The sequence below is a fragment of the Scyliorhinus torazame genome, chromosome 15, assembly GCF_047496885.1.
Source record: "Scyliorhinus torazame isolate Kashiwa2021f chromosome 15, sScyTor2.1, whole genome shotgun sequence".
NCBI classification, from domain to species: Eukaryota; Metazoa; Chordata; class Chondrichthyes; order Carcharhiniformes; family Scyliorhinidae; genus Scyliorhinus; species Scyliorhinus torazame.
Genome location: NC_092721.1, coordinates 77590109 through 77662197, shown reverse-complemented (window position 1 = coordinate 77662197; position 72089 = coordinate 77590109). Strand labels below are relative to the sequence as shown.

Here is a 72089-nt window from a genome sequence, read left to right as displayed (position 1 = left end):
CACACGTGGGGACTCAGATAAAGGCCTTATCTACCTGCACAGAGCCGGTCACCCAGAAGTTAAGTAAAGGTCATCTTAGTTGATAGGTGTAGTTTAATACGTAGTTGCGTGTATCATTTTACATAGAGATAAGTTTTGTGTTTAATAACAAACTGACTTTTGAACTAATATACTGGTTGTGTGGTCATTTGGTCAATGCAAGAAACATCCTCGCAGCTTGTGGTTTGTCAATAGAAGTAGCAACAGGTGAACTCATCTCTTTCAGCAGAGCACTCATGTGATTACGAGACAGTAATGATCACTGTACTCAACGGTATTGAGTTAGTCCCAAAGGCCTAAAGACAAACATTTAGAAATTTGAGGAAGAGCAGGCACACTCATGGAGTTTACCAGGGGAAAGGAAATGGCGTTTGACGGATGGTGTAGGTTGATGAAAATGCGACATAACTTTGATAACCCGAGGGAGATGATGTTGGTATTCAAAGACAGTGCCCTTTTGTGGCTAAGCCCCAACTGCGAGACTACAAAGTCTGTAAGATAAGGGAAACCTTGCTAATGCCAGATGACTCGTAAGATGATTTGTAACTAGCCTTGCTGTGGAACCTTCCAGAGAAACTTGAATTGAGAGGAACATTGATGATGATCAGAGGTCAGGCTTTGCCAAGAAATGGGAAGAAGGTAAAGACCCTGATCCTTCTCGGGATAGTAGGAGTGAAGATTTGGGGGATAGGTTTAGTTCACAGGGACCAACATGCTACCTTTGTCAGAAGAAAGGTCCTGGAAATTCAAAAAGCATGTCAAGCATTAGTACAGCTGCATAATGCTGCCCCCCACCCCCGAAAAATCTTCCCCAGCAGATAAAGCTTATGACAAGCAAACAATTTGTCCTCTGCTTACTGAGAGAGTGAATCGGGGGCAGGAAATGATAAGGGTGTTCTGTCTGAGGCAAACTTTTCCCAGCTTTTGGCTAGTGAGGCAGGCAATTCAGGCATTATCCTTAGGATACGGGGGCAACACAGGACTGCATTTTACATGCCTCTGCTGGGCATATTTCCGGCAGGGGGTGGGCGGAGAAGGGGGGCAGGTAAAATAGGGTAGTTGCTCAGCACACCACCTGTCCACCCACCTCTGAACTCACCCCCATCATACTGAGGGGTGGGTCGGCAGCTAAATTGGCAACCCACCCGCCATATTCAAATGGATAATCAAGGGACAATTAGGCTTGTTACAAAGCACTGGTAATAGGCTGCCCATACCATAAAATGTTTGGTGTGGACAGCCAAGCAGTAGCAAGCAGCGCAATTTATAAAATGCAACCTTCAAAGGGTGGGAAGGAAGGGGGTTCCATCTTTGCGACTACCCTTTTTGGACCGGGACTACCACCACAAGATCTAACCCCCCTTTTTTTCCGAACCTCCCACAGTCTGAAATTCCCGATCTACCCAAATCCTACTTGCCCAAGACGCAGTACTTACCAATTTTGTATATCCATTGGGTGGCATTGTGACACAGTGGTTAGCATTGTTGCCTCACAGCGTCAGGGACGTGGGTTCGATCCCGACATCATGTGACTGTCTTTCTATGTCTGAGTGGGTTTTCTCCGGGTGCTCTGGTTTCCTCCCACAGTCCAAAGATGTGCAGGTTAGGTGGGTTTGCCATGTTAAATTGACCCTTTTTGTCCAAAGGTTCGATGGGGTTATGGGGATAGGGCAGGGGATTGGTCCTCTCCTTTGGAGGATTGATGCAGACTCAATGGGCCACATGGCCTTCTTCTGCACTGTAGGAATTCAATGATTCTTCTATGATTGGGCCTTCTTCCTCCTTGATGCAGTTCCGCCAGTGGCCACTAACACACCCTTGATGCTTCCAGGCATGATGAAGCTGCCGGAAGTCCCACTTGGTCCCTGTTCAGCTCACCTGCAGCACTTTATGGCTGAGCAGTGGGTTGGCATGGAGCAGGCCAGCTTCACACCGACTTTGCTTCCAGGGCATCATATTGGCCCAAAACCTGACTTCCCTCCAGATAGTTTTATGAATAACAAGACATTAGGTCGTGGGATCAATAGAAGCTGTTTACCCATGCCTTTGTAAGGAATTAATTTAAAATGTGTCTTTGTTCGCTGGCCTGTAATTGTTGATATTGTTCCTATCTATTGGTGGTGTAAATTTCTTGGGTGGGATTCTCTGATCCCACACTGGGTCAGAGAATCGCCGGGTGGAGCGCGAATCCCGCCACGCCGCTCCAACGCCGTGCCACCGATTCTCTGGCGACCGTAAAATTGGCGCCAATCGGGGACTACTGAACGTGCCCCCACCCCCCCGGCGATTCTCCGCGCTCGACGGGCCGTGTACCGGCCGGGTTCTGCTGAATCTACCCTTTTCCGCTAATGTGGGGATGTGCATCAATGTAAATGCATGTAGGCTAGCTAGACACTAGAGGGAGCACAAGAGACATCACACACACACACTCAACCAATAGATCAAGTAGATAGGACACGACCAATAGACATTCACGATACACACGGAGGTGACACGACCACGGGGGGCATTACACCAACCCATATATAAAGGACACCACACACGTGATCTGCCTCTTTCCAGTGGAGACAGTCAGTGAGTAGAGACACAGGGTTGATTCAATATTACACCCACCACGTGGATTGCAGCAACTGGTTAGTCAGTCTGGGTAGCTATAGTAGGACAAGCAGTAGTGTCGAACCCGAGTAATATAAGTGTAAATTGTTTGATAAACATGTGGAAGTTATCTCCACGTCTGAACCTTCCTTTGTCAAGTGCACCACAAGGAAGCCGCTTATGCCACACCTAGAGCATAACAAATCATGGTACCAGTAGTGAACTGTTTCAATCCATATAGCCATACCTCAGTGTACAGTGACAGCCAGCAACGATACCCAGGCAAGATGTTCGAGATCCGGGTTCCGCAGCGGCTCCAGTGCCACGGCGATCTCCGCGAAAACTGGCAGGCATTCCGGCAAATGTTTGAAATCTTCCTGATTGCAGCCGAACTAGAAAACCAGGCCGATGCTGAAAAAACAGAGCTTCTCCTCACCATCGCCGGTGCCAGAGCAGAAGAAATCTTTTAAAAATTCAAGTTCTCCAAGGGGCAAAACAGGAGCGACTTCCAGGCAGTCCTGGACAAATTTGACAGTTACTGTGAGGAAAACACACTCCAACCAGCAAAAAAAGGTAAGAGAAGCGCCAGTACTCACCACGAGGCCGAGATCCCGGAGCAGAGAACAGTTTGGATCAACGGCCATCTTTCTAAAGGGACTGAACTTGCTCAATTGCGAGATGCCGCGCATGCGCAATCACGAAAACAGCCCCTGGTACAGGAACAGCGATTTGTGCATGTGCAAACGCTTCCTACGCGCCACGTCACATGCGTCATGACGTCAGAGGCCCCGGACCACGCCATTTTAAAGGGGCAACGTCCCAAATCAAGAAAAAATCTTTTAAAGCCGTAAAACAACATTCCTTCACCTGGAATGACAGCACAATGCCTCAAATTGAACCAGGGAATGAAATTAACCTCCGAAGAACCCTGCAACAAGCACTTACCTATGCCCAAACCGATGATTCCGACCTTGAATACTTCGAGACTGACCTTTACATTTTCTCTGGACCTCGCGAGCCCAATGCCAGCTCTGGCGCAAACAGTGATAATATGTTCCTAGAAGACAATGACTCGGACAAATCTTTCACCTTGGGAGGCTACCCCAGTACCAAATCCGAATCGCAACTAGACGTGTTGCACATTGGCGACCCCCGTATTGAATCCGACGCAGACGCGGATTCGTTCTTCGGATTTGAGGATCTTCAGCCCAGCAGATACGACATCCTGACTCGTGAGTGCAGGATTATGCTGCAGCCTGAAACCAAGAGACAGAGAGCGGTACAAGCCCACAGAGAGCGGCCTGCTGCCACACAGAGCGTGATCCACGCACCGCTCAGTGTTCCCGACTCTACGAAAGAAGACACGCAAGACTCCACACCGCAGTCCTTGCACGAACAAGAAGTGACTCCAGTGTCACAAGCCTCCACAGTGAGCTCGTGGACAGACTCCACGATAGAAGAAACGCAAGACTCCAGAGCGCAGTCCTTGCACACACAAGACGTGACTCCAGTGTCACAAGCCTCCGCAGCGAGCTCGTGGACAGCCTCCACGATAGAAGCAACGCAAGACTCCGACGCGCAGTCCTTGCAGGAACAAGACCATGAGGGTCTAGCAACCTCCTCTGACCAACTAGCGGCAGACGATGCGATTCTGCCATGCTCAAGTAAACAGCAAGAAGACTATGACTGTCTACCACGCTCCAGTGCACAGCAGGACGACCATGACGGTCTATCATGCTACAGCGAAGAACAAAGCGACGAAGGCAGTCCAAGCCCAAATGAAGGACAACAGCAAGACAATGACAGTCCACCCACATTGTTTGCACCACCAGATGAAGACTCTGACAATTTACCCAACCCAAGTGAACAACAAGCAGCTACTGAGGCTCTACCCATGGTATGTGAGATCAATGACGACAGCATCCCACTTCCCATGCAAGATGTGCAAAGTGACAGACCTCAGCTAGTGTGTTCAGAGGCACTCGACGATCACTGTGAGACCACTGGTGACTCCGGTGACACCACGATACTTCCACCCTCATTCGCTCAAACCTCTCTACAAGTCAATGCATTCCTGCATGTTCCGACTCCAGACGTGCAGCTTCAAGAAATCTCAGCTGACTCCAGTGAACCTGCTAAGACTCCAGACGGGAAGCATCAACAAACCAACACTGACTCAGTTAAAACAGACCAGACTCCAGATGGGGAGCAACCAAACGCCGACTCTGATTCACATAAGCCAGACTTTACTCCAGACAGGGATTGCCGTAACCTCAGTGTGGCACGCTCAGGGTGACAGCAGATGCCACAACGACAGGAGTTGGATCACTTAACAATTACACTGTGTCAGTAATAACAAGCAGCGGCTACAGTCCAAGAGGAATACACCAATATTCACCACAGCTATATCCACACATTTTTTCCACACAAGACAAGCGGCCCCGAGATTCACCATCACGGAACTGGAAACCCTGTTGGTTCACCGTCGCGGAACTGGAGACCATGCTGGTTCACCGTCACGGAACTGGAGACCCTGTTGGTTCACCGTCGCGGAACTGGAGACCATGTTGGACGTTGTGGAGGAGAGGCGGGCGACCCTGTACCTCGGGGTGGGAAGGAGACTGCCAGCCACCGCTGTTCGCCGGGCTTGAATGCAGGTGGCAGAGGTGGTCAGCGCCATGGGCAACACCATCCGGAGGCAGCAGTGCTGGGATAAACTGCACAACCTTCTCAGGTCAGCCAGGGTGAGTAGGCAGCACCCAAAGAGAAAATGCTGGAAAACCTCAGCAGGTCTGGCAGCATCAGTTAGGGAGAGAAAAGAGCTAACGTTTCGAGTCCAGGTGACTCTTTGAGTAGGCAGCTCTGTGCCCCTGGCACTAACACTCCCCCACACACCCGCACCCCCCCAACCGGAGGGTGGTCGAACAACCACCCTGCACCACATGCCGGCATCCATACCGGCCACCATGGCTGGGTGCCCTGGCCACTGAAGCCAGCAGCTACCCACCCCTTGGGCTGCATGCGTCAGACTGTCTCACACTGTGCGTTTTCTGGTTATCTCCTTCCCCACCTCAGGAGAAGAGGAGTCGCCGGGAGTGGGAGAAGACTGGAGGGGGACGGCCGCACCTGCGACCCATCACCACAGCAGACCAGAGGGCACTGGAGGTCGTCGGTGGCCCGAAGAAAGGGCAGTCGTATGTGTGCCACCGCCCCTTCCCACCGCCACTCTCACACCCACACCACATCCAAACCACCCCCACACCCACTCCCACATCAGCCCACATTCACATCACCCCCAAACTCCACTCCACCACCACCCCTACTCCACCCCCCCTCTCCCCACATACTTCCACCACCGCACTCCCTCCAGGCCCGTGATGCTATCATGTGTCTTGTCTTGTGTCTTGCAGGAACCGCTGGTGATGGTGTGGGCCCTTTTGGTGTCCCTGACCCCGGCCCCAGCCACAGCCAGAACAAGGACCAGGGACAAGGACGAGACTGACACGAATACGAGCCCTCCATCCGCATCCCGCAACACACAATGGTAATGCCATTGACTGTCAAGAGGTGATGGTTAGATCCTCACTTGTAGGAGATGGTCATTACCTGGCACTTGTGTGGCATAAATGTAACTTGCCACTTGTCAGCCCAAGCCTGGATATTGTCCAGGTCTTGCTGCATTGGACATGGACTGCTTCATTATCTGAGGAGTCACGAATGGTGCTGAAAATTGTGCAGTTAGATGCAAACATCCCCACCTCTGACCTTATGATGGAAGGCAGGTCATTGATGAAGCAGCTGAAGATGGTTGGGCCTCGGACACTACCCTGAGGAACTCCTGCAGTTACGTCCTGGAGCCGAGATGATTGACCTCCAATCACCACAACCATCTTCCTTCGTGCCAGGTATGTAACAGGCGGAGAACGTTCCCTCTGATTTCCATGGACTCCAGTTTAGCTAGGGTTCCTTGATGCCATACTCGGTCAAATGCTGCCTTGATGTCAAAGGCAGTCACTCTCACCTCACCTCTGGCATTCAACTCTTTTGTCCATGTTTGAACCAAGGCTGTAATGAGGTCAGGAGCTGAGTGACCCTGGCGGAACCCAAACTGAGCGTCCATGCGCAGGTTATTGTTGAGTAAGTGCTGCTTGATAGCACTGTTGATGACTCCTTCCATCACTTTGCTGATAATGGAGAGTGGACTATTGGGTGGTAATTGGCTGCATTCGATTTTTCCTGTTTCTTGGGCACAGGACATACCTGGGCAATTTTCCACATTGTCGGGTAGGTGCCAGTGTTGTAGCTGTACTGGAACAGCTTGGCTAGGGGTGTGGCAAGTTCTGGAGCACACGTCTTCAATATTATTGCTGGAATATTGTCAGGGCCACATTGCTGAGGATCCGTCACTTGGCCAGACCAGGTCAGAGCGGCAGATTTCCTTAGTGAGCCTGTTAGATTTTTATGACAATGGTTTTATGGTCGTCATTAGACTTATAATTGAATTTGAATTCCGCTATCTGGGATTCAAACCTGGATCCCCAGAGCATTAAACTGGATCTCTGGATTAATACTAACAATAACACAACCCCACCACCTCAACTATTTGCATGTCTCAAATAGATGTAACTGCCTCCTTGGAAAGATGCAACCATCTACGACACTGGTTCTCAGACATGTGGAGGTAATTTGAGCTCTGCCTATGTTTAATTGAAAACTTACCTTCTCCCTTTAAACTGTTCCTTTAAACACCGCCGTTATGGCAGCTAGTACTGTAAAAAGGGGGCATGTTTTTCCTCTGAGCTCCAGTTTCTCCTTGCTGATACAACCGGGAGCCTCTTCATTGCTCCTGTCTTACCCAGCCTGTGTGAGGAAGATTGGGCAAAACAGGGGATTGCAATTTTGAGGTGGGTAAGTCCGTCGAGAGTGGAAATCCGCTGGAGATCGACACTGAAGAAGTTACAGGCCGATGTTCTTTGTACATTAGTCAGGGAGAACAGGAGAATATTTGCCGACGGAAAAAATCTTTTGCAAAAGTAAGAGAAGTGGTTTTGAAAAAAAATTAATGGATTTCATCCTTTTCATAGGCTGTTTCAACATTGTGAAATTGCAACAGATGTTTTCTTTCCCCCTTTGTGGAAGTATTGAGTTCATAAGCACACTTTGATTTGTTTATTGCTGTATCTCTTGACCTAGAGTCTTTGTTGTGCATTCAAACGCATTATAGTAATGGAATATGCTGAAGCTTATTGCCAAAGAATCTCAAAGAATGACTGTATCCATAGAATTCACAACATAATTACCACTCATTTGTTGCAGAAACCAATAAATGTATTGGAGAGGGGGAAACTAATTGGAACACACGCATCAAGCAGGGAAATGGGACATCGAAATGGTTTTATCTGGAACTGGTATTGCTGAATGATTATACTATGTTCAAGGGGGAAAAAAGATTGACTTTCAAAGCAGAGTGATTTTTATAGAACAGCAGAGAAAAAAGTGTACTGCGATTCACCCAGTTACCATTCAGAATTTTTACCATCAGAAACTATTTCTTCTGACAATACAGGAGAAAACTAATGGGTTCATCATTTAGAAGCGTAGAATCCCTACAGTGCAGAATGAGGCCATTTGGGCCATTAAGTCTGCACCGACCCTCTGAAAGAGCACCCTACCTAGGCCTATTCCTGTAACCCCACAACCCCATCTGACCAACACATCTTTGGACACTAAGGGAAAATTTAACATGGTTAATCCGCCTAACCTGCACTTCTTCGACTGTGGGAGGAAACCGGAGCACCCGGAGGAAACCCTCACAGACCGGGAGAAACTGTAAACTCCACACAGTCGCACAAGGCCAGAATTGAACCCTGGCCTCTGGCGCTGTGAGGCAACACTGTGAGGCTAACCACTGTTCCACCGTGCCCCCCATTTTCTGTTTTAAACTGGTGAAATGTCCTTTGTTGGCAAAGCAAAAGGTGTAATATGTAGGATGCTATAAACGACAGATGATGTAGAACTTAATGCAAGAGCTCTCACGGTGGTACAAAGCACTGTGCTGTGTGGGTCCCCATGTGCACCTTCAAAGTGAGTGCTTCAAAGATGAAAATATACTAGAAAATGCCAGAGCAGAAAAGGCTATACTAATTCATTGATCTACCTAAGGCAAATACATTTTAAGAGATTGCTTCAATAAATGATTGCTATTAAGTTACTTGTAATGTTTAATTTTGCAATATTCAATTTTTTTATCATGAAAAAGTTTGAGGAAAGTAATATTTTATCTGAATGCCAATGAAACTGTAAATGGAAAAAATGAATAAAACTTCATTGAATTTTTAAAACATTAATTCGCAAATGTCTTATTTGAAGATATTTGATCGGTCTCTTCTTCATGAGTTTAGACAGCAGGTGTATAATTACACATCTAAATAGCTTATGTTATAACATTTTTTGACAGCTGATTATAATGACACATCTGCCTTTTTACGATGGGTTCATTTCTCTGATGGAACTTCTTACCAAAGCATGGAAGGGCCACATTTGCAATTGCCCAATAATGTGCAGGTAATGGATGGATGGAGTGGATGAATTATTGGCTGAAAAAACATCATTTGGCAGTCATTTATCATGAAACACAGGGCAATTCTTCTTCAATGATTCAAACATTAGCGCCATGATGTACAGCCATGCTAAATTATCCCTTAGTGTTATAAGGTTAGATGGGGTTACAGGGATAGGGTGGGGCATGGGTCTAGGTAGGGTGCTCTTTCGGAAGGTTGGTGAAAATTTGATGGGCGGAATGGCCTCCTTCTGCACTGTAGGGTTTCTAGGATAAGTGACTTATGAGTAGCGGTATATGGGAAGCTATCCACTCATCATGATTGTTTACCCTATATCACTCTTTCCCATCACAAGGCCAATCAATTTAAAGCTGGGTTATTTTTATAAAGTTTCGAAGAATCCACACTGGGTTTGCAGAAATGAAAACATACTTTGTTTTGCACCTACTATTGTACACAGCTCCAGTAGCTCCCAGCTGGGTCTTCACTAGTTGGTGCCTTACTGGCCGACTCTACTTTATACACAGCCAGACATTGTTAGAGGTCCCCTGCCCATTATCGGGGGGAGCTCATATTCTGCAAGGTCCATGGGGTAGTTAATCATTCCCATTCCATAGGACCCATACGGGTTATAACAGTTATGCAGCTGACTTCCAATTGAATTGATGAAATAAGCATTTGGAAATGATTGTGGATCATACAAATAGTTAAAAAAAAGTACTGATGGGCTGAGAACTATTGCAAAAACCTAATGAAAGTACTCTGCCTGAGGAATTCTCATTGTTTTCTGTCAAGGCGAACTACTGATTACAACTGCATAACTTCAAAGCATTATTAACAGCTAAGATTAAAGTAATTAATCTCTTATATAACTGTTCACGGAAAATATAAATTTATTTTCCTGTTCCTGCCTGTTTGCTTCCTATTGTTTAATACTTTCCATTCCTTCTTTCTGTCTTTCTGTTTGTCTTCTAATATAACCATCCCTTTCGTTCTCACTCTCTTTCCACATGTTACCTACATTGGGGTCTTTTTCCTTTTTACCATTTATCATGAGGCTATAATTGGACGATAGCAGATCAGCGGTCTGTTTTTTATATTGTGCATTGACTTCAATAGAAATGTGATTTGCTACTACCTGCTTTCTGTCTAGTGGGAAATAGATAAGTTCAAGTTATCCTATTTTCATTTATTCTCACCCATATTTTTCTATAAACTACTTTGGGAATCACATATGTGCACAGACTAGGATTCTTCTATTGACAAGCTATCAATTCACTGTCACTTTACTGTTTTTTGCCATTCCCTGATAATGTCACAGAATTCCAATACTTGGGTGCGAACTTATCAGACCATTGCTTACCTTTTGAAATCAATTAGACTTCTATTTCCTTTTCGATAGGCTATTATCATAACCTTTATTGATACTTGCAAATACTGAAAGTACTCGGTTACTAACGGAATCGCTATGATTACACTTTTTGATAATTTGCTACTTTCATAACATTTATTGCAGTGGCAGATATAACAGTTTGTAAAAATGGGGCCTGCAATTATGTTAATACACCAGAGATTAGAAGAGTGATTAGAACCGTTTCCAATGGTTAAGTCAAGGCTTAAATCAAAATTTATTTGTCCCATATTTTTCCCTGTTTTCTTTGCCTTTCCCAGGAGATTACATAACTGTGTGGGTGGATGGTTGGGCCGGAAGGGACAAGTGTTTATTCATGAATGTCTAACCACCATAGTGCTGGGAAGGCTTAATCAATCAACTGGTCTTTTCCTGCTCATTAGCTTCATATGTTTGTATTTCATAAGACTGAGGCTGGCATTTTCCAGCCCTTCCTGCTAGTACGATTTTCCGGTCCCACTGATCCTCCATGGCAGGTTCCTTGGAGGCATAGCCGGTGAGCAACGGAAATGGCCATTGGCATCAATGGGACCCGAAGATTCTGCCTGCGGCCAATGGCGAGTCACTTCCGCCACTGGAAAACCCACCATGGGAGGGGCTGGAAAACTTTGGCCTGAGGAGTGGCTAGACAGGCAAAGAGAAGATGTTAAGCCATGCTGGGATTCCAAGCATGGGGCTAAGATGCTATGGGAATATTATTACGATCTCCTTGAGAATCAATCAGGTGAAATAACCAAACTTCCCAAACAATCCCAATGGATGAAGCCAATAGACAAGATATCATCTTTTAAAATATTTTCTGGAATAATCAAGCTAAAATCAAAATAAACATGAACTAACAGGAAATTGTATTCAATAAAATCCACAAATCAGATTTTGAAAAGATGATTGGCACCATGTGGAGTCTCAAAGTGTTTCACAACTCTATCATCCTCTGATAGCGTTCAACCATTCCTCATCACACAAGACCAGATCCTTCAGTTAGCTTGCTACAACTACGTTATTCCATCTGAGTTCCATCAATTTGATTTTCATTGACGAGGCACATTCCTGTGGAACTTCCTTCACTTGTGTCATGACAGTCCTGATGATGTAGGTTTTCCAGAGTCACTTTCACCCAATCACTGACTCCTCATTACACGAAATTGTCGGCTCTGATAAAAAACTAACTCAGCTCCTAATTGTATTTGGATTATTTACACACAGGTTGGATTCTCCGGTCACCGACGTCAAAATCGCTTTCGGCGATCAGCCGGAGAATCAAAGTTCCCGACCGAATCGGGGACGGCTCCACTTTTGCAATGCCCCCTCCAAAGCAGCATACTCAGAGAATTGCCCTGTATTTCATGATACACATGCGCGGCCACGGACCCGGCAATTCTCCGGGTCATATCAGCAGCGAGAGCTGGGCGCTCTACGCTGCCGGCATGCCAGCCCCAGCCAAACGGAGGATCGGTGGCCGTTTTATCCCACTTTTTCTGGCCATTCCCACGCCGGCGCGGGGACATTGCCTCAGAATTGGAGAATCCTTTAGGTTTTAGTTTTTTCACTTCGCTCCCACATACAGCTTCATCAAGAGAACCTTGTCTGTTCTGACCTGTGGTAACTTGAGACCACAAAAAAGGTAGTCAAATGCATTCTTTACAAAATAAACTTTTAAATAGAAATAAATAACAAAATTTATCACTAACATTAACTCAGCAGAATCAATAATCACCAAGGAAATAGCTGCTCTAGTAAAATACCTCTTGCAGTTTGAAAAAGCCCACCCAAAATGTGCACAGGCTCAGAACCCTTAACAGATGCGAATTAAACAATTACATAGGAGAAAGGCTCATAAGAACATACTGTACTCAAAATGTCTCTGTGTAACACTTCTCCCCCCTTAAATTTCAATCCCCATTCGGACAGAAGTACAATATAGTAATGTCTGACTTATGCACAAGTCTGTCAGGAGCCTTGAAGTTGTGTTTGACCTATGCAATACACTTGTAAATTCTTATAACAGTTAATCTGGAATCACAGATGAAGAGGTAAATTGAGAATTTTGACCTGAACATTCCTCTTCCATTCCACCAGTCGAGTCAACTGGAAAACCTGGAAACATGTCTACCATGTTATCAGTAATGGTTGCTGACTCTGAAACTTTTCCGGACCCTGAGCTAAGTGTTTTCTGCTTGAAAAATGGGAAGTGAAAACACTTAGCTGCTATTGATGTGGCGAGGAACTGTCAGTCATATAGCAAGAGTCTTTCTAAACATTGTGATTAGTATCAAAGTAGGAAAATAGAGATGCATAAAGGCTGGAAGGGAAAGATAGATCAACAATCCATCAAGCACCTGTCTCTGGAGTAATAAAACTATCAAATACTGGCTAATACAATATATTGCTGTGTGAAATTTCAAAGGGTGTGATGGGATTTGAAGTCCTTTGAAGTGTATTGGGCTTTCGAGGAAGTTTCTGACACTGGTAACAGCTGCTGTTCCAAACACTTTTGTCTGAAGTAGCAGATATAAGGGAAGGGCAAATGAAAATGCAATGACTTCACAATGTACTGACTGGACTGTTCTTTAGCTTTCAGGCAGGGGTCTCTCATGGGAGTCTCTGAAGGGGGGGGGAGTCTGATTGACAAGTCGTTATGGGAAGTCTGAGAGGATTGTGGGTGGCCAGGCAGGGGGTTGGGCAGGATTTGCTGGATGTTGGGGTCACCAGAGTTATGCACTGGTGCAGTTATGCCTACTGCGGGGTCCACCAAATCAGGGGAACATTTGGGGAAACTTGAATCAATTCCCGCAGGGAGGATTACCCACCGTGGAGCTCCATTCTCTGCCAGATTGGGAAACCCGCTACCAGTGCCGGGCAATGGAGATTCTGCTCCTCTATCTCTCAGTTTCATCCTGTAGCCACGTGGAAGATCCATGATGAAGATTCATTAGTGTTCATTATTGACTAAATAATCATTATCTGTAAATGAGTGAATGCTCTTATGGATATTATTGCTGGAAGGTTGATGACAATTACCTAGTATTGTGCTCTGCACCTGTCATCTTACCATTTGCGATGAGAATGTAGGGCACTGGAGATTTAAACCAGTGAAGTTAAGCTGCCATTTAATGAAAACAAGTGTGGCTTTGGTGTCATTACCAACATTCCTCTCATTTATGAAACACATATTTTAATCTGTATTTCTTCACTGTGCAGCAGGAGACTGGATAGATAGTTATGATTGGCTGGTGCACAAGACAATTTTCAACTCGAATGTTGAGTACATGGCACAACTGTGATGATTTGCAAGCCTGTCTCTACAATAGAACTTCACACTTAATGTACTCATCGAGAAGTTAATGACTGCAAAATCAAGTAAACCCGAAAAAGGATGTGTAGATTGTGCTGTTCAGCCCGTACTAAGTGTATTGTTGTGGGGCTGCATGCATGGCTAGAGGGCACATAATTATGAGAGCCTCGCACAGGTTCAAACTGGTCTGCACATCTTCAGGTCAGCCTGCACCTTGTAAAGAGCAGGGACGGGATTCACCGTTGCCCAACGCCGATATCGTAATCGGCAATCGGGCGGAGAATCCCTTCCGAAACTCAAATTGGGGACCACGCCAGTTCGACGCCGGTTTTCTATCATCTGCCCCTCCGAAATGACGTCATCCCGTCGCCCACCGCACGCCATTGGACCGCCGTTGGCGTGTCACCTGAAGGCCCTCCACCAATGTTAAGCCCCCGATGGGCCGAGTTCCAGACCGCGTGGGGGACATGTGGTCTCAGTAGTGGCACCTGGAGACTGTGTCCAGCGCTGCCAAAGTTGGCCGTGAGCCGTGCTGCTGGCCAAGGGGCTTCCGTGAGGGCTGGGAGGACTAGTGGGGGTGGTCGGGGTGGCAAAGGGGGCATTATTTGGCAGGTTGGGGCAGCACATGGCCAGTGCCATGTTTATTGGCACGACCGCTGCAGGTTGTCGCCGTGCGCATGCGCGGCCATGGACCCTGTCATTCTCCAGCCATTTATATCGTGGGAGCCGGGGGTTTTACCCGGCGGAGCTGCTAACCCCTCACTGGTCGCAGGATCGGTGAGGGGTTTGGCGTCAATTTTGGCTCATAAATGCCACAGTTGGAGTTGCCACTTAGCCTCAAAAATGGTGAATCCGGTCCGAGGCGTATTTTGGCTGGAGCAGATGCTGGAGCCATTGTAAAAGTGAGTTTGATCTGGAAAAGAGGACAATTTTCGAGCACTGCAGTCAAGGCCTTGGTTCAGGACTTGGAGAGCAGAAGAGATCCCATCTATCCATATAGGGCTACCCTCCACACAAACATTGGGGAGACTGTGGTAGCAGATAGCGGTCTTAGTTATGGGCGGCATGGTAGGATAGTGGTTAGCACTTCACAGCGCCAGGGCCCGGGTTCGGTTCCCGGCTTCGTCCGCTGTCTGTTCTCCCCTTGTCTGCGCGGGATTCCACCGTGTGCAGGTTTCTTCCCACAAGTCTCAAGAAACGTGCTTGTTAGGTCATTTGGACATTCTAAATTCTCCCTCAGTGTACCCGAACAGGCGCTGGAATGTGCCAACTAGGGCACTGTCTTCATTGCAATGTTAATGTAAGCCTACTTGTGACGCTAATAAAGATGATTGTTATTATTAGTTAAGGCTGGGATTCTAGCCCTGAGGACCTGGGTGCAATGTCACAAGAGGTTCATTGACCCCACACAAGTGAAAAAGACTAATTGGTGTATCTCAATATGCCATCTCCTACTCACCTGACAAGCTGCTCAATACACCATACCTACATCACTCACTTACCAATAATCTCGATGCATTATGGTTTATACCTAACATTCATAGTTTTACCTTATCTACACACTTAGCACTGCTGCAAACTTCACACTCACATGTGTACTATCTACAAGATACACTGCAGCAACTCACTACTTTCACAGAACTTTCCAAACCCACGGCCTCCACCACCTAGTAGGAAGATCCCGTCCAAGTCACACACCATCCTGACTTAGAAATATATTGCTGTTCTTTCACTGGCGCAGGGTCAAGAATTTCATTCCTAACAGAACTGTGGGTATACCTACACCATATGAACTGCAGGGATTCAAGAATGGAGCACGTCACCACCTTCTCAAGGGCAATTGGGGATGGGTAATAAGTGCTGGCCTAACAATTTTTTTTTTACAGCTTGCACATACTGCCAGCTATTCAGCCATGATAGCCACACCACACAAATATATTACACTGCATTCACTAACACATGGCCCTCTTTCTTACAGGATGAAGTGGCACATAACCAGAGACAGCAGCAACTTCCTATGAAGCGCAAGCAGAAACCAGTCAATGGCTGGGTGCAGCAGTAAAAGTTCAAACTGAAGCCAAGCAGGTTCAACTAGCTGCCGCACAAGTTCAAACTGCTGCCATTGTAGCTGTGGATAGCAGTGTTCAAAGGGGCTTGCAGGCTGCTACAGCAGTCCATATTGTGAGAACAGCAAGTTGAAGCTTCACAGAACCAGCTCCACTTCTTTAAGACATCACCAACAACAACAATTTCTATGTAAATACAAGCTGTTGTTGATTACTGGGATGTTGTCTGGGGGAAGTGACACTGGATCTGTGCAGCATCAACCTGCTGTCCATTCTCAGGATGAAAGCACTGTTCTTTCACAACTGACACTGTGCCAGTGCTCTTGCTCGTTCCCATCTGTTAGACAGCCAGTCTGGATTGCCGCTACCCAAGTTATGGTTGTGCAGTTCAGCCTTCTGGCTCAGAGTTGCTGAAGATCATCCTTCGCGGCCAACTCCAGTCTTCCCAATTGAAAATCAATAGGTGGGATTCTCCGCTGGTGGGATTCTCCGTTGCGCCGGCAGTGCACCCACACCCATGGGTTTCCCGGTGATGTGGGGTGGCCACAATGGGAAATCCCATTAGCAGGTGGTGAGAACGGAGAATCCTGCTGCCGATGAGGGCGCGCCGCTTCTGTGAAGCTTCAACTTGCTGTCCTCACAATATGGACTGCTGTAGCAGCCTGCAAGCCCCTTTGAACACTGCTATCCACAGCTACAATGGCAGCAGTTTGAACTTGTGGAACATGTAGCTGGCGGGCCAGAGAATCCCGTCCAATAGCTTTTCACCAATATTGCAGCCACTGGAGGAGTCACACTGCCTTAGACACTATGGTGGGCAGAGCACTTGGAAGACAGGCATTAAGGAAATGCACAAGAGTGAATCGTTGATGTTTGTATGCAGTATGGTTTGATTTATGAATTTGATTTGGAATGTCTATCTTGTGTTGATGTTTATTTTTGCATCGAGGCCAATAAAGTGCTGGTTAGTAACAGAGGGAAGATAATGTATGGAAATGTTGGTGAATGGGAAATTGGGATGCTGTTTGTTGGTATCACAGTTAGATGGTCCAGACAACAGAAGCGTTAAGCATCACTATGACCTGCTCTATCACATTTCATGGGGCAGCGTGGGAACTGAATCATGCCCAGGTTTGCGTGGGTTTGCATATCAGTAACAAGAGCCATGTTGTTTATGAAAGGCTAGCCTTGGTCAAGCAAAAGCCAACCTCTGGTTTGTTATGGTAGCTCAAATGCAGATGGTACAGTGGACTGCTGCACAATGAAGACATTGACTCTTGCTAGCAGCACTGGGCATTAACTTGCACAATGCGCTGAGTATATTTTCACCCCAGCTGAACATGGGGGGAATGGAATACATTTTGGTTGCAGTAGATCCTAGACTTGGCATGTAGTGCATGTAAATCAAAGTGCATGCAGTCATTGACACCCTGCAGTATGGGGAAGCCGAACAGTCCTTGTGAAGCTGCATGCTGATTCTGTCTGCTTCCCTCTAACAAGGTAGAATTAAATATATTCAGTTTTCTTGGAATACTGAGCCTCAAAGAGCTCCCTTTTTCCAACTTGAAACGATGCAGATAACTACTGCTTCAGCCTGGAAAGAGCCCAACCCATGAAATGTCACGGTCATGGTCACGTTTTACAACCACAAACAATACTGCCCTCATTCAGCTCTGAGGTTGCAGATCTAGCTGTAGTACGTAGTCAATTCTTGTGAGGATCATCTTGGTGAAGAGGAAACACCTCATAAATTATTCCTTGCTGAGATTCAGGTAGGAGAATTGCTCTCCGGTATTTCTGGCCGGGTACAGCCTCCTGCTGAGAGGCCTTCTCTTGCACCTCCCACTTCCAGCAGCTTGGCATTTATAAACAGTCAAGGTCAGCATCGCACCTGCTCATTTGCATTGGCGATGGAAAACCATGATCTTCTGCATTGGTTGCCACCATGGCAACTCCCACATTACATGTGTTAATATCAGGGGCATGAGTGGTTAATGCAGAATTATTAAGGAACATTAGACAAGAGGCCTATTTCAACCCATTTTCCATCTTTTTTCCCCATTCATTCAGAGGATGTGGACATCGCTGTCTGGGCCAGCATTTATTGATGATCCCTAATTGCGCCTGAACTGAGTGGCTTGCTAGGCATTCGCGAGTCAGCCACATTGCTGTGGATCTGAAGTCACACGTACTCCAGATAAGGGCGGCAAATGTTCTTCCCGAAAAGAGGTGTACCAGACGGGTTTTAGTGACAGTCGCAAATGGTCTTATGGTCATCCTGGGATTTTTAATTCCAGATTTCTATCGAATTCAAATGTCAGCATCTGCCATGGTGGGTTTTGAACCCGGGCTGGATTACGGGTCCAGTGACAATACCACTATGCCATCACCTCCCCTCTAGTATCACAGCTCTCAATTTCAAAAATTCTTTATTATCCTTCAGTCCATTGTGGGGCTACAGGTTTCCTCAATCACTTTACTGTAAACCCACGATGATATGACCATTTTTCATGCAGGTTTTCATATAAAAGACACATGAAGATATGAAACGATGTGCCCATAAACATTTCAATCACATATTCCAATTCTGCAGATATATGAGCCTTGTGTCCATGTTTAGAAAGTCTTCCTTTTGCTAGAGGTGTGTCTGTGCTTTTGTTTTGAAATTATGAAAGCCATCAGCAGATTCAGCAACTTTTCCCTATCAAAATGATTCCTCCCAGATCGTACACGTTAATGAATTCATCCATCTTATCCAAGCAAGTGGAAGTCGTTAAAATTGAAAGAGATTTTCTGTTTAGCTTGGTTTTCATAGCTTAGGACAGGAGAAAACAAATCATTATACAACTAAATTAACTGTCAATACATTTATATTAGTCACTTTATATGCATGGCATTTGCTTCAACAGTGTGCTATCCAATACATCATTTCAAAAGGTTCCTGAATCAAAGTATATGGGGTAACCATCAAGACGAATGAAGCTATTCTATTCCTCCATTTAAAGATTGCTAAATGAACCTATGAAAAATGTATTTGCTGAAAACAAATTGTTGATTTAACTTTTGATAAATTATATACAACAGTCATCATTCAAAAGTTCCAGTGTAAAATCCAATGAGGAGGTTAATCTCCAAAACCGGAATGTTAAAATAACATTGCAGGGGAAGCATTCCTCTGGCCGCTTGTATCAGTGTCATCATAAGTAAAGACCTCTGTGATCACTTTTGCAATAAAATTGTAAATACTGGCTTTTAAAACACTGTTATTTTTCCATTGGGTTAGTTTGGTGGATTAGGTGGTTAGAGGGTGGTTCAAATTAATTCCAACAGCACAGTGCTTGATCCCTGATCTGGCTGAGGTAGAATTGGAGACTGCCTGCTCACCAAACCCATATTAAAGAGCTGTAGGTCGGGAAATATTTGGCAGGGATCTATCTTTGGTCAGATAACTGATAATGATGATTGTTCCAGTAGAAGAACATGAACATGGACTTATATAAAAGAACTTGAATTCATATTGCGCCTCCCATGATCTCAGGATGTCCCAATGTGATTTGCAAGTCAATGAAGCATTTTTTTCAAGTGTTGTCACTGTTATAATGTTGGAAATGGGGAAGCCAGATTGTGCATAGCAAACGGCCACAACCAGACATAATAATAATAATCTTTATTGTCACAAGTAGGCTTACATTAACACTGCAATGAAGTTACTGTGAAAAAACCCCAGTTGCCATATTCCGGTGCCTGTTCGGGTTCACAGAGGGAGAATTCAGAATGTCCAAATTACCTAACAGCACTTCTTTCTGAACTTGTAGGAGGAAACCGGAACAGCCGGAGGAAACCCATGCAGACACGAGGAGAACGTGCAGACTCCACATAGACAGTGACCCAAGCCAGGAATCGAAGATGGACTCTGGCACTGTGAAGCATCAGTGCTACTGTTAGCCATTGGTTAAGGGATGAATATTGGCCAGGACACCGAGGAAAGCACTACTTTTCTCTGAAATAGTACCAAAGGATCTTTTACCTCCACTGAGAGGGCAGCCCTCTCATCTCAGCGGTAAGTCAACCTAAATTATGCTCGAGTCCACTTGAATGCCAAATGCTGTGACTCAGAGGCAAGCGTATTGTCAGCAAGCCCAAGGAATTTCCTGAGAACGTGTTAAGAGAGGTGTGAAGAAGAAAGGAAAACTCAATGCCAAAAGAAGAGGTGACCAAAAGCTTGGTTGCAGGTTTGGATTTTAAGGAGTGTTTTTGGTTCGGAAAACGGAGTGGGTCGGTAGAGATGTTGGAAAGGGGAGTGAGTCCTTGAGTGCCATGGGGCCTTGGTGGCTGAAAGATAAAGGAAATATTTTCAATGTGTTTGCTAACACATAAAAACCAGAAGAAGTAATCCCTAAATCCTGACATAAAAATCCATTTTGCATAATGCAGCAAAAAAAAGGAGACAGGACGCTTTGCAGGACACTTCATAGATCCCTTGACAACCTATTCTGAACCCTGAGCATCCAAACTAGCTGCTTTAACTGGTTAAATAAAGTTATCCTTTCCATTCAAAACATTAAGGTGAGGGTTTCCTTGATACCTCTGGGGCGAGATTCTCCGTAATCGGCGCGATGTCCGCCGACCAGCGCCAACAACGGCGCAAATCAGTCTGGCATCACGCCGCCCCAAAGGTGCGGAATCCTCCGCATCTTGAGCGGCCGAGCCCTAACCTTGAGGGGCTAGGCCCACGCCGGACTGATTTCTGCCCCGCCAGCTGGCGGGAAAGGCCTTTGGTGCCCCGCCAGCTGGCGCGGAAATGACATTGCCGGGCAGCGCATGCGTGGGAGCGTCAGCGGCCGCTCACGGCATCCTCGCGCATGCGCAGTGGAGGGGGTCTCTTCCCCCTCCGCCATGGTGGAGACCGTGGCGAAGGTGGAAGGAAAAGCGTGCCCCCACGGCACTGGCCCGCCCGCGGATCGGTGGGCCCCGATTGCGGGCCAGGCCACCGTGGGGGCACCCCCCGGGGCCAGATCGCCCCCCGCCCCCCCAAGGACCCCGGAGCCCGCCCACGCCGCCTTGTCCCGCCGGGAAGGGAGGTGGTTTAATCCACGCCGGCGGGACAGGCATTCTAGCAGCCGGACTCCGGAGAATTGCCGGGGGGGGGGGCCGCCAACCGGCGCGGCGTGATTCCCGCCCCCGCTGAATATCCGGTGCCGGTGAATTCGGCAACCGGCGGGGGCGGGATTCACGCCAGCCCCCGGCGATTCTCCCACCTGGCGGGGGGTCAGAGAATCTCGCCCCTGGTCATTGGTGTGTTGTTCCTACCATGACCTCGTCAGATTTTCCTGAGGCCAAGGGAAGCCTGAATAGTTGGAGTGCACTCCCAATGTTATTTGATAGTGCACTGACAAAGAAAAATTGGTTTGTGAACAAGGAAAGAATTTCACATTGGCTTTTATTTAACAATGCCTTGGTGTGTGATCTGAGTCAAGCTTTGATTGATAATCACAGTCTTCAGGAGACTATCGTGTTGTAACTTTGGCAGTGCACTGGTGTTGTTGTGCCTTAATTAAGAATGAATGACTGTTGTTTGCTTTAGTATAAATATGATAGTTCTCATTGTAATTCGAATCTGGTATCCCTTCAAAGAAATCCAATTTAGCCAATGCCCAGGCCGAGAATTAGATCCAGAGATGTCCAGACACCGTATGATGTTAAATTAGTGTGAACAGAATCATTTTTACATACCACTGTCATTGATGTAAAACTCACATATTGCCAGACCTGGGAGGGGATTCTCCGTCGGCCGATGGCAGAATCGGGAAACGCAATCAGGCGGAGAATTGTTTTTGATGCCGAAATCGTGGGTCGGGATTCTCCCCTACCCGCAGGGCGGGCCGTACCGGCGCCGAGGAGTCGTGTGAACCGCTCCGGCGTCAGGCCGCCCGGAAGTTGCAGAATGCTCCGCACCTTCAGGAGCTAGGCTGGCGCTGGCGGGGTTGGCGCTGCGCAAGCCAGCGCCGAAGGGCTTGGCACTGCGCCAACCGGCGCCGAAGGGCCTCCGGCGGCCGGCGCGAGTTGGCGCATGCATGGGCGTGCCAGCGCGTGCTGGCATCACCCCAGCGCATGCGCAGGGGGGTTCTTCTCTGCGCCGCCAATGGCAGAGGTTGACAGCAGACCAAGCGGAGGGAAAGAGGGCCCCCACGGCACAAGCCCGCCCGCGGATCGGTGAGCCCCGATCGCAGGCCAGGCCACCGTGGGCACACCCCCCCGGGTCCAGATCCCCCCCGCACACCCGAGGACTCTGCAGGCCCCATGTAGAGCCAGGTCCCGCCTGTACTGACCTGGTTTGACTTACGCCGGCGAGACCGGCCAGAAACGGGCGGCCGCTCGGCCCATCACGGGCCGGAGAATCGCTGGGGGGGCTGCTGCCAGCGGCCGCCAACCGGTGCGGCGCGCGCGATCCCCTACCTGCCAAAACCCCGGCGCCGGAGAATTCGGCAGCCGCCGGCGGGGTGGTATTCATGCCGCCCGCTGGCGATTCTCCGACCCAGCGGGGGCTCGGAGAAACGCGCCCGGGGTGGGCGGCAGTTTCACGCCAAATGGCAATTCTCCGGCGCCTCGACAGCAATTTCAATGGGTGGGATTCTCCGCGAACCTGTGGGGTGGGCAACTCCGGCGTGAAGGAGTGACGTGAACCACTCCGGCATCGGGCCGCCCCCAAGATGCAGAATCCTCCGCACCTTCAGGGGCTAGGCCGGCGGTGGAGTGGTTTGCGCAGCGACGGCTAGCGCGGAAGGGGCTTGGCGCCATGCCAACCGGCGCAGAAGGGCCTCTGCCAGGCCGGCACGAGTTGGCGCATGCGAGGGAGCGCCTGTGTGTGCTGGTGTCATCCCAGCGCATGCATAGGGAGGTTCAGCTCCTCGTCGGCCATCGCGGACTGTTACAGCAGCCGATGCGGAGGAATAGGGTGCCCCCACGGCACAGGCCCACCTGCGGATCGGTGGGCTCCGATCGCAAGCAACGCCACCATGGGGCACCTCCCGCGGCCAGATCCCCTCCCGGTCCCCCTGAAGACCCCCTGAGGACCCCGGAGGCTGCCCGCGGAGCCAGCCCCTGCCGGTAAGTACCTGTTGTAAACATTAATTCGTAAACAGGCGGCCACTTGGCCCATCGTGGGCCTGGAGAATCGCCGGGGGGGTGGGGGGGGCGCTGTTAGCGGCCGCCGACCGGCGCGGCATGATGCCCGCCCCCGCCGAATCCCCGGCACCTGAGAATTCGGCAGTCGGCGGGGGCAGGATTCACGCCGACCCCAGCGATTCTCCGACCCGGCTGGGGGTCGGAGAATCCCGCCCAATGCGTTCCACTCCGCACATACAGTAAACACCTTTGACATATTAGCGGGCCCGACTTGGTATTCTCCGGGGCCTCCGTGATGCTCCGCCTCCACTGGGGTGAATTCCCGACGGCGAGGTTCACCCGTGCTTTTAAAAATCGTGAAGCAGGCCCCATGGCTGCTGAGGGAGAGAGAGGGGGTACGGAAAATGTCCATCATCGCCATAGTTTTCTGACAGTTGTTCCGCTGGCTGGGGGGCTTTTGCCGGGACTGTGGAGAGTAACGGGAGTGGCCAGGAGACGGGCTGTAATCTCTGTAATCAGTGGAGAGCTCCCCACTGCTTGTTGCAAGTCCAGTCGGAGGGATGGCTACCAAACAGACAGCACCATGATTTGAGGAGTCCTCACCAAATTCCTGGATGGTGTGGAGCAGAGGTGTGAGAATCTCTCTGTGCAATCGAGCAGATTTATTTATTTATTTAATTTTTGGGGGGAGGGAAATTGTAATTGTTGAAGTTAACCGAAGGTTTAAGACATGGCAGGAGATCTCAGACCCGTGTCATGCTCCTCGTGTGCGATGTGGGAGCTCAGAGACACGTCCACTGTCCCTGGCTCCTTCACGGGCAAGAAGTGTGCCCAGTTGCAGCTCCTGTTAGACCGCTTGACGGCTCTGGAGCTGCGGATGGACTCACTTTGGAGCATCCGCGATGCTGAGGACATCGTGGATAGCACGTTTAGCGAGTTGGTCACACCGCAGGTGAAAGGTACTGAGGGAGATAGAAAATGGGTGACCAAAAGACAGAGCAAGTGTAGGAAGGCAGTGCAGGTGTCCTCTGCGGTCATCTCCCTGCAAAACAGATATACCGCTTTGGATACTGTTGAGGGAGATGGCTCACCAGGGGAAGGCAGCAGCAGCCAGGTTCATGGCACCGTGGCTGGCTCTGCTGCGCAGCTGGGCAGGAAGAAGAATGGCAGGGCTATAGTGATAGGGGACTCAATTGTAAGGGGAATAGACAGGTGGTTCTGCGGATGCAATCGAGACTCCAGGATGGTATGTTGCCTCCCTGGTGCAAGGGTCAAGGATGTCTCGGAGCGGCTGCAGGACATTCTGGGGGGGGGGAGGGTGAACAGCCAGCTGTCGTGGTGCACATAGGCACCAACGATATAGGTAAAAAACGGGACGAGGTCCTACAAGCTGAATTTAGAGAGTTAGGAGTTAAACTAAAAAGTAGGACCTCAAAGGTAGTAATCTCAGGATTGCTACCAGTGCCATGAGCTAGTCAGAGTAGGAATGTCAGGATAGACAGGATGAATGCGTGGCTCGAGAGATGGTGCAAGAGGGAGGGATTCAAATTCCTGGGACATTGGAACCGGTTCTGGGGGAGGTGGGACCAGTACAAACCGGGCGGTCTGCACCTGGGCAGGACTGGAACCAATGTCCTAGGGGGGGTGTTTGCTAGAGCTGTTGGGGAGAGTTTAAACTAATGTGGCAGGGGATGGGAACCGATGCAGGAAGTTGGAAGGTAGTAAAACAGGGACAGAAACAAAAGGCAGTAAGGGGGAAAGTGTAAGGCAGAGAAGCCATAGTCAAAAATAAAAAGGGGCGACAGTACAAGGTACAGTGACTGAGGGGAGCTCAGTGACTAGGACCAGGAATACTAAAAGGAATAAAACGGGAAGTGAAAACATTAATGGTAAGCGACGCGGCAGGTTGTTACATGAAGATATGGGTTCAACGACAAGGAAAATTAGGAGAAAGGTTAAGAGGAAATATAACTTAGGAGAGGTTACTGATCGAGGTGCTAAGATTCAGAACAGAGGTAAAAAAGCCAACATAAGTGTACTTTACCTGAATGCTCGTAGTATTCGGAATAAGGTAAATGAGTTGATGGCGCAAATCATCGTGAATGACTATGATTTAGTGGCCATTACTGAAACATGGTTAAAGGATGGTCATGACTGGAAGTTAAATATCCGAGGGTATCAAACTATTCGGAAGGACAGAGTGGATGGTAAGGGCGGTGGTGTAGCTCTGTTATTTAAGGATGACATCCGGGCAACAGTAAGGGATGACATCAGTGCTATGGAGGATAAGGTTGAATTCACTTGAGTGGAAATCAGGAATAGTCAGGCGAAAAAGTCACTGATAGGAGTAATCTATAGGCCACCAAATAGTAACATTATGGTGGGGTAGGCAATAAACAAAGAAATAACTGATGCATGTAGAAATGGTACAGCAGTTATCATGGGGGATTTTAATCTACATGTCGATTGGTTTAATCAGGTCGGTCAAGGCAGCCTTGAGGAAGAGTTTATAGAATGTATCCGCGATAGTTTCCGAGAACAGTATGTAATGGAACCAACGAGGGAACAAGCGGTCCTAGATCTGGTCCTGTGTAATGAGACAGGATTGATTCAGGATCTCATAGTTAGGGATCCTCGCGGAAGGAGCGATCACAATATGGAGGAATTTAAAATACAGATGGAGGGTGAGAAGGTAAAATCAAGCACTAGTGTTTTGTGCTTAAACAAAGGAGATTACAATGGGATGAGAGAAGAACGAGCTAAGGTAGACTGAGAGCAAAGACTTGATGGTGAAACAGTTGAAGAACAGTGGAGAACCTTCCAAGTGATTTTTCACAGTGCTCAGCAAAGGTTTATACCAACAAAAAGGAAGGACGGTAAAAAGAGGGAAAATCGACCGTGGATATCGAAGGAAATAAGAGAGAGTATCAAATTGAAGGAAAAAACATACAAAGTAGCAAAGATCAGTGGGAGACTAGAGGACTGGGAAATCTTTAGGGGGCAACAGAAAGCTACTAAAAAAGCTATAAAGAAGAGTAAGATAGATTATGAGAGTAAACTTGTTCAGAATATAAAAACAGATAGTAAAAGTTTCTACAAATACATAAAACAAAAAAGAGTGGCTAAGGTAAGTTGGTCCTTTAGAGGATGAGAAGGGAGATTTAATAATGGGAGATGAGGAAATGGCTGAGGAACTGAACAGGTTTCTTGGGTCAGTCTTCACAGTGGAAGACACAAATAACATGCCAGTGACTGATGGAAATGAGGCTATGACAGGTGAGGACCTTGAGAGGATTGTTATCACCAAGGAGGTAGTGATGGGCAAGCTAATGGGGCTAAAGGTAGACAAGTCTCCTGGACCTGATGGAATGCATCCCAGAGTGCTAAAAGAGATGGCTAGGGAAATTGCAAATGCACTAGTGATAATTTACCAAAATTCACTAGACTCTGGGGTGGTCCCGGCGGATTGAAAATTAGCAAACGTGACACCACTGTTTAAAAAAGGAGGTAGGCAGAAAGCGGGTAATTATAGGCCAGTGAGCTTAACTTCGGTAGTAGGGAAGATGCTGGAATCTATCATCAAGGAAGAAATAGCGAGGCATCTGGATGGAAATTGTCCCATTGAGCAGACACAGCATGGGTTCATAAAGGGCAGGTCGTGCCTAACTAATTTAGTGGAATTTTTTGAGGACATTAACAGTGCGGTAGATAACGGGGAGCCAATGGATGTGGTATATCTGGATTTCCAGAAAGCCTTTGACAAGGTGCCACACAAAAGGTTGCTGCATAAGATAAAGATGCATGGCATTAAGGGGAAAGTAGTAGCATGGATAGAGGATTGGTTAATTAATAGAAAGCAAAGAGTGGGGATAAATGGGTGTTTCTCTGGTTGGCAATCAGGAGCTAGTGGTGTCCCTCAGGGATCAGTGTTGGGCCCACAACGGTTCACAATTTACATAGATGATTTGGAGTTGGGGACCAAGGGCAATGTGTCCAAGTTTGCAGACGACACTAAGATAAGTGGTAAAGCAAAAAGTGCAGAGGATACTGGAAGTCTGCAGAGGGATTTTGATAGGCTAAGTGAATTAAGGGTTATGGTGTTCGGGCCGGAAAATGGAGCTGAGTCCACAAAAGATCAGCCATGATCTCATTGAATGGTGGAGCAGGCTCGAGGGACCAGATGGCCTACTCCTGCTCCTAGTTCTTATGTTCTTATGTCCATCAAGAAAGGTCACAACCCTCAGTGGCCACGATAGTGACTGCCAGCTTGCTCCGTAAGAGGATGGGGCAATCGTGCTGGACGAAGATGAATGACTTTCTTTGTGAAGTCAGAGTAAGTCTGTCTCCTTAGTTTTCAGCTGCACCCCTTCAGACACCCATCACACCTCTCGCCCACCCACCTCATGAATTCCCATCACTTGTCATGGCACCCTCCCAACTCCCCGAGGTTCCCCCCCCCCCCCCCATTAGATAATCTGCTCCTCACATCCGCGCTCCCACTCACGTCCCACGCATGCCAGCCTTCATCACTATCTGACCTGGCAGGACTCCCACCTACACTCTATCCACTTGGCTCATTGCAGGACAAACTCAAGCACAACTGGCGTGAGCGGGCACAGCCTGCCAGAGCTGTGCCCAAGCTGAGATGCCTGTAAAGAGAGAGCCCTTGAGCTGGTAGATGGGGAGAAAGACAGTAACTGTGCAGAGGATAAGGTCGGGGCAGCAGAAAGAATGAGAACTCACAGGCCATGCAGCCAAGAAGCAAGCCTCGCGTGAGTTATCCTTCTCCCTTCATTTATTCCCCGGAATGCACTAATGCCGTCTCGCTTCCCTTGCAGGTCAGTCATTCGAGCAACCGGGACCATCCTCGTGCCCTCTGGAGACCACAGACCTGAGCAGCTCTGAGGGAGACATCTCGGAGACAAGCAACGAGGAGGCACCACCGCTGCCACCCGCACCCTCCACTAGCACAGGTATTCACACCTCGGTGGGATTAACCAGTAGGATGGCTTCTGGGTCACTCACAGCAGAAGATCCACAGCAGGTGGAGGGAGGAATGTTCCAGGGAGGGTGGCGGAGCCAAGAACTTGGCTGAACCCCTAGGCCCGGTCATCCCACAGCTACAAAGGAAGAGTCGCGAGTGTCAGGAAGGGATGACAGCCTCCCTCCTTGGACTGCAAGGTCGACTAGAGGAGTCCCATCACCTTCAGTCTCAGGAAATGGTGTCGTCACTTTGAGGTAATTAAGGCAACACTGCGAGCATGGTGTCCACAGTGGAGACCTTGGCGCAGGATGTGCACTCTTTGGCAGAGGTTGCCTGCTCCATGGTTCAGCTCCTGACCTCCATGGCTGAGAGCATGAGCTGTATGGTGCAGGCACCAGTGGGAATCCACAGATGTCAGTGCCAGAGCATGGCGGGGCTTCTGGATCACACTACAACATCCCCCATATCCCATGGAGGAGCCCAGGGGCCCCTTGGCACCGAAAGGGAAGCGGTTCAGCAGAAGAGCAGCCCAAGCCTTCTACCCAGGAGACCTTGGGGACATCCAGTCCTTCTGACTACCCTTCCCTGTGAGCGGCACACCTCCTGTCCTACACGCTGAGGTGGGCAACACTGAAACACTGCCATTTAGGAAAGGTAATCCCTCAGTGGTTATATCACCACAAGCCCAGCAGGCAGGACACTGGAAGTGATGCGTGCATACTGGCCGCCGGACCCCTTTAAACTTTGAGGCTCACAGAGACAAAGGGCCGCTAAGGCCTGCGATTGACCCCAAGCCTCCGAGATGCCATTATTGAATTCCCCCACCACCTCCCCGGCCCCAAGTTGAACTTGTCTGGGTCCCTAGCGTCCTCTCCGCTGCTCCCTCTGTGACTAGCAGCCTGGATGGCAAACTGTAAATGTTGCCACAGTCCCAGAGGGCCATAGGCTGCTGTCCTGACTGAGCTGACTGGTGGGGATTTAATCTGAGGGTTACCACACCTCAGGTGAGGGGAAGGTTGAGAAGGTGGAGCATTCCAAAATAACCTTAGTCAGTACAGGAACTGAACCCATGCTATTGGCGTCACTCCGCATCAACGAACCAGCATGACATTACGCCGGCGATCGATGAATATTCATTGAGGGGGTAGTCCTGGCAGGAGGGCTCACTGATGATATTATAATGTATTAAAATTAGATATCAGGCCTTCGATGGCGTTTTTCTCATCAAGCCACTGACAAGGGGCATGGTATATCAGAAAAGGCATTTTCCGATTCTCAACATGTTTTCCACCCACATGGCTGTTCTCACTGACAGCTCGTCCCCTGTAAATCACAGGTTTGGGAATAAAGTGGCAATGAAGTGTTCAGAATGTATGCTGAATGATGTTTGACACTACGATAATATCGTAGCAGGATGAAAAACACACAAGAGGTCAGTCATAAGATTAACATTGCAAATCTTATGACAGAGCAACCTTCAGAGGTATAGGGACACATCACAGGTCAGTGAAGCAAGGAAGTGTGGCCCTTTTTACATTGAAATTTCTGCAAGAAAAGCCTGCTTCACAATTTTCAATGGAGTTCATGACCTGTGTAAGAGTTTTAATACATTATAGGTATTTCAGTGAATGTTTTTAGCTACAGTGGCATTGTGATCTGGCAGTAAAAGATCGTTAATGATTGTTCTAAAGCAGGAAATTGCATCTCGGAAAAATTGAACAGAAACTTGCTGTGTCATGGAAATGCATCCTGAATGAAGGGTAAGATTAATCTTTATTCTTTTTATAATAGGTTACTAATCTTGCTTCCAATGTTTAATTGTCACATTGGTGCAAGATGCATCTTCACTGTCAAACAGAGAAATTGGATTTCCTGTGCTCCCAGGGCATTCCAGCTCACCCAGGGTTGGTTGCTTACATATGGCATCAGGAATGTCCTGAGGGCTAGTCTCTTGTTTACCTTTGTGGTGGGGCACAGTGTGTACTGTGGCTAGAAGTACAGAAACAATTTAAAACTGTTAGTTAAGGCACAGTAAATAAATCCAGTGTAACAGCCTAACTTAAGGATCATGTGTCATACAACATGGTATAGATGTGGCTGAGCTTACATACTAATCTCTGTTATCCAGGAATGTGAGCAAATTTTAAGACTGGCACTTTTGATGGGCAAGTGAAGGCATCACTATTGTCAAACAGAAGTCTCATTTATATAATAATAATATATCTTTATTGTCGCAAGTAGGCTTTTATTAACATTGCAATGAAATTACTGTGAAAAGCCCGAGTCGCCACATTCCGGCGCCTGTTCGGGTACACAGAGGGAGAATTCAGAATGTCCAAATTCACCTAACTCTTTCAGGATTTGTGGGAGGAAACCGTAGCACCCGGAGGAAACTCACACAGACATGGGGAGACTCCGTACAGACAGTGACCCAAGCCCAGAAGCGAACCTGGGACCCTGGTGCTGTGAAAAAACAGAGCTAACCACTGTGTTACCGCGCAGCCCGATATAGAGAATAACTATTCAAACTGTATCACAGCCTGATTGATTATCAGCCTGTAAATCCTCCCAATACACTTGATGGCAGGCGGCACAAGTTGGAGAGTTTCCTGGCCATCCATACTGCAGAAAGTAACAGCAAACAATTGCAGTACTTTGCCAAGAGTAATTGTGGAGCAGTCCAATGGGAGTCCATGGTTGCCAAGGCCCTCTTAACACATGACACCTGAAGGAGGAGGGTGTTCACAACCTGAATTTCACAATAGAAAAGCAAAATGCTGCAGATGCTGGAAATCTGAAGAGATTGAGTGCCTTGTTAACCACAGTTAAAAGGGGCTGACTGGAATTTTCCACAGGTAGTGGTGAATCTCCTCTACACATCCTTATGAGTTTGGTACATCCTTCCTAAGGTGTGTGCCCAAAACTGAATGCAGTACTTGAAATGTGCTCTGTCCAAGGCTGTCTACAATTGAAGTGTAACTGCCTCGTCTTTGCATTTCAGACTCCTTGTGATTTAGATTTAGATTTATTGTCACATGTACCGAGGTACAATGAAAAGTACTGTTCTGCGTACAGTCCAGGCAGATCGTTCCATGCATGAAAAAACATAGGATAAATGTGATAAGTTGTGATAAAAGTGAAACACTGTGATAAATTCATAATGTAAATACATGGGCACTGGAACTGAAGCATTTGAAGTATAGTGCTAACACCAGTACAGACCAGCTCAGTCCAGAAGAGAGTCATTCAGGAGTTTGGTAACAACGGGGAAGAAGTTGCTTTTGAATCTGTTAGTGCGTGTTCTCCGACTTTTGTACCTTCTGCCAGATGGAAAAGGTTGGAAGAGAGAATAACCCAGGTGGGAGGGGTCTTTGATTATCCTGCCCGCTTTTCCAAGGCAGCGGGAGGTGTAGACAGAGTCAATGGATGGGAGGCATGGTCGCGTGATGGACTGAGATGAAACTCTCTGTAGTTTCTTGGGCCAAGCAGTTGTCATACCAAACTGTGATGCAGTCAGATAGGATGTTTTCTATGGTGCAGCTGTAAAAATTGGTAAGAGTCAATGTGGATGTGCCGAATTTCATTAGTTTCCTGAGGAAGTATAGGCGCTGTTGTGCTTTCTTGATCGTAGCGTCGATGTGGGTGGTAAAGGCTGACATTCCATTGCTTTTTGAGCCTGTGTACAAGCTTTCAATGACTTGTGCACATGGACACCCAAACCTCTTTGCTTCTCCACAACCCTAAGTCTCTCAGCATTACAAACAGTTAATAGGCTTGCTGGAATAATTTGAAAATAATAACTTCATGGCAAGCAAGATCACAGCCCTGGTGCAGCAAGTGGGAGAGAACTCTGCTCCGAATGTTTGCACACAAGTTTCAGGAAATGACACCATCTGGCAGAGAGTCGCACAAGCAGAAGAAATGATATCTGAAGCTGCTGCTTCACAGACAATTTGAACTGATTCAGAATGCAGGAGCGGAGCTACACCAGCTGCTGCACTCCTTCCACAAATATGAAGGTCTGATGCATTAGCGTCAGATATGGCTCAGTTGCTTGCACACTTACTTCTGAGTCATTAAGTTGTAAGTTCAGAGACTCTGACCTTAGGTTTAGGCTGACACCCCAGTACAATGCTGAGAGTGCTGCACTGCTGGAGGTACCATCTTTCAGATAAGAGTTTAAACTCTATTTGGGCCACTCCCATGCTGATTCCACTATCATTTTTCCTACGGTTTTAGCTGAGTTCTCACGTCGGCAAATCTGTGTACTTACATTTCAACTGCTTCCCATCCTCAAAAATATTGGTGCTGTTGATTTTTTCTTCATGTTGCTTGCATTAATCATTTTACGCAGCTGCATTCAATGCTCGTGGCATGGAAAGCACTTAGTTGGATAATAATTTTCAACAATTTCCTCGTGGATCCTAAGCTAAGATTAGAAATGAGGAAATGGTGAGCAAAAGCTGTAATAAATGAAATATGGTGAAGAGAAACGTGCAGCTGTATGACAGGAGGACAAAATAACATTGTGTAGTTCAGGGAACTGCCCTTCATTGCTACTAGCTGTGACTGGCATAACTTGAATATAAAATAACTATTAGAGGAACATCAATAATCCATCTGAGCTGAAACCGACTGGTAGTGGCTAAATGTCTCCACTTGTTACAAATAAACAAGCATTTAAATGACTGTTCAATGTGGAAGCTACAGTCATACTCATTTGAACAATGCAAATTGCATGTCATTTTATTTTATACAGATAGACATATGGCCAGAATTCGCTGACCGTTGCAATTGTCTTTTCCCGCAGGAAGCAAACCCTTGCCGGCGACGTGGGGCGGCTTCAATGGGAAATTCCATTTACAAGCGGCGGGAAGATAGAATCTCGCCACCAGCGAACGGCGAATCGCCGAGAATCACGCGGTTGGGGGACCAGAGAATCCAGCCCATAATATCACTTATATAAATGCATAATACAGACAACCATCCCAAATGATACTTCTTATGTTTTTTTTAAATAGACAGACATCGTCTCAATTACAGCATGGATTTTGACTTCAAACATTTTACAATGATGACTTACTTCCTTGTATGATAATGAAAATGATATATATATAAAACTGACCACTGAACACTCAATGTGTAGGTATTCCATTTGTTTGTCAGTTAATACAGATACTGCAGAAAAAATAAGGGTAAAAGCCTTAGGCTATCCACTATCTAAATCTATCTATGTCTTCAAGCATGGCAGAAAGTTGTATTGTACCATTATATTTGCAGTCAAATCGTTACACTGCAAAAGAAAATTTGGGTTTCCCTGATATTGTCCACGGAATATCACTCACTCATCACTTTCATTGTTCAAAACATCTCTTGTGGCAACCTCGGCTGTCCACCAATCAGCTTCCAATATTAAAAATAAATAGTTTCTCAACCATGCCATTAGTAACCAAGCACAGCCTAGGGTGACTCGCGAGTTGGTAAAATCCTCCCTCATCTCCTCGCCAAAAACAGGGAGATGTCAAATTTGGAAATATGAGCTGACAAGATTTTCACAACCACCCTAAAATTGTCCCAGGAGAACGTTTAGACTGCTGCAGGTTAATACAATGTTATTTCAGGCAGACAAAGAGTATGTGTGAAAATATTTACTTCAGTCTGGGCCTCCACTAGAGGATGAGCCCTGGTGTTGTGCACCTTGTGCATCCCCCACCTAATCCTGCCTCTCCTGGGCCCTGTATCCTGCTCAATTTGGGTTCAGCCAGGATATTTGACCATAGGCCTCATTACAGCTTTAGTGCAAGAATGGAAAAAAGAGGTGAGGTATTTTTTTAACATCAAGCCAGCATTTTACTGAGTGTGGCACCAAAAATTGAAGTTGATGGGCATCAGGGACAAGGTTCTCCACTGGCTCGGGTCATATCTAGCAAAAAGGAAGATGGTTGTATTTGCTGGGGCCAATCATCTCAGTCACAGGACATCTCTGCAGGAGTTCCTCCAGGTCGTGTTTCTTCAGCTACTTCATCAATGACCTTACCTCCATCAGAAGGTCAGATGTGGGGGTGTTTGCTGGTGATTGTACAATGTTCAGTTACTTTGCACTCTTCAGGTAATGAAGCAGTGCATGCTTGCATGCAGATTTGGCATTATTCAGACTTGCGCTGATAAATGACAAGTGACATTCATGCCATAGAAGTATTCGGCAATGACCATCTTAAACACAAAAGAATCGAACCACCTTCTGTAACCATTCAATGGCATTACCATCACAGAATTCTACATGATCAACAGCCTGGAAAATACCATTGACCCAAACTTAACTGAACAAGAACAGGTCAAAGGTTGGAAAGTCTGTGGTGAATAACTGATACCCCAAAGTCTCTCGATAATCTCCAAAGCACAAATCAAAAGTGTGATGGAAAACTCTCCACTTGCCTGGATGAGTGCAGCTCCAACAACACGCAAGAAATTTCACACTGTTGAGGACAAAACTCTCACTTTTTTTTAAATTTAGAGTACCCAATTCATTTTTTCCAATTAAGGGGCAATTTAGCGTGTCCAATCGACCTACTGTCCACATCTCTTTGGATTGTGGAGCAAAACCCATGCAAATGCGGGGAGAATGTGCAAAATCCACACGGACAGTGACCCAGAGCCGGGATTGAACCTGGGACCTCAGCGGTGTGAGGCAGCTGTGCTAACCACTGCACCAGACAAAGCTCTCAATTGATTGAAACCACATTAGATATTTACTTCCTCCATTACTGACGCACGTTGGCAGCAGTGTGTGCTATCCACAAGACATACTGCGGCAACTCCCCGTCGGCTCCGTCGACAGCACCTTACGAAATCTCTTTCACCTAAAAGAATAAGGGCAGCACGTGAACACCATCACTGTCTGTGTGGAGTCTGCACGTTCTCCCCGTGCCTGCGTGGGTTTCCTCTGGCTGCTCCGGTTTCCTCCCACAAGTCCCGAAAGACGTACTGTTAGGTGAATTGGCATTCTAAATTCTTCCTCTGTGTACCCAAACAGGCACCGGAATGTGGCGCCTAGGGGCTTTTCACAGTAACTTCATTGCAGTGTTAATGTAAGCCTACTTGTGACAATAAAGATTATTATTACTTACTCGGTTACTCTCCAGATCACACACTATTCTACTTGGAACTGTATATTCATCCCTTCAAATTCACTGGGTCAAATTGCCAGACTCCAAATTTAACTGCAGCACACGTCCACAGTGATGCAAGAGGTGGATTACCACCCCCTTCTCAATGGCAATTAGAGATGCACTTTAAATGCTGCCTGATGTCACTTCCCATGAATAAACAACAATAAATATGATAACATTTTAGGTTCTCTTCAAATAGTTTTCAGGTTTACAGAGGAAATTTTGAATATTGATGCCATTAAAGAAGTTTATTAATATTTCTAGTAGTGTAGATTGGTTGTATGCTGCATGCAGCTTTTAGCTGTTCAGTTTATCACCTTTAATTATGAATGTTAATCAAAATATATCAAAAATTATACTTTGATGCATAAATGAGTACATCTTTGTGCATTTTCTTACTCAAGTATGAAGATAAATAAATGAGTCTTAGGTATTTTGTAAGGATAAAATCAATGTAAAGTAAAAACATTTACTTATTAGTGCACCTGAAAATTATTGATGGATTCTGTGCCAATTTCTCAACAAAACACAAGCAGCGGGATTCTCCATCGGGCGGGATTCTCCGGTTGCCGGGCAGATGCCACCGGAGAAACCCGCCCAGGGTTTTCTGAAATATCATGGAGTTAATTTGAGTGAGAGGATAGTCAATGATGATGGGGGAGGGAATGGAGTACAAGAGGACGGCGGAAGGTGTTGAGGATGGGTTGGAAGACGATACGCATCATCCTCATGCAAAGGCTAATCAGGGTGTCAGAGAATTTACTAGAATTTACAGGGCAGAAGGAGGCCATTCGGCCGTCTGCACCGGCCCCTGGAAAGAGCACACTAAAGCCCATTCCTCCACCCTATCCCGTAACTCAGTAAACCCACTTAACCTAACATTTTGGACACTAAGGGGTAATTTATCATGGCCAATCCACCTAACCTGCACATCTTTGGACTGTGGGAGGAAACCGGAGCACCCGGAGGAAACCCACGCAGACACGGGGAGAGCATGCAGACTCCACACAGACAGTTACCCCAGGCTGGAATTGAACCCGGATCCCTGGAGCTGTGAGGAAGCAGTGCGAACCACTGTGCCACCATGCCGCCCCGTGTCGACATCCATTGTGTCCAACAGCCAGAATTATGGGAGCTAAGGTTTTTTAAATTTAGAGTGCCCAATTCATTTTTTCCAATTAAGGGGCAATTTAGTGTGGCCAATCCACCTACCCTGCACATTTTTGGGTTGTGGGGGCGAAACCCACGCAGACACAGGGAGAATGTGCAAACTCCACACGGACAGTGACCCTGAGCCGGGATCGAACCTGGGACCTCGGCGTCATGAGGCTGCAGTGCTAACCACTGCGCCACCGTGCCGCCCTAAGTAACAGGGTTAATGGGTGCGTGGAGCTGAAAATCAGATCGACTGGACCACTGAAGGAGAGCCCTGATAATCGATTCTGATCGGGAAAGGTTTTCTCCATCGGATCCAAAGAGCAGTGGAGGGAAGGGGAATAGAGTGACTGGAAGTCTTCTCGCACATGACTCACAAGACCCTTGGCAAAGACTGATATCTCCATGTGCGGTCATAATTCAAGGAGATAGGGTGGCACGGTGGCACAGTGGTTAACACTGCAGTCTCACGGCGCCGAGGTCCCAGGTTCAATCCCGGCCCTGGGTCACTGTCTGTGTGGAGTTTGCATATTCTCCCCGTGTTTGCGTTGGTCTCACCCCCACAACGCAAAAGATGTGCAGGGTAGGTAAATTGGCCATGCTAAACTGCACTTTAATTGGGGAAAAAAGAATTGGATGCCCTACAGATTTTTAAAAAAATGATTTGTGAGACTTCGATCGCGTCTTGGTCCCACTGGAAGGTGAATGGGAGTGCACACAGGCAGAAGCTGCAGCTAGGAACACCCAGGACACCTCCGTGAAGTGCAATGATTAATATATTTACAAAGATGCAACAACTATTTACAAAGATTGTACATTCATGCCACTAGTGTAAACTTAATATTTGATAACTGACCAAGGTGTCGACTTGCTTCCCTGATATCTGCAGCAGAGGCAGCCTGTTGACTACAAGACCCTCTTGTCTCTGATGACATTGACAGGCATCTTCTGGAGCCCTGAAGGGCCATGGCCTGCTTTGGATCTCCTGCTCTGGGGGTAGTTGCACCCTTTGTGGTCTCAGAGGCTGGAGTTGGCGGAGTCACAGGCAGAAGGGCCTCGAGACGCATGGGCTGACTTGGAGAGTCCCAGGTGGGAGGCTCAGGAGTGTCCGCCTTATGTTTTTCCTACCTTTGGGTGACCAGAGATCCCTTCCGAGAAGGAGATCAAATGCCCCTTCTCCATCTTGGGTAGCCATGGCAAAATCTCATCCATGGCTGCAGTGATGATGGCTAGGTCTGCGCATACCTCCAGCAGAAACTGGGTGTTCTTCTGGACCAAGGTTTTCATGTCAACCCCCATCATCCCGATGGAAAATTTGATGTGCTCAGATATGGGAGCTACTGCATCAAAGAGCACATGGTCACACTCCTCCACCTCCTGTGCTGCCCTGTTGAAGGCTTCTGACACTTCTTGCCTGATGTTCTCCTATGTCTCGATGGTATTCCAGCATCTGTTCCATAACTGCTCATCAAGGTTCATTACCTGACTCAGGCTTAGTAAGGGCCTCTTCTCCAGCATAAGAACATAAGAACTAGAAGCAGGAGTAGGCCATCTGGTCCCTCGAGCCTGCTCCACCATTCAACAAGATCATGCTGATCTTTTGTGGACTCAGCTCCACTTTCCGGCCCGAACACCATAACCCTTAATCCCTTTATTCTTCAAAAAACTATCTAACTTTATCTTAAAAACATTTAATGAAGGAGCCTCTACTGCTTCACTGGGCAAGGAATTCCATAGATTCACAACCCTTTGGGTGAAGAGGTTCCTCCTAAAGGACACATCCTGAAGGACACATGAAGCAGTCCTTCATGTGCTGGAAACCTTGGCAGTTACTGCCCCCTCCTGTGGACAAACATCTGTGAAGTGGCCACCAGTGTGAGCCTTAGCCTAAACTAGATCACTGAGCCACTGAGGTGTGTGTCTCTGGGCTGATGGAGAATAAAGGTGAATGCTGTGATGGCTCTACAGGTAAAAGGTCATCCTCCACCTGTTCCGAGGTCTCCTGTGAGCTGGAGCTGAGTCCAGGAGTGGATGCTAGTCTTACCCTCTTCCTAGAATGCAAAGGGGAGAGAATGAGTGACAGCCCAGGCCACCTCACCCTCAGGATCTGATCTTCAAAGATTCAGAATACTTCCTCACTGGATTCTTTAGCACTGCGGCCTCACAGTGCCAGCGACCCGGGTTTAAATCTGGCCTTGGGTGACAGTCTGTGTGGAGTTTGCACCTTCCCTCCGTGTTTGTGTGAGTTTGCACTGGGTGCTCCGGTTTCCTCCCACAGTCCAAATTAAGCCCGTGGACATGTTAAAGGCCTTTTGAAAGACACTTCTGCAAAATTTATTTTAGACGAGTGTAGCCTTGTGGAACTGCCCTGCTCACAGCCTGTGGGACTTTGTTGTGTGTAAGTTGGCAGTCACATACCCTGCATTACAAGAGTGATCATACTTCAAAAGGACTTAATTTGCTACAGAGTGCTTCGCAAAGTGTTTCATAGAATTATCATAGAATTTACAGTGCAGAAGGAGGCCATTCGGCCCATCGAGTCTGCACCAGCTCTTGGAAAGAGCACCCTACCCAAGATCAACACCTCCACCCTGTCCCCATAACCCTGTATCCCCACCCAATACTAAGGGCAATTTTGGACACTGAGGGCACTTTATCATGGCCAATCCACCTAACCTGCACATCTTTGGACTGTGGGAGGAAACCGGAGCACCCAGAGGAAACCCACGCACACACGGGGAGGATGTGCAGACTCCGCACAGACAGTGACCCAAACCAGAATCGAACCTGGGACCCTGGAGCTGTGAAGCAATTGTGCTATCCACAATGCTACCGTGCTGCCCTTGTGACACGTGCTCGATAAAAACTTTTAGAAAGGCTTGGCATGGTGTTCCGGTTGTGATTTCAGATTTGCCCAGCTACATGACAAACCAGTGCAGTCGAGTCAGAAGGTGTAACACCCTTTACCTCTTCCATGCTTAACATCCCAGGCCCAAAACACTCATTCCAGGTTAAGCAGCATTTCACTTGCACCTCTTTCAATTTGGTCTACTGCATTCGCTGCTCCCAATGTGGTCTCCTCTATATCGGAGAGACCAAACGCAGACTGGGCGATCGCTTTGCTGAGCACCCTCAGTCTCTGCGCATTGCGGGCCCTGACCTTCCCGTTGCTGACCATTTTAACACAAGACCCTGCTCCCATGCCCACATGTCTGGCCTTGGCCTGCTGCAATGTTCCAATGAAGCGCAATGCAAACTGGAGGAACAATATCACATCTTCCGGTTCGGCACGCTACAGCCTTCCGGTCTCAACATCGAATTCAACAACTTCAGATGATTAGCTCTACTCCAGCTCAACCTTTGTTTTCATTTCATTTCATTTTAACTGTCTTTTACCTTATATTTCTTTTTTGTCTTTCTTTACATAAATATATCCCCCCTATCTTATCCCCCTTTCAAACAACAAAGAACAAAGAAATGTACAGCACAGGAACAGGCCCTTCGGCCCTCCAAGCCCGTGCCGACCATACTGCCCGACTAAACTACAATCTTCTACACTTCCTGGGTCCGTATCCTTCTATTCCCATCCTATTCATATATTTGTCAAGATGCCCCTTAAATGTCCCTATCGTCCCTGCCTCCACTACCTCCTCCGGTAGTGAGTTCCAGGCACCCACTACCCTCTGCGTAAAAAACTTGCCTCGTACATCTACTCTAAACTTTGCCCCTCTCACCTTAAACCTATGCCCCCTAGTAATTGACCCCTCTACCCTGGGGAAAAGCCTCTGACTATCCACTCTGTCTATGCCCCTCATAATTTTGTATACCTCTATCAGGTCGCCCCTCAACCTCCTTCGTTCCAGTGAGAACAAACCGAGTTTATTCAATCGCTCCTCATAGCTTATGCCCTCCATACCAGGCAACATTCTGGTAAATCTCTTCTGCACCCTCTCTAAAGCCTCCACATCCTTCTGGTAGTGTGGCGACCAGAATTGAACACTATACTCCAAGTGTGGCCTAACTAAGGTTCTATACAGCTGCAACATGACTTGCCAATTCTTATACTCAATGCCCCGGCCAATGAAGGCAAGCATGCCGTATGCCTTCTTGACTACCTTCTCCACCTGTGTAGCCCCTTTCAGTGATCTGTGGACCTGTACTCCTAGATCTCTTTGACTTTCAATACTCTTGAGGGTTCTACCATTCACTGTATATTCCCTACCTGCATTAGCCCTTCCAAAATGCATTACCTCACATTTGTCCAGGTTAAACTCCATCTGCCATCTCTCCGCCCAAGTCTCCAGACAATCTAAATCCTGCTGTATCCTCAGACAGTCCTCATCGCTATCCGCAATTCCACCAACCTTTGTGTCGTCTGCAAACTTACTAATCAGACCAGTTACATTTTCCTCCAAATCATTTATATATACTACAAAGAGCAAAGGTCCCAGCACTGATCCCTGTGGAACACCACTGGTCACAGCCCTCCAATTAGAAAAGCATCCCTCCATTGCTACCCTCTGCCTTCTATGGCCTAGCCAGTTCTGTATCCACCTTGCCAGTTCACCCCTGATCCCGTGTGACTTCACCTTTTGTACTAGTCTACCATGAGGGACCTTGTCAAAGGCCTTACTGAAGTCCATATAGACAACATCTACTGCCCTACCTGCATCAATCATCTTAGTGACCTCCTCGAAAAACTCGATCAAGTTAGTGAGACACGACCTCCCCTTCACAAAACCGTGCTGCCTCTCACTAATACGTCCATTTGCTTCCAAATGGGAGTAGATCCTGTCTCGAAGAATTCTCTCCAGTAATTTCCCTACCACTGAAGTAAGGCTCACCGGCCTGTAGTTCCCGGGATTATCCCTGCCACCCTTCTTAAACAGAGGAACAACATTGGCTATTCTCCAGTCCTCCGGGACATCCCCTGAAGACAGCGAGGATCCAAAGATTTCTGTCAAGGCCTCAGCAATTTCCTCTCCAGCCTCCTTCAGTATTCTGGGGTAGATCCCATCCGGCCCTGGGGACTTATCTACCTTAATATTTTTTAAGACACCCAACACCTCGTCTTTTTGGATCACAATGTGACCCAGGCTATCTACACCCCCTTCTCCAGACTCAACATCTACCAATTCCTTCTCTTTGGTGAATACTGATGCAAAGTATTCATTTAGTACCTCGCCCATTTCCTCTGGCTCCACACATAGATTCCCTTGCCTATCCTTCAGTGGGCCAACCCTTTCCCTGGCTACCCTCTTGCTTTTTATGTAAGTGTAAAAAGCCTTGGGATTTTCCTTAACCCTATTTGCCAATGACTTTTCATGACCCCTTCTAGCCCTCCTGACTCCCTGCTTAAGTTCCTTCCTACTTTCCTTATATGCCACACAGGCTTCGTCTGTTCCCAGCCTTTTAGCCCTGACAAATGCCTCCTTTTTCTTTTTGACGAGGCCTACAATATCATTCGTCATCCAAGGTTCCCGAAAATTGCCGTATTTGTCTTTCTTCCTCACAGGAACATGCCTGTCCTGTATTCCTATCAACTGACACTTGAAAGCCTCCCACATGTCAGATGTTGATTTGCCCTCAAACATCCGCCCCCAATCTATGCTCTTCAGTTCCCGCCTAATATTGTTATAATTAGCCTTCCCCCAATTTAGCACATTCATCCTCGGACCACTCTTATCCTTGTCCACCAGTACTTTAAAACTTACTGAATTGTGGTCACTGTTACCGAAATGCTCCCCTACTGAAACATCTACCACCTGGCCGGGCTCATTCCCCAATACCAGGTCCAGTACCGCCTCTTCCCTAGTTGGACTGTTTACATATTGTTTTAAGAAGCCCTCCTGGATGCTCCTTACAAACTCTGCCCCGTCTAAGCCCCTGGCACTAAGTGAGTCCCAGTCAATATTGGGGAAGTTGAAGTCTCCCATCACCACAACCCTGTTGTTTTTACTCTTTTCCAAAATCTGTCTACCTATCTGCTCCTCTATCTCCCGCTGGCTGTTGGGAGGCCTGTAGTATACCCCCAACATTGTGACTGCACCCTTCTTATTCCTGATCTCTACCCATATAGCCTCACTGCCCTCTGAGGTGTCCTCTCGCTGTATAGCTGTGATACTCTCCTGAACAAGTAGCGCAACTCCGCCTCCCCTTTTACATCCCCCTCTATCCCGCCTGAAACATCTAAATCCTGGAACGTTTAGCTGCCAATCCTGCCCTTCCCTCAACCAGGTCTCTGTAATGGCAACAACATCATAGTTCCAAGTACTAATCCAAGCTCTAAGTTCATCTGCCTTACCCGTAATGCTCCTTGCATTAAAACATATGCACTTCAGGCCACCAGACCCGCTGTGTTCAGCAACTTCTCCCCGTCTGCTCTGCCTCAGAGCCACACTGTCCATATTCCCTAGTTCTCCCTCAACGCTCTCACCTTCTGACCTATTGCTCCCGTGCCCACCCCCCTGCCATACTAGTTTAAACCCTCCCGTGTGACACTAGCAAATCTCGCGGCCAGGATATTTATGCCTCTCCGGTTTAGATGCAACCCGTCCATCTTATACAGGTCACACCTGCCCCGGAAGAGCTCCCAGTGGTCCAGATAACCGAAACCCTCCCTCCTACACCAGCTGTTTAGCCACGTGTTTGTCTGCTCTATCTTCCTATTTCTAGCCTCACTGGCACGTGGCACAGGGAGTAATCCCGAGATTACAACCCTCGAGGTCCTGTCTTTTAACTTTCTGCCTAGCTCCCTGAACTCCTGCTGCAGGACCTCATGCCTCTTCCTGCCTATGTCGTTAGTACCAATATGTACAACGACCTCTACCTGTTTGCCCTCCCCCTTCAGGATTCCCTCTACCCGTTCGGAGACATCCTGGACCCTGGCACCAGGGAGGCAACATACCATCCTGGAGTCTCTTTCACGTCCACAGAAGCGCCTATCTGTTCCCCTGACTATAGAGTCCCCTATAACTATTACTCTTCTGCGCTTTGACCCTCCCTTCTGAACATCAGAGCCAGCCGTGGTGCCACTGCTCTGGCTGCTGCTGTTTTCCCCTGATAGGCTATCCCCCCCGACAGTATCCAAAGGGGTATATCTGTTCGAGAGGGGGACAACCACAGGGGATTCCTGCACTGACTGCCTGCCCTTTCTGGTGGTCACCCATTTCTCTGCCTGCACCTTGGGTGTGACCACACTTACATAACTGCGATCTATGACGCTTTCCGCCACCTGCATGCTCCTAAGTGCATCCAATTGCTGCTCCAACCGAACCATGCGGTCTGTGAGGAGCTGCAGTTGGGTGCACTTTCTGCAGATGAAGCCATCCAGGACGCTGGAAGCCTCCCGGACCTGCCACATCTCACAGTCAGAGCACAGCACCCCTCTAACTGACATTGCGTCAATTAATTAAAATTAAAATTTGTCTTTTTTTTTATAAATACTTTTTTTTTTTTAAATTACAAAGTTACTGTCAACTATCTGTTTCCTAGCACTAGATTTCTAATAGAAATGCGATAGCTAACTATAATATCCTCCGATCTCTGGCTTAGATATCCTCTAAATTATAATTAAGTTATTATGTTTAATTAGTTCCCAAATAGTCAAAAAAATTTAGGTTAGAATCCCAACCAGCCACTCAGGTCACAGCTTTTCTGTCCCCCCCGACACACACAATTTGAAAAAAGGTATAAAAGTAAAAATCACTTGCTTACCTTCTGAGATGTTCTCAGGTTCTCTCGCTGACAGAGACTTTCCTTACCTCTTCTCCACTTTGCTTCCCCCTTCCCCCCTACATCTGTCACAGCTTACCCTCTGATTTTAGTTTCTCTGCTGTTTGGTCTTTCACACCTTTTGTTCACTCTGGGGAACATAGAACATAGAAAATACAGCACAGAACAGGCCCTTCGGCCCACGATGTTGTGCCGAACCTTTGTCCTAGATTAATCATAGATTATCATTGAATTTACAGTGCAGAAGGAGGCCATTCGGCCCTTTGAGTCTGCACCAGCTCTTGGAAAGAGCACCCTACCCAAACTCAACACCTCCACCCAACACCAAGGGCAATTTGGACATTAAGGGCAATTTATCATTGGCCAATTCACCTAACCCGCACATCTTTGGACTGTGGGAGGAAACCGGAGCACCCGGAGGAAACCCACGCAGACACGGGGAGGACGTGCAGACTCCGCACAATGACCCAAGCCGGAATCGAACCTGGGACCCTGGATCTGTGAAGCAATTGTGCTATCCACAATGCTACCGTGCTGCCCTTGAGAACAAATAAATCTACACTATATCATTTTCCCGTAATCCATGTACCTATCCAACAGCTGCTTGAAGGTCCCTAATGTTTCCGACTCAACTACTTCCACAGGCAGTGCATTCCATGCCCCCACTACTCTCTGGGTAAAGAACCTACCTCTGATATCCCTCCTATATCTTCCACCTTTCACCTTAAATTTATGTCCCCTTGTAATGGTGTGTTCCACCTGGGGAAAAAGTCTCTGACTGTCTACTCTATCGATTCCCCTGATCATCTTATAAACCTCTATCAAGTCGCCCCTCATCCTTCTCCGCTCTAATGAGAAAAGGCCTAGCACCCTCAACCTTTCCTCGTAAGACCTACTCTCCATTCCAGGCAACATCCTGGTAAATCTTCTTTGCACCTTTTCCAGAGCTTCCACATCCTTCCTAAAATGAGGCGACCAGAACTGTACACAGTACTCCAAATGTGGCCTTACCAAAGTTTTGTACAGCTGCATCATCACCTCATGGCTCTTAAATTCAATCCCTCTGTTAATGAACGCGAGCACACCATAGGCCTTCTTCACAGCTCTATCCACTTGAGTGGCAACTTTCAAAGATGTATGAACATAGACCCCAAGGTCTCTCTGCTCCTCCACAATGCCAAGAACTCTACCGTTAACCCTGTATTCCGCATTCATATTTGTCCTTCTAAAATGGACAACCTCACACTTTTCAGGGTTAAACTCCATCTGCCACTTCTCAGCCCAGCTCTGCATCCTATCTATGTCTCTTTGCAGCCGACAACAGCCCTCCTTACTATCCACAACTCCACCAATCTTCGTATCGTCTGCAAATTTACTGACCCACCCTTCAACTCCCTCATCCAAGTCATTAATGAAAATCACAAACAGCAGAGGACCCAGAACTGATCCCTGCGGTACACCACTGGTAACGGGGATCCAGGCTGAATATTTGCCATCCACCACCACTCTCTGACTTCTATCGGTTAGCCAGTTCGTTATCCAACTGGCCAAATTTCCCACTATCCCATGCCTCCTTACTTTGTGCAGAAGCCTACCATGGGGAACTTTATCAAATGCCTTACTAAAATCCATGTACACTACATCCACTGCTTTACCTTCATCCACATGCTTGGTCACCTCCTCAAAGAATTCAATAAGATTTGTAAGGCAAGACCTACCCCTCACAAATCCGTGCTGACTATCCCGAATCAAGCAGTGTCTTTCTGCCATTAGTACTCTTTTCTCTTGGTTTCTGTGGCTGTGACTCATCTTTCATTCCCTCACCCTACAGTATAAATGTCTCCCACTTTCCCTGTCTTTTAGCTTTGACAAAGGGGCATCTGGACTCGAAACATTACCTCTTTTCTCTCCCTACAGATGCTGCCAGACCTGCTGAGATTTTCCAGCATTTTCTCCTTTGGTGGCTGTAGAGTCATCTCTGTACAGGTTCACTGACGTTCTTTAGCGAAAGAAACCATCTGTCTTTACCTGGACTGGCCTACATGTGACTCCAGGTCCACACTGTTATGTATTTTGTGTCATGGATCAATGCAGAGCTGATTCAGAAACTTAGCAGTGTGCATAAGCCTTTATTTTACAAGAGTTTAATACAACACTTTAATTGTGTACTCCATGCTTCTGACTCTAGCTTCCAGCTCTTTCTATATTAGTAACAGAAAGTGCTGGAAAAACCAAGCAGGTCTGGCAGCATCTGCGGAGAGAAAAACAGAGTTAACGTTTGGGATGGAATTTTATACCATCAGTATTTAACAGTCCTGCCGAAGTCAATGGACTTTTGAATGGCTCGTCGCATTTTATGCTCCCCCCCACCCCCATCCTGTAATGGGTCATAGAAGTCTGCCCTTTAAATTCAATCAGACTCTTTGGAACTGGAGCACTTATTTCAATTAGTTTACTTTTCCCTGAGTCTACACCCAGGCTTAAGCAATCAAGCAACGATAGTAAATGGACTCACATAATCAAATACTGAATAAGTGAACCATCGACCACTGCGGGCAGAAAGAATTTTCAGGAAAAATAACCAAGTGTCAGATTCTCTCCAGAAACACAGCCGGTTTTCTCACCAGAACTTCTCAAACTCTCAAAGAATAATGGGGGCCATGGTTTGCACTGTCAATTTTTTAAAATTCGCTCTTGGGATGTGGGCGTCTCTGGCTGGGGCAGCATTTGTTGCCCATCCCTCATTCACTTGACCTGACTGGCTTGCTAGGACATTTCAGTCAGAGGCGGGCAGTTAAGAGTCAACCACATCGCTGTGTGGGTCTGGAGTCACATGTAGGCCAGACTGGGTAAGAACGGCAGTTTTCCTTCGCTGAAGGACATTAGTGAACTAGGTGGGCTTTTACAAAAATTAGCAATGGTTTCATGGTTATCATTATACTTTTAATTCTAGAATATATTTATTAAATTCAATTGTCACCATCTGATGTGGCAGGATTTGAAACCAGGACCCCAGAGCATTACCCTGGGTTTCTGGATTACTTGTCTAGTGGCAATACCACTACGCCACCGCCTCCCCTCAGGCGAGATGGGCCTAATAGAGCCGGCAAGCCCAGCTACACCAAGATCGAGCGGTCATCTTTAAAGGACGTCCCAATCTGTGAGATGAATGAACCCTGCCCCACCTCCCACTCTCCGCTCCCCGCACCCCCCCCTCCAAACGGCCATGAAGGAGCCCCCAACAAGCTTTGGGACCACCAGCTTCTGAAGCCCCAACCCTCATTTCCGTGCAATGTTGTACGGACAGCGGCTCATAGCACCATTCTGGAGACCCTATTTGCCAAATATTCAAGGGCGCCTCCAGATTTGTCGAGGCATCTGAAGCACATCTTCAGCATGCTGATTGCTGACTGTACTGTTAAGCAAGTGGACAAAAACTTGGCAGATGAAATATAATGTAGGAAAATGTCAAGTTATGCACTTCGGAAGGAATAATAAAGGACCTGAATATTATTTAAATGAAGAAAGACTAGAAAGCTGCAGCACAGAGGCATTTGGGGGTCCTTGTACATAACTCACAAAAAGCTAGCATGCAAGTTCAGCGGGTAATAGGGAAGACACATGGAATGTTGACCTTTGAATAAAAGCGAATGGAGTATAAAAATAAGGAACTCTTGCTAAAGCTATCCAAGGCACTAGTTAGACCACACTTGGAATACTGTGAACAGTTTTGGTTCCCGAAGGAAAGATATATTGACATTGGAGGCAGTCCAGAGAAGGTTCACTAGCTTGATCTCGGGTACATAGAACATAGAACATAGAACAATACAGCGCAGTACAGGCCCTTCGGCCCACGATGTTGCACCGAAACAAAAGCCATCTAACCTACACTATGCCATTATCATCCATATGTTTATCCAATAAACTTTTAAATGCCCTCAATGTTGGCGAGTTCACTACTGTAGCAGGTAGGGCATTCCACGGCCTCACTACTCTTTGCGTAAAGAACCTACCTCTGACCTCTGTCCTATATCTATCACCCCTCAGTTTAAAGTTATGTCCCCTCGTGCCAGCCATTTCCATCCGCGGGAGAAGGCTCTCACTGTCCACCCTATCCAACCCCCTGATCATTTTGTATGCCTCTATTAAGTCTCCTCTTAACCTTCTTCTCTCCAACGAAAACAACCTCAAGTCCATCAGCCTTTCCTCATAAGATTTTCCCTCCATACCAGGCAACATCCTGGTAAATCTCCTCTGCACCCGCTCCAAAGCCTCCACATCCTTCCTATAATGCGGTGACCAGAACTGTACGCAATACTCCAATTGCGGCCGTACCAGAGTTCTGTACAGCTGCAACATGACCTCCCGACTCCGGAACTCAATCCCTCTACCAATAAAGGCCAACACTCCATAGTCCTTCTTCACAACCCTATCAACCTGGGTGGCAACTTTCAGGGATCTATGTACGTGGATACCTAGATCCCTCTGCTCATCCACACTTTCAAGAACTTTACCATTAGCCAAATATTCTGCATTCCTGTTATTCCTTCCAAAGTGAATCACCTCACACTTCTCTACATTAAACTCCATTTGCCACCTCTCAGCCCAGCTCTGCAGCTTATCTATATCCCTCTGTAACCTGCTACATCCTTCCACACTATCGACAACACCACCGACTTTAGTATCGTCTGCAAATTTACTCACCCACCCTTCTGCGCCTTCCTCTAGGTCATTGATAAAAATGACAAACAGCAACGGCCCCAGAACAGATCCTTGTGGTACTCCACTTGTGACTGTACTCCATTCTGAACATTTCCCATCAACCACCACCCTCTGTCTTCTTTCAGCTAGCCAATTTCTGATCCACATCTCTAAATCACCCTCAATCCCCAGCCTCCGTATTTTCTGCAATAGCCTACCGTGGGGAGCCTTATCAAACGCTTTGCTGAAATCCATATACACCACATCAACTGCTCTACCCTCATCTACCTGTTCAGTCACCTTCTCAAAGAACTCAATAAGGTTTGTGAGGCATGACCTACCCTTCACAAAGCCATGCTGACTATCCCTGATCATATTATTCCTATCTAGATGATTACAAATCTTGTCTCTTATAATCCCCTCCAAGACTTTACCCACTACAGACGTGAGGCTCACCGGTCTATAGTTGCCGGGGTTGTCTCTGCTCCCCTTTTTGAACAAAGGGGCCACATTTGCTGCCCTCCAGTCCTCTGGCACTATTCCTGTAGCCAATGATGACATAAAAATCAAAGCCAAAGGTCCAGCAATCTCTTCCCTGGCCTCCCAGAGAATCCTAGGATAAATCCCATCAGGTCCCGGGGACTTATCTATTTTAAGCCTGTCCAGAATTGCCAACACCTCTTCCCTACGTACCTCAATGCCATCTATTCTATTAGCCTGGGGCTCAGCATTCTCCTCCACAACATTATCTTTTTCCTGAGTGAATACTGACGAAAAATATTCATTTAGTATCTCGCCTATCTCTTCAGACTCCACACACAATTTCCCATCCCTGTCCTTGACTGGTCCTACTCTTTCCCTAGTCATTCGCTTATTCCTGACATACCTATAGAAAGCTTTTGGGTTTTCCTTGATCTTTCCTGCCAAATACTTCTCATGTCCCCTCCTTGCTCGTCTTAGCTCTCTCTTTAGATCCTTCCTCGCTACCTTGTAACTATCCATCGCCCCAACTGAAACTTCACACCTCATCTTCACATAGGCCTCCTTCTTCCTCTTAACAAGAGATTCCAGTTCCTTGGTAAACCACAGTTCCCTCGCTCGACGCCTTCCTCCCTGCCTGACCGGTACATACTTATCAAGAACACGCAGTAGCTGATCCTTGAACAAGCCCCACTTATCCAGTGTGCCAAACACTTGCAGCCTACTTCTCCACCTTATCCCCCCCAAGTCACGTCTAATGGCATCATAATTGCCCTTCCCCCAGCTATAACACTTGCCCTGCGGTGTATACTTATCCCTTTCCATCATTAACGTAAACGTCACCGAATTGTGGTCACTGTCCCCAAAGTGCTCTCCTACCTCCAAATCCAACACCTGGCCTGGTTCATTACCCAAAACCAAATCCAACGTGGCCTCGCCTCTTGTTGGCCTGTCAACATATTGTTTCAGGAAACCCTCCTGCACACACTGTACAAAAAACGACCCATCTATTGTACTCGAACTATATCTTTTCCAGTCAATATTTGGAAAGTTAAAGTCTCCCATAATAACTACCCTGTTACTTTCGCTCTTATCCAGAATCATCTTCGCCATCCTTTCCTCTACATCCCTAGAACTATTAGGAGGCCTATAAAAAACTCCCAACAGGGTGACCTCTCCTTTCCTGTTTCTAACTTCAGCCCATACTACCTCGGAAGAAGAGTCCCCATCTAGCATCCTCTCCGCCACCGTAATACTGCTCTTGACTAGCAGGGCCACACCTCCCCCTCTTTTGCCTCCTTCTCTGAGCTTACTAAAACACCTAAACCCCGGAACCTGCAACATCCATTCCTGTCCCTGCTCTACCCATGTCTCCGAAATGGCCACAACATCGAAGTCCCAGGTACCAACCCATGCTGCCAGTTCCCCTACCTTGTTTCGTATACTCCTGGCATTGAAGTAGACACACTTCAAACCACCTACCTGAACACTGGCCCCCTCCTGCGACGTCAAATCTGTGCTCCTGACCTCTATACTCTCATTCTCCCTTACCCTAAAACTACAATCCAGGTTCCCATGCCCCTGCTGCATTAGTTTAAACCCCCCCAAAGAGCACTAACAAATCTCCCCCCCAGGATATTTGTGCCCCTCAGGTTCAGATGTAGACCATCCTGTCTGTAGAGATCCCACCTTCCCCAGAAAGAGCCCCAGTTATCCAGAAATCTGAATCCCTCCCGCCTGCACCATCCCTGTAGCCACGTGTTTAAATGCTCTCTCTCCCTATTCCTCATCTCACTATCACGTGGCACGGGCAACAACCCAGAGATAACAACTCTGTTTGTTCTAGTTCTGAGCTTCCATCCTAGCTCCCTGAAAGCCTGCCTGACATCCTTGTCCCCTTTCCTACCTATGTCGTTGGTGCCAATGTGGACCACAACTTGGGGCTGCTCCCCCTCCCCCTAAGGACCCGGAAAACACGATCCGAGACATCACGTATCCTTGCACCTGGGAGGCAACATACCAAACGTGAGTCTCTCACGCTTCCACAAAATCTCCTATCTGTGCCCCTGACTATAGAGTCCCCAATTACTAATGCTCTGCTCCTCTCCCCCTTCCCTTCTGAGCAACAGGGACAGACTCCGTGCCAGAGGCCCGTACCCCATGGCTTACCCCTGGTAAGTCCCCCCCCCCACACGTATCCAAAGCGGTATACTTGTTTCTCAGGGGAACGACCGCAGGGGATCCCTGCACTGACTGCTTCTTCCCAGTCCCCCTTACAGTTACCCACCTATCTCCAATCTTTGGTGTAACTAACTCCCTGAAGCTGCTATCTATGACCCCTTCTGCCTCCCGAATGATCCGAAGTTCTTCCAACTCCAGCTCCAGTTCCCTAACTCGGTCTTGGAGGAGCTGGAGATGGCAGCACTTCCTGCAGGTAAAATCAGCAGGGACACCAACTGCATCCCTCGCCTGATTTTCTTATGAGGCAAGGTTGAGTCGATTGGGCCTGTATTCATTAGAGTTTAGAAGAATGAGAGGTGGCCATATTGAGACAGGGAGGATTCTCAAAGTGGTTGACAGGGAAGATGCTGAGAGGTTGTTTCCCCTTGTGAGGGAGTCTCGGACCAAGGGCAGAATCTCAGAGTAAGGGGTCACCATTTAAGACAGAGGTGGTCTTAAATGTGATCAAATGTAGTGAGTCTGTGGAATTCTTTACTGCAGAGGGTTGTAGAGGCAGGGTCGCTAAGTATGTTCAAGGCTGAGATAGACAGATTTTTAATCAGTAAGAGAATCAAGGGTTATGGGGATAAGGCAGTGTCACAACCCCCACAATAACCACGGTGAAATCATTGGCGATCTCCCTGTGGGACTCATGGAGTACCAGCTTCCCAGGTATGGGGTAGAAGCCACCCAACTGGAGCTCGTTCAAGACTACACATAAATCTGGACCAAGCTGGGTCTGCAGTTGTTGATTGTCCCAACAAGGACTAGATTAGGAGCGAGTTACTGTCGTGAGCAGAGTTTGTACATAGTTCAATAGATCCTCGTTCCACTACCGCTGGCTTCCTCAAGTTACTAAAGGCAGGAGAACAGAGTTGAGGATTATCATATCAGATTAATTATGAAATCATTGAATGGCGGAACAGACTCGATGGGCCGAATGATCTACTTCCCACAAGTCGCGAATGACGTGGGACTGGATTCTCGCCCCGCCGCGCCACAAATTCTCTGTTACACCGGCCGGTCAATGGGGTTCCCCATTTTGAGGCAGCCCCACACCATCCGGAAACCCCGGGCACCACCAAACCGGAGAATCCGGCTATGGAGAATCCTGCCCATGCTGTTAGGTCATTTGGATTTCTGATTTCTCTCTCTGTGTACCCGAACAGGCGGCAGAGTGTGGTCGCTAGGAGTTTTTCACAGCAACTTGATTGTAATATGTTCATGTAAACCTACTTGTGACAATAATAAAGATTATTATTACAATTCTGCTCCTACATCTTAAGGTCTTGTTCACCACCACCTTCCGAGGGTAAATGCAAATGAGCCGCAAATGGGCAATAAATGCCAGTCTTGTCAGCGACACCTACACCTCAAGAATAACTCGGAAAAATGTCATCTTACCTTTTGTATTGATATGCATACTTTTAAATTGAGGTGAGGGGAAGAGCCAGGTATTTGATTTTCATTGCAGCTTTCCACACATGATCACAATATTTCTTCACTGGACACATAGGAAATTGATTGAAACGTTGATGACAATTTGACACTACATGACTGCTTGAATGGGGTCTTAGGAAGTTGCACTGAAATGAATTTAATTTGATTTTCTTCAACCCAAGTTGAAGTCAGGATCCTTTGATTGGTAAATGTGATAAAAGTTTAAAGTAATAGATTTTGTAGAAGGCCTTTCTAATTGGTTCTTTTTGGAAAGACGCATTTTCCCCACAAGAGGGCTATTAAACTATGAAATATTATACTTTCAAGCAGCCATTTCGGTCAGATAATAAGCAAGTGATGTGAGCCTGCTGTCTTCCCGTTGGCTGTGGTTTGAAGAGTTTTGTTAGTCGGGCTTCATTGGCTTTGTATCGGCAAGCTTCTTGCTCCACTGGTACAGTTCAGCCATTGGGAGGGGAGCAAATTCTAGCCTCTCAGCAATGGAACCCAGCCATAGGATATATTTTAAAAGGGGTTGGGCAATGGTTAGAAATAGGGAGGCGGAGTTGTGTTTTGTGGGAGCAAGAAAAGCTTTAATGGAGGAGTTCCTATTAAATCTGAACAGGTCCAGGGCAGCACAGTGGTGCAGTGGGTTAGCACAGCTGTCTCACGGCGCTGAGGTCCCAGGTTCGATCCCGGCTCTGGGTCACTGTCAGTGTGGAGTTTGCACATTCCCCCCGTGTTTGCGTGGGTTTCGCCCCCACAACCCAAAAATGTGCAGAGTAGGTGGATTGGCCACACTAAATTGCCTCTTAATTGGGAAAAATAATTGGGTCATCTAAATTTATTTTAAAAAAGAGAAAAAAATCTGAACAGGTCCTTTTAAAGACTGTTGTTGAGGCTGCTTACACAAAGCCCCAGTGGAAACCGAGCAGGCTCTGCTTGCTGATATTTGTGCATCACATCAACGTACCATTAACATTATAGAATCATAGACTCATAGAGTCTACAGTGCAGATGGAGGCCATTCGGCCCATCAAGTCTGCACCGGCCCTTGGGAAAAGCACCCTACCTAAACCCACACCTCCACCCTATCCCTGTAACACAGTACCCCCACCCAAACGTTTTGGACACTAAGGGCAATTTAGCATGGCTAATCCACCTAACATGCACATCTTTGGACTAATGGATTATGGATTAATGAGGCGTCTGTCTGTTTCAGGATGGAATCCAGGCTGATCATTCCATAGCTTCCAACAAAATGGCCTTGTTGCCATTGAGAATGGAATTAAAAGTGCTGTCCCACTATTCTGTCTGCACAACTGAAGTATGCCTTCCAGGGAAAGCGGAAAAATATGACCCTGAAATTCTTTATCATTGAGGAACGGTGAGGTTCACTGGATTGCCCAATGCTAACTATAAGGATGATTTTCTGCTCTATTAACAGGTAAGTAAGTAAAGTCGTAATAGCCCCAGATGAGCCTCGGCTGCTTTTCCCTTTGAGGGAGGAGAGCTGACTGGAGCTGAGGATCACCACACCTCAGGCTAGGTTGGTGGGCTTTCATCAATAACCTGAGCCGGGACGGAAATTCAACCCACTGTCGGCCTCGCTCTGCACCACAAACCAGCAGTCCAGCCAACTGAGCCAAACCGGCCCCAACAGATAATATTCCGATGTTGACTGGACGTATTAGGAAATCCCAGGATTTTACATCCGTTAATTTAGAAACAAATCCCATGAGACATACCTGCAATTTGATAGATGGAATGAACGTGTGAGCTTGTTTATAGCTCATTAGAAGTTTATCTCTTCGCTTCAGTTAGAGAGCAAAATAGCTGGGCGAGTCCATTAAATACTGTGAGTAAGGAAACAATACGATCATGTTGCTTTGTTTCTTAATCATCATGCTGGCAATTGCTGTCACTGATTAAGACAATAATTGAATTCTGTCAGTATTAGTCGACAGGTAGGGGGGAATGAAATTATGTAGCAGATGGCTCAAGGCGAGACATTAACAAAGAAGCCTTCCTGTCCTGCTGGGGCACTTCTGTCCAAAGTAGTTCAAAGTGCCCAATGCCAAATCTTAGCTGTGCAACATTACCGACCTTGCTTGTAATTCAGGACAACGCTGCCACCACCTGTGTCATAGTCACACAGATACAAGACAACATTATCAGAGATTGATAGATGCTGGGCCAGGTTCTCCGTTCCCGTGACTAAGTGTTGATGCCGGGGCAGGATTAGTGGACTTTTACGACAGCAAAATTGGCACCGCACCTGGATCAATTCAGCGACCAATAAGGGGCGAGCACCGGCGCCATGTGGAACACGACAGAATCCAATGAAAAACGGTGTCTGATTCGCAGGATTCAGAATTAGCACTCAGGAGACTGACAAGCTGCAGCCGCATGTACAAACTTCACTCCCCACACACACCATCCCAACCAACACGATGGCAACAAGACGAGCGGCACCAAAATTTACAGATGCCGAACTGTTGACCTTGTTGGACGCCGTGGAGGAGAGGCAGGCGACCCTGTACCCCAGGGTGGGAGGGAGGCTGCCAGCCGCCGCCATTCTCCGGGCCTGGACGCAGGGGGCAGTCGTCGTAAGTGCCGTGGGCAACAGCGCGAGGGCCGGCCAGTAGTGCAGCAACAACCGCACGTCCTCCTCAGGGCGGACAGGGTGAGTAGGCAGCCCCTAGCACCAAGGCCTCCACCATGGACATCACCCGTGTGGTGTTGGCCTGGGCGGCAAGCATGGTTGGCATCCAGCTCCTGCAGGCGGTTGGATTCCTCCAACTGCGCCTGCAGGTGCTGGATGCTCGCCGACAACCCCTCATGCAGTCCCTGGCTCTGTGACTGCATCTCCACGATCGATGGGACCATCCGCTCCAGAAGCCTGAAACTCATCTGGACACAGCTAGTCCTTCGGGTCAGTTTGCCGCCGACCATCTGCACCCCGCCCCCCCCCCGGAGTTCCCATCTCCACCTGCTGACCCGGAGCATGTGTATGGTGGTGCACACTAGATAGTGCCCCAGGAGCCTCTTCACTAAAGTGCCCAACTGGGGTGAGTGTCTCTGGGTTGGTGGAGGATGTTGAGACAGCTGTGACGGGAAGTCAGTGTCCTCCTCGGATCCGAGCTCCAGGATGTCTCAGGCTGCGGGTATAGGGCTCCCGTCCGTGTCGGTCTCGTCTTAGTCACTGGTTGACACACTGGATTCTGATTATGTCTGGCGATGGGGGCCACAGGGGACACCTGAAAGCCCTTGCCATCACCAGACGCTCCTACAAGACGCATGATTGTATCGTGGGCCGTGGGGGAGTGGTAGAATGTGGGGGTGTGGGGGGAAGGGGGTGTAGGGGCGGTGGTGGTGGAGAGAGGATGCAGGGATGGTGTAGGTCTGAGGGTTGTATGTGGGTGGGGGTGCTGGGGGGGGCGGCACACATGCCATGCCATGGAGGACCGCACCTCAGCAGGATCTCACTTCCTCGCCCAATGCTGACCTCCTCCGCGGTGACTGCCCTTGGGCCATCCAACCACGTCCAGTGCCCTCTTCCGCTGCGGTGCGGGGCCATAGGTCTGGTGCTACCCCTTCAGACTTCTTCCTCGCTCGGCGGTTGTGCGCAGTCTTTTCCTGTGGGTCGGGAGGGGGGGGGGTGAAAACAGAAACTGCACAGTGTTAGACAATACATGCAGCCCCTTATTGGTCGCTGAATTGATCCAGGTGGGTAACTGGTGGCTTCAGTGGCCAGGGCACTTGGCCATGGCGGTCGGTATGGGAGCAGGGTGGGATTCGGCCTCCCCCCATGTGGTGAGGGGGTTGGGGTTACAGATGTGTGGGACGGGGATTAGTGCCAGGGGCACAGTGCTGCCTACTCACCCAGGCCATTCTGAGAAGGTCGTGCAGATTTGTTCTGTATTGCTCGCCTGTCCGGACGGTTTTGCCCACGATGCTGATGACCTCTTCCACCTGCGCCCAGGCCAGAATGGTGGTGGCTGGCAGCCTCCTTCCCATCCCAGGGTACAGGGTCGCCCACCTCTCTTCCACGGCGTCCAGCAACGTCTCCTGTTCCGCGTCAGTAACTCTCGGCGCCACGCGTGTTTGGGGAGCGAAGTGTGCATATGCAGCTGCAGCCTGTCAGTCTCCTGAGTGCCAATCCCGGACCTGGTGAACCTGGCACTGCTTCTCATTGGAATCAATCGTGTTCTATGTGGCGCCGCTGCTAGCCCTTTAACGAACGTTGAATTGGTCCAGGTGGGGCACCAGTTTTGCTGTCGTAGAACTTCACTAATCCTGTCCCAGTATCAACAGTATCAACTTAATCTCAGGCACGGGGAATCCGGCTGAGAGGTTTTACATTTGTTCGTGCAGACATTGCTCCACACCCTCAGCATTGACAGAAACATCTCCCCCTAACTGATGAGGTTGTGCTACGGGGGAGCTGTGCCATATAATTAATTAAATCTTTAAGGACATAGGATTATAATTTCATTACCATCTGTCTGGGAGTGAATGTATATTTAATGCATATGTATATTTAATCAGCTCCAGAAGGACTCTATTATGATGTTCCTGATCATCTGTGCACTATAAATACTTTATGAAATCTGAAAAGGTGCAGGGTTATAATGCTCAACCTTCCTGTATGTGAGTGAGTGTGTATTTGTAATTAACAGGAACAGTAATTGCAGGATTTAACAGGTAAACTTTCTCCAATTATTTCGTATGAACAAAGAACAAAGAACAAAGAAATGTACAGCACAGGAACAGGCCCTTCGGCCCTCCAAGCCCGTGCCGACCATACTGCCCGACTAAACTACAATCTTCTACACTTCCTGGGTCCGTATCCTTCTATTCCCATCCTATTCATATATTTGTCAAGATGCCCCTTAAATGTCCCTATCGTCCCTGCCTCCACTACCTCCTCCGGTAGTGAGTTCCAGGCACCCACTACCCTCTGCGTAAAAAACTTGCCTCGTACATCTACTCTAAACTTTGCCCCTCTCACCTTAAACCTATGCCCCCTAGTAATTGACCCCTCTACCCTGGGGAAAAGCCTCTGACTATCCACTCTGTCTATGCCCCTCATAATTTTGTATACCTCTATCAGGTCGCCCCTCAACCTCCTTCGTTCCAGTGAGAACAAACCGAGTTTATTCAATCGCTCCTCATAGCTTATGCCCTCCATACCAGGCAACATTCTGGTAAATCTCTTCTGCACCCTCTCTAAAGCCTCCACATCCTTCTGGTAGTGTGGCGACCAGAATTGAACACTATACTCCAAGTTGTATGATTTAAGATCAGAATAAACATCAAATATTGTTGCTGTAGAAAACAGAAATATAAAACTATAACCCTGTGGTGGTATGTATTAGGGGTAATACGGTACACCACGTGTCGACAGGCTATTGGTGGAGGGATGCCAGGTCCTGATAGGATCTGCCACCTACTGGACTCCACCCAGAAATGCCGGTATAAGAACCCAGTTTTTCCCTCCATTTCCCTCAGCAGCTGCATTCTGTAACCACGCTGCTGGGGATAAAGTTCTGCTTAATAAAGCCTTCAATTGACATTACCTCAACCTGCCTCGCGTCATATTGACGGTGCTACAATTTATTAAGCAGAATTTAAATTGAAGAAAACGATTTGGGAACATGGAGCTCCGAATCACCCCGGAGTGCCTGCGCATCGCACCCCAAGCAGCTAACTCGGCCTCTATCTTCAAACACTGGATGGCATGCTTTGAGGGCTACCTCTGAACGGCCCCCGGCACACCGACTGACGAACAAAAGATGCAGGTCCTTTATTCCAGGGTGAGTCCTGACGTCTACTCCCTTATCGAGGACGAGGACGGTTTCACCGGTGCCATCGCCGCGCTGAAGGATATCGACATCCGGCCCGCCAACCAGGTTTTTGCTCGCTACCAGCGCGCCACACGACGGCAATTTCCGGGGGAATCGCTGGACGGGTTTTATAACGCCCTGCAGATCCTGGGTCGAAACTGCAACTGCCCGGCGGTAACAGCGAGTGAACACACAGAGCTCCTGGTCCGCGATGCGTATGTGGCAGGTTTGGCCACTTCCCAGATCCGCCAGAGGCTTCTGGAAAAAGAATCTCTGGGACTTACAGAAGCTCGGGCCCTGGCAGCATCCCTCGATGTGGCCTCGCGTAACGCCCGCGCCTACGCCCCCGACCGCACTACAGCCCCTTGGGCTCCGTGGACCCCCGCTGCGGTCGACTCTCCGACACCCCCCCCCCCACCTCCGCAAACCTGCACGGCCAAAACACCAGACCAACCGGGGGGCCCCGCTGCTATTTTTGCGGCCAGCCGAAACACCCTCGGCAGCGATGCCCGGCCCGCGCGGCTACTGCCGGTATAAGAACCCAGTTTTTCCCTCCATTTCCCTCAGCAGTTGCATTCTGTAACCACGCTGCTGGGGATAAAGTTCTGCTTAATAAAGCCTTCAATTGACATTACCTCAACCTGCCTCGCGTCATATTGACGGTGCTACAAACCCATGACAGTTAGACCTCAAGGTAACATTGGAAGAAATGTCAACAAGCCTGGGTGTGGGTGCAGGTGAAAGTTCAAACTGTGGAAAGTGGCATCACATCGGGAAGCCAGCTGTTCTGCACTTTACTCAAATGCATTCAGCTGTATGCATGCAAGCAATCCTTTGAGAGAGGCAGGTTGCTAATTAGCAAAGGTAATAGTTCAATAAGAGTGATATTTTCATGCACTTTTGAGTTTGCATTAGGCCCATTAGTTTCCGGGTTTTCTGAAATTAACCAGTGAAAGTAAGGCAAGAAAATAATGGCAAGTCTTACTTTCTAGAGGGAAGGAACGTTTGATGAGAGCTGATGTTCTGCACTTTGAAGACTTGTCCTATCACATCAGCATTAGTGGCACTTTGGCTGCCTTGGTTTGGGTATCAACCGGGGAGTGCAATGATGAGCACCAGGACTAGCAGAGTGCTGGGTACAGACCTGTATCTGCACTGCAAAGCAGCAAAGAGCTTTGAACATGCAGGAAGGACAACGCAAAGGGCTCAGATTCCCCTGAGACAATTCTGAAGGAGGGAGGAGGATAAACATAGGGAGAAAGAATGTCCGTCAGCGAGTCACATTCCTCTCAGAGACATCCTTATTAAAGCAAAATTTACTTAAGTTGCTCCAATGCACCCGTGTCACCAGAAAATGTAATGTCACTCTTTGACATGTTGCTAAATAGCATCCTGAAACAGGGGGAAACAGATGTCATTGTCCACATTGGTACGAATGACATAAGCAGGAAGAGGGAAGAGGTCCTGCAAAAACAATTCAGGGAATTAGGTCAGGAGCTAAAAAGTAGGACCTCTAGGGTAGTAATCTCAGGGTTCCTCCCCATGTCACATACTATTGAGATTTGGAACAGGGAGATAGTACAGTTGAACACATGGCTAAAGAGCTGGTTGTGATGATATGCATGTATACATCAATGTATATAGTTACCTATCAGTGCACATAGTTATTGGTATGACCTCCGACCAGCAGATGGCGTTAGAGATCTATCACATGACTCGGGACACTTGCCAGTTGGTAGTGAGTGCTACGACAAGATGGTCGCACTAAGAGTAGCTCCAGGAGAATTCACTGAATTAATTTAGAAGCCATCGTCTATATTATGGTTCATTAGTTATCTTTTCCACGGGTTTGTTAATAAATCATCTTTATAGTGAAACAACTATATGTTCTGTGTACATCATTACAACGGCCATATCGCAGAACACAACACTGGTGTAGGAGGGAAGGCTTTAGCCGTGTGGATCACTGGGATATTGTAGCGCACAAAGACTCCGAGAGACGAATAGAGTGAAGTCGATGAGGCTTTATTAAGCGTGTCTGTTCCCCCGCAGCTCGGTAGTAGACTGGCCTGCGGGGGAGGACTCCGGCTTCTTATACTCCGCCTTCAGGGCGGAGCTAGAGGTCAACGGCCAACCAGGACCCGGGATCTGTCAGCCAATGACATTAGATCTTCCAGTCCCACATGACCCCTAATACATACTACCACATTCACCCCTTGTCAAAAATGAACCCGGCGGGGTGATGCTTCGCATGGTGGTAAGGGTTTACAGGGCTGGTCCTGGGAGGAAAACATTCATATGGCAATACAGTATGTACAATTTTGTCCTGTTTCAACTATTTACAGAAGGTATCGGGAGAAAAAGCAAAATGTTCTTGTGAAAAGTCCATATATTGATTTAGATCGACGCCACGAGTTGGTCGGGCGGTCTGGTCGTCCGTGTCGATCGCCTCGGCCCCGGTGGTGGTGGTGGTGTTTGTTCCGGTGTTGCCGTCTCCGGGAGCCTTACGGTTTCAGCTTGGGCTTTATTCTTGGTCGGGCCTGGGGGGAGGGGGACCGATCCTCCTGGGAAGGGGGCGGTCGCGGGGTGCGGCGGTGGCAGGAAGGGGGGAGTTGGGTGAATGGTGTCGGGGGGGTGTGTGTGTTGCCGGCGGGCGCCAGATCTCGCAGGGAGACCGTGTCCTGTCGGCCGTCGGGGTACTCCACGTAAGCGTACTGCGGGTTCGCGTGGAGGAGGTGAACCCTTTCGACCAACGGGTCCGCCTTGTGTGCCCGCACATGCTTTCGGAGCAAGATGGGTCCTGGGGCCGCCAGCCAGGTCGGCAGCGACGTTCCAGAGGAGGACTTCCTAGGGAAGACAAGGAGACGCTCATGAGGCGTTTAATTAGTGCTCGTACACAATAGCGACCGGATGGAGTGGAGAGCGTCCGGGAGGACCTCCTGCCACCGTGAAACTGGGAGATCCCTGGACCGTAGGGCCAGTAGGACGGCCTTCCAGACCGTGCCGTTCTCCCTTTCTACTTGCCCGTTCCCCCGGGGGTTGTAGCTGGTCGTCCTGCTTGAGGCTATGCCCTTGCTGAGCAGGAACTGGCGCAGCTCGTCACTCATGAAAGAGGACCCCCTGTCGCTGTGGACGTATGCGGGGTAACCGAACAGTGTGAAGATGCTGTTCAGGGCTTTAATGACTGTGGCCGCGGTCATGTCAGAGCAGGGGATGGCGAATGGGAAGCGAGAGTACTCGTCCACCACATTAAGGAAGTATGTGTTGCGGTCGGTGGAGGGGAGGGGCCCTTTGAAATCCAGACTAAGGCGTTCAAAGGGGCGGGAAGCCTTAATCAGGTGCGCACCATCCGGCCTGAAAAAATGCGGTTTGCATTCTGCGCAGATGTGGCAGTTCCTTGTGACTGTACGGACCTCCTCTAAAGAGTATGGGAGGTTGCGGGACTTGATGAAATGGTAAAACCGAGTGACCCCAGGGTGGCAGAGGTCCTCGTGGAGGGTTTGGAGGCGGTTAATTTGTGCGTTGGCACATGTGCCGCGGGATAGGGCATCGGACGGCTTGTTCAGCTTTCCGGAACGGTACAAGATCTCGTAGTTGAAGGTGGAGAGTTCGATCCTCCACCTTAGGATCTTGTCGTTGTTGATTTTGCCCCGCTGTGCATTATCGAACATGAAAGCTACCGACCGTTGGTCGGTGAGGAGAGTGAATCTCCTGCCGGCCAGGTAATGCCTCCAATGTCGCACAGCTTCCACTATGGCTTGGGCCTCCTTTTCCACTGAGGAGTGGCGGATTTCTGAAGCGTGGAGGGTTCGGGAGAAAAAGGCCACGGCTCTGCCCGCTTGGTTAAGGGTGGCCGCTAGAGCTACGTCGGAGGCGTCGCTCTCGACCTGGAAGGGGAGGGACTCGTCGATGGCGCGCATCGTGGCCTTTGCGATATCCGCTTTGATGCGGCTGAAGACCTGGCAAGCCTCTGTCGACAGAGGGAAGGTCGTGGTCTGTATTAGGGGGCGGGCCTTGTCTGCGTACTGGGGGACCCACTGGGCGTAGTATGAAAAGAACCCCAGGCAGCGTTTTAGGGCTTTTGAGCAGTGCGGGAGGGGAAATTCCATGAGGGCGCGCATACGTTCGGGGTCGGGGCCTATTATCCCATTGCGCACTACGTAGCCCAGGATGGTTAGCCGGTTGGTGCTAAAAACACACTTGTCCTCGTTGTACGTGAGGTTCAAGGCTCTAGCGGTCTGGAGGAATTTTTGGAGGTTGGCGTCGTGGTCCTGCTGATCGTGGCCGCAGATGGTTACATTGTCGAGACACGGGAACGTGGCCCGCAACCCGTGTTGATCAACCATTCGGTCCATCTCTCTTTGGAAGACCGAGACCCCATTTGTGACGCCAAATGGGACCCTTAGGAAATGGTATAATCGCCCGTCTGCCTCGAAGGCTGTGTACTTGCGGTCACTTGGGCGGATGGGGAGCTGATGGTAGGCGGACTTGAGGTCCACGGTGGAGAAGACCTTATACTGGGCAATCCGATTGACCATGTCGGATATGCGGGGGAGAGGGCACGCGTCTAGTTGTGTGTACCTGTTGATGGTCTGGCTATAGTCTATGACCATCCTTTGCTTCTCCCCTGTCGTTACTACCACCACCTGCGCTCTCCAGGGACTATTGCTGGCCTGGATTATGCCCTCCTTTAGTAGCCGCTGGACTTCGGACCGAATGAAGGTCCGGTCCTGGGCGCTGTACCGTCTGCTCCTAGTGGCGACGGGTTTGCAATCCGGGGTGAGGTTTGCAAACAAGGATGGGGGTTGCACCTTGAGGGTTGCGAGGCCGCATATAGTGAGTGGGGGTATTGGGCCGCCGAATTTGAAGGTTAGGCCCTGTACGTTGCATTGGAAATCTAATCCCAGTAATGTGGGGGCGCAGAGTTGGGGAAGGACGTAGAGCCTCTAGTTTTGGAACTCCCTACCTTGCACCGTTAGGGTAACTATGCAGAATCCCTTGATCTGTACGGAGTGGGATCCTGCAGCTAGGGAAATCTTTTGTGCGCTGGGACGGATGGTCAAAGAACAGCATCTTACCGTGTCGGGGTGGATAAAACTCTCCGTGCTCCCGGAGTCGACTAGGCATGGTGTTTCGTGGCCGTTTATTAGCACAGTTGTCGTCGTCGTCTGGAGTGTCCGGGGACGAGCTTGGTCCAGCGTCACAGAGGCGAGACGTGGTTGTAGTAGTTGATCGTCTGCCTCGAACCCCGTGGAGCCGTCGATACTGGGGTCCGTTGTTGCCATCCAAGATGCCATCGGGGGTGAACAAGATGGCCGCCCCCGTGCATCGCACAGGTCTGGGGCGGTCCAAGGTGGCGGCGCCCCTCCTCCCCTCGTGGTGGCCGGGACCCAAAATGGCGGCGTCTGCGGATCGCACATGGGGCGCTGGGGTTGGGGAGCGTCAGGAACGCGCGGGGCTCCCTCTTCTTTGGGGACAGCGGTGGTCGGGACCCACATTGGTAGTGCCGGCGGGTCATACGTGGGGTCCGGAGGGGGGGGTTGGGGAGCGTAAGCGGCGTGCAGGGCTCCCTGTTCTCCCGGGACAGCGGTGGTCGGGACCCAGAGTGGCTGCGCCTGCGGGTCGTACACGGGGCGCTGGGGAGGTTGGGGAGCGTAAGCGGCGTGCAGAGCTCCCTGTTCTGCCTGGACAGCGGTGGCCAAGACCCAGAGTGGCTGCGCCTGCGGGTCGTACATGGGGCGCTGGGGGGGTTGGGGAGCGTAAACGGCGTGCAGGGCTCCCTGTTCTGCTGGGACAGCGGCGACCTCCCGGGACCGGCACACAACCGCGAAATGGCCCTTTTTCCCGCAGCTCTTACAGGTCGCTGCGCGGGCCGGGCAGCGCTGCCGGGGGTGTTTCGCCTGGCCGCAGAAATAGCAGCGGGCTCCCCCTGTGCGACTCGGCGTTTGGACCGCACAAGCCTGTGGGGTGTCCGGGGGGGGGAGGGGGTTTGTCGCGACGGGTGCGTACGGAGCCCACTGGGCTGCCGCGCATTCGGGGCCGTAGGCGCGGGCGTTTCGCGCGGCCACGTCCAGGGAGGCTGCTAGGGCCCGTGCCTCTGAGAGTCCTAGCGACTCTTTTTCTAGAAGTCTTTGGCGAATTTGGGAGGAGTGCATACCTGCCACAAAAGCATCGCGCATTAACATGTCCGTGTGTTCGTTTGCGTTCACCGACGGGCAGCTGCAGGCTCGTCCCAAAATCAGCAGCGCGGCGTAGAATTCGTCAATCGATTCTCCGGGACTTTGCCGTCTCGTCGCGAGCTGGTAGCGAGCGTAGATTTGGTTAACTGGGCGGACATAGAGACTTTTCAGTGCTGCGAACGCCGTCTGGAAATCCTCCGCGTCTTTGATGAGGGAGAAAATCTCCGTGCTTAACCTCGAGTGCAGGACCTGTAGTTTCTGGTCGTCTGTGACCCGGCCGGTGGCCGTTCTGAGGTAGGCCTCGAAACAAGTCAGCCAGTGCTTGAAGGCTGCTGCCGCGTTCACTGCATGGGGGCTGATCCTCAGGCATTCCGGGATGATCCTGAGCTCCATAGTCCTTTTTAGGCACGCTTAATAAATTGTAGCGCACAAAGACTCTGAGAGACGAATAGAGTGAAGTCGATGAGGCTTTATTAAGCGTGTCTGTTCCCCCGCAGCTCGGTAGTAGACTGGCCTGCGGGGGAGGACTCCGGCTTCTTATACTCCGCCTTCAGGGCGGAGCTAGAGGTCAACGGCCAACCAGGACTCGGGATCTGTCAGCCAATGACATTAGGGCTTCCAGTCCCACATGACCCCTAATACATACTACCACAGATGTCTACTGGGAAAGGTGGGACCTGTACAAGAAGGACGGATTGCCCCTGAACTGGAGGGGCACCGATATCCTGGGCAGGAGGTTTGCTGGTGCTGTTTGTGAGGGTTTAAACTAGTATGGCGGGGGTGGGTGGGAACCGGAACACCAGACCAGTAAGTGTAGAGGCTGGGGAAAAAAGTGAGACTGAGATAAACATAGTGAGGAGTAAGAGCAGAGAAAGGGAATCCTCAGGGTTCAGCGAGACTGTAGGTCTGAAGTGTGTTTGCTTCAATGCAAGAAGTATAACAGGTAAGACCGATGAACTGAGAGCCTGGATTACTGCATGGAACTATGATGTAATTATAATTGTGAAGTCATGGCTAAAGGAGGGACAGGACTGGCAACTTAACATTCTGGGATATCGTTGTTTTAGACAGGACAAAAGGGAAACAAAAGAGGTGGAAACTCCACACAGTCACCCAAAGCTGGAATTGAACTTGGGTTTGTATCTGTCGAAAGAGAGAGAGAGAGAGGCCAGAGCTAAATCTGACAGTGCTGTATCTGTAGAGAGAGGGAGAGAGAGAAAGAGAGTCCAGACCTAAAACTGGCAATGCTGTATCTGTACACGGGCAGCACGGTAGCACAGTGGTTAGCACTGTTGCTTCACAGCACCAGGATCCCAGGTTCGATTCCCGCTTGGGTCACTGACTGTGCGGAGTCTGCACGTTCTCCCCGTGTCTGCGTGGGTTTCCTCCGGGTGCTCCGATTTCTTCCGATTGGTCTGCCCCAACCCTTAAAAGAGCACCCTATCCAGGCCCATTCACCACCCTAATCCCGTAATCCCATAGCCCCACGTAACTTGAACATCTTTGGACTGTAAGGGGTAATTTAGCATGGCCAATCCACCCAGCCTGCACATATTTGGATTGTGGGTGCAAACTCCACACAGTCACCCAATGCTGGAATTGAACTTGGGTCCCTGCACTATGAGGCAGCAGTGCTAACCACTGTGCCACCGTGCCACCCACCACAAACATTTCAATTTATATCAAAACCCAGCATTGCCAACACTGGTAGCTCTGTTGGCTTATGTTTCCTCATTATTTTAACTCTTGCTCTTGGGGCAGCACGCTGGCAAAGTGGTTGGCACTGCGGCTTCACAGCATCGAGGACCCGGGTTAGATCCCGGCCCCGAGTCACTGTCCGTGTGGAGTTTGCACATTCTCTCCGTGTATGCGTGGGTCTCACCTCCACAACCCAAAGATGTGCCGGGTAGGTGGATTGGCCACGCTAAATTGCCCCTTAATTGGAAAAAAAAATGAATTGGGTACTTTAAATTAAAGAAAATCTCTTGCTCTCTTCTTTCGACATACGCTGCAGTGGTTGAAGAAGGCGGTGCACCGTGACTTTCTCAGGGGCAATTATGGATGGGCAACCAACACTGGCCTTGCCAGCAATGTTCCCATTCCATGAATGGTTTAAAAAAAGAAAATATACTAAGATGATACAACAAAATAATTAAACAGCTCATGCCACTGGTTATCTCTCTGTACCTCAGATAGGTTTTGAGTGTTGTGTGAGGTTCATTGGCGCAAGCTAGCCACAATTACCACATAGCATTCACCCCATCTACAATATTCTTATAACTACTAAGTAAAAGTATTGAAAGAAAATGAAAGAGCGCTATTTAAATCTTCCTCCTGCCAATTACTCACAGCCGTTTCCAGGAGATTAATTTGTAATTTTCAGAGAGTCCAGGTGTGGTACCCTCAATAACGACGCTTAGAGTGTAAACAGTAAAGACGGCTTTAATAAACTAAGAACTAGACTAGTGCCGAGGCGTGTGCTAACAGCTGCACTGCCCACAAGGCAGCCCCTTATATACGGCTCCCAGATGGGCGGAGCTGGAGGCGGAGTTCCCCAAGGTCCCAAGCCCGGTCTTAAAGGGAACATCACCTTACATGATGACAAGGGTACAGTGGTACAGTAACCGTTCATCACACCAGGACAATGCTGGAAGGTTTACTGTTGTCAAGGTCAAACAATGGCTTCCTCAAGTGTGTTTCCCTCTGCTTACACTTTAAAGTCAGATCTGAACCAAACTCTGGAACTATAATCTTATCGAAAACCCAATTACAGAAAAGTAGTAATGATCTTCCCCATCCCCCCTCCCCTCCAAGGCCCTCATTGACCTTGGATCAATGAAAAGTCTGAGCACATCACTTGTTTTGGTAACATGAAATTTGGCATTGACAACTTATTAATAGTTTCCACTATAAAGAGACATTAATGCAGCTTGCCTTCTCTGAGCTCTCAATATACAAACTGCAATTTCCACTAATAACTCTAACGTTATAGGGTTTCTGATTTCTCTTGGGTTTTAATGGGCGTGAATCGCTCCTTCATTTTATTTTTGTTATGTGGAAAATTTCTCATTTTATGTTTTTATACAGCAATAAATATTTACCTGAAATCTTCAAACTGTTTATAACTTTATGTCTTCACTTTACAAAGCACATCAACAGGAAGTACCGGATTCATATTAAAGCTTTCTTGCTGCAGACGTCGTGACAATGTCTTTTTCTGAAAATCCCTGGAACCAGCAGCATCAAACGCTGCATGCCTTAGTCTGAGTGCTTCATCAGATTCTTTCCTTTCCCTTGTCACAAATCAGAATGGAATTTCAATTGTGATATAGGCAGTGTCTCAGAGGATATCAAGAAGTAAATAAAAGTGAAACATAAATCTGGGCCGGGATTCTCCCCTACCCGGCGGGGTGGGGGTTCCGGGGGGATGGAGTGGCGGGAACTATTCCGGCGTCAGGCCGCCCCAAAGGTGTGGATTTCCCCACATCTTTAGGGGCCAAGCCCTCACCTAGGTCCACGCTGGAGTGGTTGGTATGCCGTGGGCTGGCGGGAAAGGCCTTTGGCGCCACGCCAGCCGGGGCCGAAAGGACTTCGCTGGCCGGTGAAAGTTTGCGCATGCGCGGGAGCGCCAGCGGCTGCTGACGTCATCCCCGCGGATGCGCAGGGGGGGTCTCTGACGCGTCGGCCATGGTTAAGGCTGTGGCTGAAGCGGAGGGAAAAGAGTGCCCCCACGGCACAGGCCCGCCCGCGGATCGGTGGGCCCCGATCGCGGGCCAGGCCACCGTGGGGGCACCCCATGGGGCCAGATCGCCCCGCACGCCCCCCCCCCCCAAGACCCCGGAGCCCGTCTGCGCCGCATAGTCCCGCCGGTAAGAGAGTGGGTTGATTCTCGCCGACGGGACAGGCATTCCAGCAGCAGGGCATCGGCCCATCGCGGGCCGCAGAATCGCCGGTGGGGGCCTGCCGACCGGCGCGGCGCAATTCCCACCCCCGCCGAATATCCGGTGACGGAGAATTCGGCAACCGGCGGGGGCGGGATTCACGCCAGCCCCCGGCGATTCTCCGACCTGGCGGGGGGTCAGAGAATCCCACCCCAGGTTTTTCACAAATAACACACCAATCTTACTGTCTCCATAGCAGGCATAACCCACAGGTCCACATAAACAACCAGAATATTTTGTTCTTTCCAATGCCAACCATTTATGTGCAGAAGAAAGCATTCTTGTTTCAAATTTCATGAATAATGACTGCCCCGAAGCACAAAGGGTTTGTAATAATCCTGTCTTTTGGACTTTTTAAGTATCATTCCCGAATGCATTCCATCAAATGTGCATCTAAAATGTGTAAATTAATGTCCATGTCAAATTTAAATGAAATTCTTTGCTAACAGTGGTCGCCCTTTCTCATTATTAAATGTAAATTTAAAGCGGTCTTTTGCTTTGTTTGTTTTTGTAAACAATGGTAGATTGTACCCTTATCTTTTTGGAGCAAAATATATGCGTTACTTTGTCTCAAACAAAGTTCAGTCTACTTCCCAGCAGATCAGCAAACATGACAGGTATGACAGCGAACGTATTGTGTCTGTCGCAGTAACAGGAGCTTCCTGTGTCAAGAGGTCAAACTGCAGATGGTTAGGAAGACGGGACTGCAATCTGCAGAGGTTTGCAACACTTTAATTGATTGCTGGGGCAAAATAAAAATAGCAGACCTGAGAACCAAACCACAATTCACTTCAATATATGAGTGCTATTGTTAGTATAGCTGTCTGATTCCTACAGTGCAGGTCAGACCAGCTAAAGCTCAAAGCTGTTGACATGTATTCACCTGTATTTGGAAAATAGGCATTGAAACAAGAATAGGCCAGACAGTCTATCGAACCTGTTCTGTAGGGGGGAAGTAGGGGGTATAATTCAACATGATACCGATCCGGCTTATAACCCGAAGGGGGCAAGTTCATTACATGCCAAAAAGTACCCAGGATTACAAAAAAGGACAACATTAAACTAAAAGGAAAGCATAAAAAATGCCAGAATTAGCACAGATCTTGGCAGAGGACTGAGATACAAAGACAAAACAGAGATACAAAAGGGAATATGAAAATAAACTTGCAAATGCTATTAAAATCAAAACCATTCTTTATGCAATGACATTAGGAAAAGAGGCTGGTGAGAAGCAATGTGGACTTTGAAACTCAGATAACAGTGATTTTGTAAATGTAAATAAGGATCTTTTGGACATGTTGAATAATTATTTTGAGAATATGGAGCTGGATTCTCTAAAAATGGGGCTATGTCCTCACGCCTACGTACAAACTTTGGCGTTTCACCCCAGACTTTCCTAAAAAAAAAAATACCAATTCACTTACCTTCACGGGGCTGGCAGGGACCCGGGGAGCTTCACGCAGCTTTGGCTGCAGATATACACCCCCTGCACATCTGGTTCCGAGTCCGCGCATGCGCACGGCAACGGCCTCCAGAGACCGCAACGAACGTGATGGCAGACTCAGCCAGCGGACCTGGGCCAACAAACAAGGTCCCACCGATCTGCCCCGCACATGACCCGCCCGATCGCCACCAGGCCGCCCATAAGACCCCTCCCCAGTGCTTGAGCCCCCGCCACCCCAGCAGGGCGGCCGCGGACTGAGATTAGAACCACGTCATCGGGAATTCAGCCAGTCGGGACCGGAGTATCGCTGGGAGGGCCTCTGGCCCCCCAGCCGAACGCACGTAATTCACGTGTAAGCGATTCTCCGGGGACCGATTCAGGCCTAAACATCGATTCTCAGCCCCCATGCCAAACGCGATTTCGGCGCGGCGCTGCAGAGAATCCAGCCCATGGCCTCCACTGCCACCAATTGTTCCACCTCACAGAACGTGAAACCTCATCAAGCCCACAAACCACCCCCACTTAACCCTCACTTTACTATCGTCATAACACAGCCGTCTGATTGATTTGATAATCAATTCTAATTACTGCAGAAGAAATGAATGACCAGACCGATCTGGAAAGCTTCATCCAAATGATCCATAGTGCGGCAACTACAATGCTTCAGGGGTCTCTGACATTCAGAAACGCATCTTCCTCTGCTCTCCAGAAAGACCCTCCTTGTTTTTGGCACTGAGGCTCAGCATCCTCACCCGGTGAAGCGTCACTTTCTCTTCTGTCCTTTGAGTGGGGTTGCCCACAGTGGACCACGCCTCACTCCCCTTCACCTGCTCGCTTATGATGTGCTACTCACCGAGTGCTCTGCTTTCTAGCTAGATGTCGGACCACCCGAAATGATTGTGTCTGTGCTGGTGGATGGTCCTGAAGTATAGTGCAGGCTCTGTGAACCGTCCAACTGCTGGGGATGCTGGTGATGGCTGTGGTAATGACACTCGACAAGCTCGCTTTAATAAGGACATGGGAATTCCAAACTGCGTAAAATAAGAACAAAGTTTCATTTACACAAACGATATGTACACATAGCCCTGTGTGTTTCTAATCTGGTCGGTGCCTTACTCGTCAACCTTAACAACAATGATTAATGAGCTTGTACTCTGCAAGGAGCCCAAAGACAGCATTCCCATCCCCGAGATCACATTCGGGATATTACACTACACTTCAGGCCCTGTGAGAAACACAAAGTGGCGATGGAAACACAGGCAGCTCAACAGCTGCCTCAGTGAAAACAACCCCAGCAGTCAAGGAGCTACAGCAATATTGGAATAGAGTTTCCTCTAGACCCATGGTCTGGGAACAGTGTCTTCACAGTCAATGTCACAGCGAAGTGGTATGGGAACGGTGTTCTCACAGTCAGTGTCACTGAAGTGTTCTGGGAACGGTGTCCTGACAGTCAGTGTCACAGTGAAGTGGTCTGGGAACGGTGTCCTCACAGTCAGTGTCACAGTGAAGTGGTCTGGGAACGGTGTTCACAGTCAGTATCACTGAAGTGTTCTGGGAATGGAGTCCTCACAGTCAGTGTCACTGAAGTGTTCTGGGAGTAGAGTCCTCACAGTCAGTGTCACAGTGAAGTGGTCTGGGAACTATGTCCTCACAGTCAGTACCACAGTGGAGCGGTGTCCTCACAGTCAGTGTCACTGAAGTGTTC

General features: G+C 48.5%; 2 long non-coding RNA genes across 2 annotated transcripts; one reads left to right on the top strand and one right to left on the bottom strand.

Moving 5' to 3' along the window:
• Positions 1 to 29564: 29564 nt before the first annotated feature.
• LOC140391406 (uncharacterized) lies at positions 29565 to 33214 on the top strand. Its single transcript, XR_011935049.1, has 2 exons — positions 29565 to 29835; positions 32886 to 33214. It is a non-coding gene; the product is annotated as an uncharacterized lncRNA (long non-coding RNA).
• On the bottom strand, positions 32445 to 71340 carry LOC140391407 (uncharacterized). The gene is made up of 3 exons (XR_011935050.1): positions 71238 to 71340; positions 68101 to 68292; positions 32445 to 32504 (listed from the first exon to the last, which is right to left on the bottom strand). It is a non-coding gene; the product is annotated as an uncharacterized lncRNA (long non-coding RNA).
• Between the last annotated feature and the right edge of the window lie 749 nt (positions 71341 to 72089).